At 46.9% G+C, this 72,089-nt stretch overlaps 2 protein-coding genes across 2 annotated transcripts; both read right to left on the reverse strand.

The window, feature by feature from the left end:
* Window positions 1–3,964: 3,964 nt before the first annotated feature.
* LOC142591335 (uncharacterized) lies at window positions 3,965–47,891 on the reverse strand. Its single transcript, XM_075703661.1, has 15 exons — window positions 47,649–47,891; window positions 46,048–46,151; window positions 45,449–45,506; window positions 44,780–44,883; window positions 42,823–42,840; window positions 38,489–38,554; window positions 30,993–31,214; window positions 24,929–25,084; window positions 20,989–21,142; window positions 18,986–19,148; window positions 16,061–16,185; window positions 14,221–14,365; window positions 10,914–11,081; window positions 5,504–5,662; window positions 3,965–4,132 (listed from the first exon to the last, which is right to left on the reverse strand). Exons 2-15 carry the CDS (start codon window positions 46,052–46,054, stop codon window positions 3,965–3,967), a joined length of 1,713 nt encoding a protein of 570 aa, XP_075559776.1. The 5' UTR covers window positions 46,055–46,151; window positions 47,649–47,891.
* A 3,741-nt stretch (window positions 47,892–51,632) lies between these two features.
* On the reverse strand, window positions 51,633–60,878 carry LOC142591336 (uncharacterized). Its single transcript, XM_075703662.1, has 4 exons — window positions 60,831–60,878; window positions 60,281–60,451; window positions 57,591–57,752; window positions 51,633–51,857 (listed from the first exon to the last, which is right to left on the reverse strand). Exons 1-4 carry the CDS (start codon window positions 60,876–60,878, stop codon window positions 51,633–51,635), a joined length of 606 nt encoding a protein of 201 aa, XP_075559777.1.
* Window positions 60,879–72,089: the final 11,211 nt, after the last annotated feature.

The raw sequence follows: 72,089 nt of genomic DNA on the forward strand, positions 1-72,089 counted from the left end.
GCTAGCAGCAAGTCATTCCATCGCAATTTTTCACCGCCAGCGATTGAGGATATCAGCAAAAAAAGAAAGAAAGTGCCTTTCTGGCGCTCACGCGTAATTCCATGGCAGGATTTTTAGTATTCCCATCAACGCAAGGCTTATATAATATTGATCACTCCTTTATGTCATGTATTGAAGGGGTATTTTTCATCTTGGATTATATATTTATTTCTCTCTTTTGTCTTAATTATTTGTTAAATTATTAATTTTTTTTTCAGTCATATTACCACCCGATTCGTAAGGTAAGGTAAGAAGAACTTTATTGTGTCCTGAAGGTCAACCCTAGGTTGACGCGGGCCGCTCCCACGTTGGGACTGTCAGGCCGAGCCCTGCAGCCACATCGCGGGCCTTCTGGACTGCCCGTAATTGGTCAGAGAGTGATTCGCTGTGTAGCATTTGCCGCCACCATTCTTCTTCCTTGTCACAGTCTGTGAAGGCCGCGGGGCACTGCCAAAGCATGTGGTCAAGAGTAATGATGCCATTGCACTTATTACAGTTGATTTGAGTTTCCCTCTCCGGATAGATCTTGGCCGAAATTTTATTCATATAGAGAATTTTAGCGGTTCGGGGGACACCACGGATACTTCGCTTTTCTGTTCAACCTCAACATCTTATAGAAACGATTATATGTCGCGTCACTGATCTCGCCGGAGGCAAATAAATAGGGGATTTTACGTGCTAAAACCAAGATTGATTATGAGGCACGCCAGAGTGGGGACTGCGGATTAATTTTGACGACCACACGGTTGTTTTTGAATTCAGCCGTCATCGAAATGCGGCTGTCATGGTCGGGATTGGATCCCGCGACCTCGCGCTTAGCAGCGCAACCCGAAAGCGACTAAGCAACTACGGCGGGTATTTAATTGGATTGTAAAACTTTATTTGTCCAACAGATGTAGAGAAGGCTTTAAGCCTTCCCACCTAGAAGACGGCCAGGAGTCCTTGGACCGTAGCGGCGGTTTCGGCCAGTCGGACGGTCTTCAGTTGAATCTCCGGATCGGAGCTGAGTAATAAGGTCTCCCATTGCTCTAAAGACTTTATTCTTCCCTCAGAGGGAGCCTTTGGGCATTCCCACAGAATATGATGAAGATTAGCCCTGGCTTTACATAGCTTACACTGGCTGGAGTACTGACCCGTAGGAGAGGCTGCAGGACACCGGGCTTGGAAACGAGTTGGTTTGCAGGCGATGCCAAGTGGAGGCCTGGCTCTTGTATAAGGATATATCAGCCGGGGATATTTAACCCGCCCTAGTCTGTAGTGTTGTGTGATCTCTCTGTAACACACTAAGCGGCCCCGCCCCATGAAGCCTTCGGCTAGCCCACCAGCTCGGAATGTAAGTCCTCGAGCTTATTCGTGGGCCGCCTCGTTCCCAGCGAGGGAGGCGTGCGCAGGTGCCCAGATTATTTCAATTTTCCTGCTATCTCTGCAGGTCTGCAGGATTCTGTTCGCCTCGGGAGAAATTCTGCCTCAGGCAAAGTTCATCACCGCAACGTTAGAGTCACTGACTATAATTTTGGCTGAAGTACTTGCAATTGCAAGTGCTATGGCAGATTCTTCTCCAATCTGAGAGCAATCCGTTGGAACTGTGCCACGGGCTATCCGTCTAGTTTCAGCGCTCGCTACAGCTAGGGCCATGCGGCCGTTGCCATAGTCTGCAGCATCAACGTAGAGCACGTCCTTCGAGTTTTTGAAACGCTTCTCAAGAGCCTCGGCCCGTTTCACTTTGCATTCCTTGTGATGGATTGGGTGCATGTTTTGAGGTAGTGGTGGGATTATTAGTCGGTTCCACACGCTTCGCGGCAGGTCGACTTTGATGCCTTCCTGCCCCTCATAGTTTATGCCTAGTCTAGCTAGGATTTTCCTGCCCGTAGGGCATCCCCCAAGTCTCTCATACTGCGAGATCCTCACTGCTTCAATAATCTCCTCAAGGGTGTTGTAGAGCCCTAGAACTAAAAGCTTCTCATTAGCAGTGCGGATGGGAAGTCCCAGCGCCTGTTTTATACTTTTACGTATGATACCCTCAGTTTTCTTCTCGAATGACCTAAAACTAAGGGAGCAACATAAGCTTTTCTACTTATAACAAAGGCCTGGACTAGCCTAACTAGATTCGCTCTCATCCCGGACCGCCTGTTGGCAATCCTGCGGATCAGCCTCATGGTCTGCAGCGCGCAGCCGTCTAGTTTCCTTATTGTTTCGCCATTAAAGCTTTTGGCCTGAATCAAGTCTCAGAACTCTTAATTTTGTCCACTTTAGGAATGGGGATCCCCCCAGCTATGAGGGAGATTTGCGGTTCCTCCTTACTGGCCCTGCCTTTCGGCTGGTATAGAAGCACTTCCGATTTTTGCGGTGAACATTTAAGTCCCCTAGGTCCGACGTAACCTTCAACTGCCTGGATAGCCCTTTGGAGGGTCTGCTCTATTTGGGCATCGCTGCACCTAGCTATCCACAATGTGATGTCATCAGCGCACATGCTGTGGTTTACTCCTTCAATAGCCTCCAGTCTTTCAGGGAGTTTGATCATGGCCACATTGAAAAGAAAGGGCGAGAGCACAGAGCCCTGTGGGGTCCCTTTGCTGCCTAATTTAGTGTCATCCTATTGGCATTCTCCAATAAACAATCTGTGCGATTTATTCCTTGTTATTATATGATGTTTCCTTCTTTTCCCTAATGCACGGTGCACTAAATAATTTTTTGTCATTTCGGTTGCACTTGCGGTTATAGGTTGTAAACAGATACGGTTTATAGATGTCTTGTATTCTACGTATCTTCTATGTACTGCCTCCCTAACTCAATGCCTCACTTTGAGGCCTCTAAGGTATGTTTAAAAAGATAATTACGTACATCGGCTACGCCCCGAAAGTTCGCTTCGAAATCCGGCTGCGAATCTGAACCGCCAAGGTGGCGCAATGAGCAGCCATGATGCCCGAGACGTTTACGTGGAATATAACACAAAGTACACCGGACATTGCAGCCAAGCGTGGCAGAGGGAACGATAGAGAGAAGCAAAGGGAATGAAGGTGGCATGTCATGGCGGTTAACCCGACATATGCGTCCAATCGTCTAGTCTGTAAGGGTATATGTGAATTGGAGACAAACAATTGGCAAGGGAACACAGAGTTCATAGCATGAGGGTTAGATGTGCCAATGCCACTTGAAAATTGGACGGGTATTAAGAGTATACGTTTGGTTCAGCTGCCGCAGGACAACGATAGATTGGAGATCCCACGGTGAGGGAGAACCTGTCCTGCGCAGAGATGATGTGAAGATGTATACTAGCCTTCTCGACCTCCTGAAGGATTGTCGCCTTTACAGGCCTACGGCACTCCATTGCACTTAGCATGCGCTGTACAGGTGTCGGCACCGAAGTCGAGAATGCTCGTCCCCAAGCACCGCGTGATTCGCTTCACGACAAACTGATATAGCGCCCAACAATCGCAAAGTATAGAAAGAACCACAGCAGCGTGCGCATCGCCGCCCTCAAAAGGCAAACGCTGAGCAAGCTCTCCGTTAACACGTTAACGCGTGGGAAGCACACTTGAAAGCAGAGTCGCACGACTAAGCGAACATTGTGGACGAGCGAACTAAACAACCATTCACGAATATGTCGCGCTAAGGAACAGCGGATTAGGGAAAGCGCCTCGTCACTGTCTATAGGATGGCATACAGCACCTCATCGCTGTTCAGGCATACGTCGTTTGTGCCGAACGACTATACTAACGCCCCATGACGACATGGTCGCGTGGCGTTCTTGAGGATGCGTCGTGGCGAGGTTATGTCAATAAGAGCTTGCCGCATATCAATAACGACGTTAACTTTCGTCAGCCGTTTATGCGTCCTTAACGTCGATGGCGAAGCAACAAAGTGGAGTAGAGCGGATCTCGGCTGCCCACCCCCTCCTTTTTTTTTTTTTTGCCGAAGCGGAGTCCTATATGGTGCTGCTATTCAGGACATCCACGACGGCCTGGAACATGGCGTACGGCTTCCACTGGTAGGTTTCGCCCCTCACAGTGAAGTTGGCGCCCAGGCCGTCTTCGCCCAAGTCGTCAAAGACGACGCAGCGGTCGTCGGGGTACGCCTTCAGCATCTGCTCGACCTGCAAAAGAGTGGTCCCACCGAGGTTCGGGCGATTCTGTCTGACAATGTGGGCTAGGCATTGCGTTAGAGTGCAAGTCCTACAGGAGGGCCCGTTGAATCGGGAACGTCGGTGGCTACCCATTGCAATAATTAAGGGCGCTAACGGAAGCCGCGGCTTTTGACAGATCGCGATATTGACCGCGTCGGGAGGGTAAGAAGCGATTCACGCAGTGACGTCACTAGAGAGGGAGGGTAGGGGGGAGATTGTTGGACTGTCCGGGATGCAGCCCTTAGGGGGGTGCAGATGGGCCGTGAAAGAGGGGGGGGGTTGAATTGGCAAATAATCTCGCGTCAAAGAAGCGAAGAGGCACGCGGTCACTGCACGATGTACTGACTACAGGAAACAAAAAAAAAAGATCGAAAATTTGTAGGCACGTCACCCTTACCAAAACTTCATGACTTAAGGTGCTTTAGAACGTTAAGCTAAATGAAATATACACAGGAACGTAGCCCCTGTGAGGCACATACAATTTTGTATTGCGGATACATCCGCGTAGTGCTCGTTGTAACTGCTGTAGAAATACTTCCCCGCCGGGACAGACGGTGCTAGCGGATATATTGGGAGGTAAGCGTAAGTCTTTGCTTTAAGTTAAGCTGCTTTATAACAACATTCGTTCTACCGAGAGTGTGCTAAACTTCACTTAAATATTTTAACAATCCCTGACGCCATGGCGCGTTTAGTATGGGGCAGTACTAGGCGATGTTGCCACCCGTCTATATTCCATTATTCAGTGTAGCACACAACAACACAATGGACAGGCTACAACACGACAGCACGGGCTATGTGATGCAACAGTTGTGCACGAAGCACCAAATACCACGAATATATTACGTTTCACACTTAGCAGTCAACGCCGCGGAATGAAGATAGGCAACCGTAGTGCTCTCATAGAAGTTTTAACTCATCGGCGACGCCTTGCATGGAATAACTACTTCAGTTACGGCTGTAAACTGAAGACGTAAAATTACATTGAGCCCGAAACAATCCGCACCATCCGCGAGGACGGTACTTTTGTCTTCTTGAAAGTTAGCTTACCTTCGATCCTCTCTGTGACAACATGGCGCCACGCGTTTGCAACGCCATCCTGCTTGTTTGTCGCCTGGTACGCCTACAGTCATCTAAACTGCGGTGTCGATAGCGTAGTTTTCATGCTACACTACGGCTATAAAATATAGCTCCCTGCAGGTGGGCGAAGCTACACTGTTTCTACACCATAAAAAAAAAAAGGCGACTTCCCTACACTAGCTACACTCGTGTAAGCTAGTGTAAGTACAAATAAACTAGCCCCATTTTATAGAGTAGCACAAACACACAGTGTCGTACGCGTACCTTGTATTTGAGTGTCTCGGCCATGTCGTACGCGAAGAAGCTGAGAAGCTTCTGGCCGGGTGGCGGGTGGCGCCAGTAATGCGTATGCGTGACGTTGTCGTAGTGGTAGACCATGTTCTTCTTCTCCACCGGCAGCTTGTTGCCGATGGGGGCGACGAACTGCACATGCGCGGGTAAATACTAAGGGGCCATGGACACGCATCACGGTGTGTGTCCAGGCGTCTCCACGCGGATACGTTCTTGAATCCTAACCCTGTTTTCAGGTAAGGTTAATTTCAACTCCATATATACTAATAGGTAACTCTGGCGGCACAGGCTTTCTACACACAGAGAAAATCTACTAGACGGAACTCTGGTGTTACGATCATTAGGCTGCGATTGAGACAATATTTAGTAGTCAGATTTGTCTAATCTTCCCGCTCGTCTCTACCAACGTTCTTGCGGCGTTCTTTATGCCGCTTTAGCTTATTTTTTTATACATTGCAAGGTAATTAATACCTGCGCCCGTTGCCAATCGTTGCACTTATAAGGCAATATTTTGTTGGAAACGATGAATTTGCAAAATGACGAACAGGTTTGAAGCTTCAAAAGATGAAGTTTAGGAAAAAAAATCAGCGCGCCTTCCGTCATTCCAGCGCTGACTGTACCATCCGTACATGCACGCAGCTCCCGCACGCACTAACGCTAGAGTTTCCCCTCGAAAATTTTCTAGTGAATTCTGTTGGCGTTAACGTCTACGGGAGTGGCAAGTATACGGTGGGTCAGCCCACGCGGGAACGATGAAAAGCCCGGGGGCCAAATCTTCGAGCTCGGGGTTGCAGACGTGTTTGCGACGTCATTTATTATGCTTTACGTTTCAAAACTTGAACGCACTCACACTAAACACAGGAAGGAAGTCGGCCTCGGCGCACACGCCTGATCATTCATATTCACGGCGTTTATAACGCAACAGGTTACTGAGAGTTGCCAATTTGGAAAAGTCACAAAGTCGCTCTGACAAGCCAGAATGCTGAGGCTCGCGGGTGAAACAAAGGCACCTCTCCTCTTCTCCCCAGGCACAGCTAAATTCTGAACTCGCTGACTTAAAAGTCTATAGCGACATTCATAGATGGCCCTGCGATTGCCCAGCGTTTCATTTTCAACGTTCTCTGACCGCACGGCACCACGGAATGTCGGTCAAGGAAACAGGGTCACCGTGTTTCCAGAATTTTCCCGTTTCCTGTGTACACGCACTATGCGGAAAACAACACCCTCGAGGATGGATTGATTGGATGTCGAAAGACACGTCTCGCGCCCTTGCTTTTGCTGGACATTTCGAAAAGTGGGCGTACTCGTAAGCACAACACCCATAGTACACCATTTCTGTAGTTTCGGGTTGTTAGAAAGGTGTTTCGTGCGAAACATGCACCTCGCAGAATTTAAGGGTGCACGCGGGTACTTCAACATTTCAAGCAAGTAAAAAAATAATGTGTCTACATGCCAGCGGTTTACGCCAAGTCATTGTTCAAGCACGTCATACGGTCACAGTAGGCTACAGATGTCAACCTGCTATACTTCGTGTACTTGGGGTCCCCGGAAGTGAAGTGAAATGGAGGTTGCTTTTAAATTTTATTTGTACCCTGCCTTCGCTTTTTAGCACTGGCTTTGTTAACGTTGTTCCAGCTCGCTGCTGTTTTATAGAACAGCTACCAATCGTCAGCAACTCACAGCGCGCCAACCAATGACAGTTGTTCAGGCGCTATAGTTCGTTCTGGTGTAGCGTCGGGGCCGGCGCAGTGAGCGTTGAGCTGTTACGCGCAGTATCGGTTGGAGTAAACTCTCGCACGTGCATGTGGAGCAATCTTCTACAGATATCAGAACACAGTATCTATTGTGAAAGTGGGGCAGGTTGCTGACAAAGTGGAAAAAAAAAGAACTGTTTTGTTCTATTCACCACGCTGCCTTCCGCTAGCGTCGCTCAAGTTCTTTCACTTTGGTCACTGAGCACGCGTTGATGGGCGAGTTGGTCATACATGATTACAACGAAGGCGCCAAATAACACAACGGACGAAGAAAGGCAACGCGGGACACCTACGCCTGCGCCTACGTAGTTGTCCCGCGTTGCCTTCCTTCGTCCGCTGTTTTATTTGGCGCCTTCGTTGTAATAATTTGGTGCGGATTTATCGAAAAACTGAAGCACGGAAGAGCGTGGCCTCGGCCTCTCGGTGCGCCTATAGAGGAGCCACTGAATTCTTAAGGTGTTCTATTGTTCCTTGTAATTGTGTTATCGGAGCGGCCCAAAGCTAACATTATCGACTGGCAATCTCTATGTCAAAAGTTGTAAAGCAATCTTTACAGCTTTTTTTTTCGTCAGTTCATTATTTTATTTTTGTAGACGTCTCGGAGAGCACATGGGAATTACTTCGGCGGAGGTCCAAAATATCACGTTAGCGATAGAGTAAGATATATCTCGGCAAAAATAAAGCGCAGTGCACATTTCTCCAAAACACACGTTGAGGGAAAGGATGTAAATCCAAAAAAAAAAATTCATCCTCTCAAATCCGCGAATGAGTTCGCCTTAACACACTTTTTTATGGGTGTAAGGGGATGAGTTATAGACATGAGAAAACACCCTTAAAGGTGCAATTTGGCCTAACGTGTACCTTTCGAAGCTCCGTTACTTTCTATCATGCCTAACTATCTTCACTCCAAAGCCCCGCGCTTCGCACATCCCAGACTTGCACGTAACGGATTACACGCAATTAATTACTGGTAATAGTATGTGACATTGTTCTGGTTATTTTGCGACTTAACGATTACACTTCTGAAACGGTGACGCTCACTGTGCGTGTCAATTACTGTTTTTTTTAAGTAACGAATTACGTGTCACTTGCTACTTTATTGCCGAGACAAGCTGTAGGCGGTGCCGCAATTTGGCGAACCAGAATTTCGCCGGAACGACTGTAGTCATTCCGAGATCGTGCCACCCGAGATCGTACCACGCAGCGGCTAGTCCAGGCAGACAAAACTGGGAGCTGAATATTTGCTTCGTCATGTTAACGCTACACCGGATGTTGAACGACGACTCGAACCGATACTGGTGTGTCTCGACAGCGACGACCATATAGGACGTTAATGTCAGAATATTAGCTACACGGAGGAATTTTACGCGCCTTCCCTTCTGACCCGATCGGGAGCGGCTTCTTCCAGTTCCAAGAGCGACGAAGCGCTGCACATTACAGAGGAACCGGATGCTGACTAACGGCAATATCTCGTGCGCGATATGTCCGCATATGTTCCAACACCGCCCTAGAGTTCTATAGGCGCCCACATCGAGAGAGTTCTCATTGTTGCTGCTGATGTCTTCCAAGACAAGCATACGGGGGAACAAACGTAACCGATAAAAATTTTTGAGAAGCACTTGTTGGTAAAGATAAGCCATCTATGCAGGACTGCAGAGGACGCACCGAACGTACCAGGCCAGTTCTTTCTCTTTACGGTATCTGAGCAGTGTTATTAAAAGTGCGAAGGGAAGTAACGCACAAGTGATCGGTTACTTTCGAGTAATTATGCAATTGCCTTCGCGGGGCAGTAATTGGTAATTGTTATCAATCACAGTTTTGAGTAAGTAATTTTTATTGTAATCGGTTATTTTTTTCTGCAACGTGTAGACGTCAGACTCATTCTATTATTCTGTATTCCTTTGCCGCGAGAAAGTTCAAGTGCCCGTAAGGCAGCTTCGGCAGTTACGGTGCCTCGGCCATGCACCTTCCTCTTCCCCACATCTACTATGCGTTTTCTTGTCCCCCCTTCTTTTCTTCTTATACTGAAATGTACAAATAATAAGAGATCATGGTTCGTTGACAACTATAGTCGTTGCGCACGGCACAGCTAAAGACAAGGTCACTTACATGTATACAAACATATAGCTACAACGACCAAATCGACCATTATTTTAGGTTGGAAACGACACTAATAAGACACAAAAAATATGCCTGCATTCCAGAGATGCGTACGAACACTACTGTTTGAGACTAGACACAGGTGATACCTTTCACGTGTTAGTATATGTTCTCTCAGCAGCGTAATAAGCAAAGGAACGGGGATGGAGCATTGAAGACTGCTTCCGATAACGAATTCCACTCCTGTGTAGCACAGCAGGGCGGAAAAGCGTGTTTGATAACATTATAGTACGGGACTTATACTAGCGTTCCTTCAGGACACGATCTATACTAGCTCTGGCACGTAAGTGGATCTTTGACGTATTCTTGTTTGGTTTATCGCAGTTCATTAATAAAGGAAATTATTGAAAGCGCGAGCAGAGGCCATCCCGTAGTGCCCTTTGGTTCTTGTCTCCTGTATTCTGTATAGCGGTGCTGCATGCCAAGTTGATCTCGGCTGTGTGGAACAACAGGTGCAAACGCGCTTGCTCTGTAATTGTGTCACGACTGCAACATTTCGCCGCTGTGCATTCTAAGTCTCTCTCATAATAAAAAGGTTTAACTTGTCCGGTATTACGGTAAAACGCAGACGGACGGGGCGAAGGCGTAAGCGTGAGCGGTCTGCATGGTGGAGCCACCTCGTGGCGCAGTGCTCAAACAGACAGAAACGGCTAATATTGCATTAGCCGAGCGTATCCTTCGCTGCTGGTATAAATTTTCGGCATATGCGTAACCTTGTTGCTGCCAAAATTCACACCCGTAACAAAGTAAAATATACTTGGTTACTGCAATATTAGCTGTTTCTGTCTGCACTGCGCCACCAGGTGGCTGCACCATGCAGACCGCTCACGTTCACGCCTCCGCCCCAACGCCCCGCCCCATCCGCCTGCGTTTTACCGGAATACCGGACAACCTAACAAACCTCTCTGTTATGAGAGATAATTAGAATACACAGCGACGAAATATTGCACTCGTGACAAATACAAAGCCAGCGCGTTTGCACCTGTTGTTCAACAGCCGAGATCCACTTGGCATGCAGCACCGCCTGCTTTTTACCGGAATACCGGGCAAGCTAAACCTCACTAATAGAGACTTTTAGCTTGTCCGCTATTCCGGTAAACGGGAGCGGTTTGGGCGGATTGCCGGATTTGCGGGGGCGTAAACGTGAGCGGCCAGAGCGGTGCAGCCACCTGGTAGCGTAGAGTTCAACCATACAAACACAGAGCTAAAAATGCAGTAACCCACTATATCCTGCTTCGCTACTCGTGCGAATTTTGGCAGCGGCGTAATTGTGAACACGATTACGCCACTGTCGAAAATTTACACCAGCAGCTAAGCAGAATATAGTAATTAGCTTTGTGTGGTTGGGCTTTGCGCCGCCAGCTGGCGCCACCATTCTGGCCGCTGACGTTTACGCCCCCGCTAAACCGGCAAACTGCCCGCGCTTGCCGGAATACCGGACACGCTAAATGTCTCTAATGCTGCCGTACCCGCCTCCGGCTGTAGCGTTGCACGTCTTCGTCGGAGCGGACTTCGTGAATGAAGTCGATGCCGTCGACGCTGGTGTACGCGTAGTTGATCGAGGTGGTGACCGAGAAACAGAGCTTCGACCTGTTCAGCACGTTCTTCCAGTGCGGGAATTCGCCCAGGGTGTCCAGCTGCATGCAGTACGCGAATCAAGCAGTCACGTGCATTTATAGCCGCGGTGAAGTCACCACTGTCGTGACTCTGGCGGTTCGATTTCAGTTTATTCGATATCATTACAACGCGGGTAGGCCCGGGAGAAAAGGGGAAATATATTTGAAATTTGAGGGCGCCCGAGTAAACCCATGTGCACGGCACACGACAACGATTACATAAAAAAATGCGACAGACAGCCACCCGAGTTTGTTGTAAAATTCCAAAGCAACCTCACTTCTTAGCACATGTACACCCGTGAGCAAAAGTGTAGGAACTACAAGGGCGCCGAAGAAACTGGATTTCTTCGAAGTTAACACGCATAACCGGCAACTGACGATTGCGGTGGAAAATTTGTAATGCCAAGTTTGAATTGGAGTCTTTCTTTTCAAGTTGCATTCACAGACAGAGGAGAAAAATAGTTTTATCGCGCAATCCTTGGTCCGTATACTTTTGCTCACGAGCGTACAAGACAAAGAACAACTCGACAGCAAAACACAAAAGATCTTGCAGAAATACACAGTAATGGCCAAAAACATATATGTACGTCGAGAAATATTCGTGAATATAGCGTGTGATGCATTTTCAGCCCAAATGCATTCGGAAATAAGTTTGCTTAATAACATGCAGTTCCAGTGCACGACGCAACATCTGCGACGAGACAAAAACGGAACACACCACAATGACGCTTCAGTGGCGGCAGACGGATGAATGTTGACACGTTGTCTTAAAGCGAAGCTTTACTAGCGCACCCTACCGGTATTTGACGACCCTTGTTGATGCTGCTACAGAAGAGGCATGTGCGACCGACAACACGTTCGGGCGAGAATAGTAGGGACGCACTCTCTGTATAGTCCCTACGAGGCTATGTGCGCAGTAATGAAACGGGCTAAATGATAGCCACGCTTATACCCCTGTCGGAGAAGTCGTACTCCTCTCTCCCGGCAATTCATCCCTCGACAAACTTCAGACATCGCCTTCGCCCTCGTGACGTCACTGGGTCAGCGTCTGACCAGAACCGCCTAGACTGGGTGGTTCTGGTCGGACTAGATAAACTACGTAGTCTAGGTGGTTCTGGTCAGACCTTGCGTGCGTTCGCACGAACGAATGTTTGCATTTTTTTTCGACTTAGAATTGCGAACGGCCGGTGTAGCGCATAAGCTTAAGAGAGTGTTAGTTTAGGGGACGCAAGCGGCTTGCGCACGCAAGAACTAAGGGGCGCCGGTACTGCGCATGCGCAGACACGGACGTAAGGGTCTGCGCATGCGCAATTCCGGCGCCCTTAGTTCTTGCGTGCGCAAGCCGCTTGCGTCCCCTAAGCTAAACCTCTCTATTATCATGAAGAGAAATTACTCGCTGCGCGGATGACGCGTCGGACTTAGTTCTCTAGCGTTTAGTTATCAGCTTCTGGAAACATTTTGCGGGGTGGGAGGGGGGGGGTGAGGGCAAGCATATCTGACGCACGGCGTGCGGACGCAAAACCGCAGCACCGCAAGAGTCTATAGGCGACGCTACGGAAAAGGTCGCACGGCAATTCAACACTTTCTGTGCCCGCCGAGGTATGGCTTTGCGGCTGTGGCATTGCTCGAGGTCGCGGGTTCAATCGCGACCATGCCAACCACATTTCGACGGAAGCGAAAGACAAAATCACTCGTATGCACTTAGACTGAGGTTCTCGTTAAATAACACAGGGGTGTCAAAATTGATTGGTGCTCCGCCACTATACAGCGGGCCTCGTAATGCGATCGCTGTTTGTTACACGTACAGTCCCATGATTCAATGAAAGTTGAACACTTCTGCTACGACGGGATGTGCCGTGTGAGCAAACAACGCCTCAGGCAAACCACTCGCTGCGTGTTCTCTGTATTGCGCGGACAAACAGCAGTGGTGCACGCGCGAGGTAATCTTTGCCCCCAACTCATCCCTGTCGTATTGTGCTCAACGCTAAAGAAGTTAAACATTCACCGTCGAAACCAACGCCAATTACCGTCAATCTAAGCAAACAGCACAGAACGATTCGCCTAACGTCGATTCCCACAGTGCGCGGGATCTGTATAATTTCAGTTTTTTTTCCTTGTTTCACTCCTGCTTGCAAAGCCGAATGAAAGAGGTGCTCACACGCGTGCCCTCTGGAGCACGTGCCAGGTCACGTGGCAAGTGCTCTCGCGAGCGCGTGCCACGTGACCTGAGGCAAGCGCCTATTCGGCAGGACTAGCTTCCACAGTGGGGAACGGGCGAGTGCGAATAGTAATTCTAGAGACCTCATTGAATACGAATCGATTATTTCCGGAGTCGAATCGACTAAAACATCGAACACTTTCCGAACATTGGACAGCCGTTCTTGCAATTATTATACAAAATGATTTTCACGTGCATGAGTACTAAACGTTAGCGATTTTCTATTATTGCATTTCAAGTTATCCAGCATTGTTTATTCGCATGCGCATGTTTAGTCGCATGCGCCGGACTCTTCAGAGACTGCGGATGATTGCTGAATGGCCGGTAATGTCTGGATGCCTGAGCGATCTGTAGCCTGCTCCACAACCACAAGGCAAGTTTTCGTAATTCATGCCTGTACGCAACGCCCGCCGGGAATGATACATGGCGTATATTTTCTCCACCTTTATGTCTGATTGCGCTCAATTGATGTATTGAAACAGCTAGGAATATTGAAGAAAGAAAGGTCTTCCTGACGTATATATATGTACTATGACCACGTTCTTTGTTGTCTAATTAGATCGCACTGCCTTCGGCATCGGCCCCCATTTTTAGTCTGCGCTATCTCGGGCACTGACCCATACTTTTCGTCGAGTAAAGCCATACTTCCGGTTTCAGCTTTAGGCACGTACACTTCGAACGAGGGCATCTGGATTACATTTCATCATTTTTGTTCTTAGTTACTCATTATTACTGCTCCGTACATAACTGTACACTAACTTTGTGCGTCTTTTTTTGTTCCAAGCTGTGTTCTGACCACTTTTTCGCTGTCCTCAAACCGTCTAACCTGACGAGACGAAAGCGGCCAGCTACCCCTATCTCGCGAACCACATATACATCTGAAGCTGTTAAAGGAGACCTTGTCTTCAATAAAAGACAGTGACGTCATCCAGGGCGACTCACCATGCCTCGTGTGTGCGGGCCGGGTGGCATGATCGGGTTGGGCGGCGACGCAAACCGGAAGGGAGCGGTGTTTTGCACCCTGTCCATCAGCAAGTTGGGCTCGTCCGTGCTGTTGGCCGTGCTGATCCCTACGATGTCTGCTTCACTGCGTGGCGAGTAGGGCGAGATAAAGCGCGTCCTTCTTCAGCAGGACCGTCGGTAAGCGTTTCGATTGGCTGCACACATCGTCCATGCTGGCAGTTTTGTTGATCGATTTGTTAAGCTTAACACGCTTAAACAAGCACTGAACACGATTAGAAGTTTGCACGAAGGTACAGGAACCGAAGTGGTTAAAAAGGGCCGAACAAGGTATGTCACAGAAGCTGAAAGTCTCCTTCTCGAGGTGTTTTGCTTCGAGAAGGAGGCTCGCCTTCGTCAGGGCAGTCCTCAAAACGTTGGCTCAAGCAACAGTCCTTTATGGGCTGCTCCTAATCACTTAGGCGAGTACCGATAGGCCATTTTCGACTTTTCTCTTTCTTCCTTCAAATGCCAGTCAAACCCTCTAACCCTAAAAACAAACACTGGCAAATCGCGCTCTTGAAGATCTATTACGACAGACGTTTCTACGAAACAGCGGTTGAATTCGCAGAGCTTTTTGTTCGTAAGTGTCCTTTCCAAATGACTGGCCGCCTTCGGTAACAATACATCCAGCTGGCATCACGCAGGATTGGTTGACAATGTCTCTTACGCACAATTATATCGTGAAACCTTTCGTGAATACGGGCACGGAGCCCGTCTTCAAGAGAAGGCTCCTACACCGGAATTTATTGTAAAAGAAAATGCCAGCCAATCGTACGGCTAGCCAATGACGTAGAGCGCTCACGAACAAGAAGCTTGGTGATTTCGGACCCACTTTCGATAGCGGTACATCAGAGACTGACCCATCTACATGACGTCAGGATACCCTATAGTTATATCACCATTTATGCTATCGGAGAGAGGGGTTATACCACGCGATGAAAGTCGGAAGAAACGGGCAATACACTACTACTTAGTTTTTTTTTCATGAAGAACATCATCATACCTGACCTTACTGCTACGCTACGCGATCAAACTTTGCTTTGCGTCAAGACGTCACGATAATGTCGATGATGTCATATTCAGCGTTTAAGGACAAACTTTTGGATTCAAATATAACGAGTGTTTTCAAATCGTCGTACTCGCTGAGTATCAATCTTTTACGCAAAGAGAAACACGACGCAGAGTCTTCAAGACGAGTACAGGTCGGGCAGGTCCGACTAGATTCATTATAAACAATGCGCCAATGAACGAAGACACCATAAGCTGTGTTGAAATCCACACCCGAGTGACGGTTCTTTCTCGGCAACAGACACAACTCTCGAAGGCTATGTTGTTGCAGAATCTAATTTCGGTGTGACCTAATCGCGGTATGACCTCCGAGATTGGGTGGAGCTTGTGGCGCGCTGGAAACGTCTCGGAGGCGGCATGGTGGGACTGCCGGCATTGCAACAACCTGCCACGCATGAAGTTGACGCCAGGTGCCCTCGTCGTCTGCATAGGTGCTGTTTAAAGGTGACGGACAAGCAAACTACGCAATCATCAGCCCCGAGGCTTTGCCAAGATTGTTTTAACGTGGTATGTAATATTTATCTAAATTTAGCTAAAGTCAGATTTAGTCTCAGTTGGTCCTTACAACACACGAAAAAGGAACTTCCGTGCAAGTCGTCATCATGATCACCTAGCGACTCTTTGCTCATAGTAGAGGTTTCTGACCGCAACATGGCGAAATCGTGCAAAAAAGAAAAGAAAGGAGAAAAGGTTGCAAAAACCATCGACGCACTTCAAAATGTGTTTGACCATGGTCTCGGGAATTACGGCTGGGCCGAAAGGAAATATCGCCGCCGTGTGTATCAATGACCAGCTGGGATCCAGGATCGGAGTGCCGTGTGTACTGCCCCGGAAGATCTGCGATTGGAAAATGAGGATTACATTGGTCATCCTATTCGACATGCCTACAAACACATCAACAAACAAACAAAAAAAGATAACTATGTATACCTTTAAGAAATGAAAATTTTTTTGAAAGAATCAACCATCAGCCAGTACAATATTAATCTTTGCGCTGGACTGGCTCGAAGAGTTGGTCTTTACTTGCGCGAAAAATTGTTACTGTTCTGTTTGAAAGCACATGCACAATCGAAAGACGCAAAAACAATAGAGGTAGGCTAGCAACCATGGCCATCGGATGGAACTACCTGAGGAACGCAACACCCACTGAAAGTGCGCAATCACTAAATGCGTTGTTAGGTGGTCGAATTCGTACCCTCGTGGTGGCGCCCTTTGGATAGACTGATGCCGGTCTCGAAGGCTATGCTTTTGCTGGTTGAATGCGGCGGAAGCGATTTGGGTATCCGGAAACACGTCATAGACGTCGGAGCTTGTACATGACTTATTGTGCAAGCAACATTAAAAAAAAATATGTTTCTTCTCAAAAAGAAAAAAGGAAAGAAAGCTTCCGATGAAACTTTCTGAAGAAAGAAAATTTAACAGTGTCCCTCTATCAAATACATTGTGATCGCTTCTTTTTCTTCGTGGAGCACTGCAATACCCGATTTAGGGCTGATCGTACGGGTAAATTAGATATTGTCAATTTCAGAGCGGTTTCTCTTTTGCTCGCACTCACGAAACTTCAGTTTGCCGAGCATGAAGCCACTTTAAATTGCTAATTTGGATTTCGAGGGACCACACGCAGACATAGGAAATAATAAATTTAAGAAACAAAGAAACTCAATATCCTTCGTGCTGGAGTTCTTCTGCCGACTACAAACAGGAAACGTTACACAACGCTCTTGAAGATGAGTTCGTTTCAAAGCCCAATCATTGTAGAAGGCACTGGAACACTTTTGTGGTCATCCAGATTAAGACAAATTCTTAATAAATTTATGTGACACTAGGTTATGCTCTGGAGGGGCCTTCATCCTGCAGTGGACATAAAAAAATGGGCGGATGGTGATGTTCTGCCCTCTAGTGTAAAATGGTGCTCATGCAGTGGAAAACATTGTCCAGGTTAACTAACATGTATATGTCACTCTTCAAATGCTGTTGAAGCAACGTTTCTTAGTTTAATGGAAACAGATGATGGCCATGTTAACCCTATAACATGTTGGCATGAATGACCCGTAGACAGAAAAGAAGCGAAGAAAAGAGATACAGGAAGAAGGAATTAAGACAGAAACTTCACTAGATTTTCTAAATAAGGACATGCATTGTGTCATTTGCTTATCTCCATGCAGCCGCTAATTATCAATCTTACCACATTTGATCCGAGCAGTACAAACCCTTATCACCCTTTACTGGCGGTTATCAATCTTATAGTACTAGATCCGACTCTTATCAACCGTTATCGACCGTTATTGGAATAGATCCAACCGTTATCAACTTTTATCGGTCGTCATAAATTATCTCAATCTATTCGATCATTATCAACCTTTATGTGCCCTTTTCAACTTTATCGGGCATGATCCGATCCTCATGGACTCTTATAGACTGTTAACGTTATTGAAATCGATCCACCTCTTATCGGTCATAATTAATCTTATCGCAATCTATCCGATCGTTATCAACCCCTATCTGCCCTTATCAACCTTATCGGACATGATCCTATCCTTATCAACATTTATCGGTCCTTACCGAACTTATCGGACTTGATCCGACCCTTATCGGTCCTTATCAATCTTGTCAAAATTGCTCCAATCATTTTAAGCCGTTATCGTTCTTTTGCACCTTATCCATCCGCGTCGAACCATTAACAACCAGGCCAAGACCCATATAACGCCTCGTCACTCCTTATCAAATCATTGACTGTTTATCTGTGCTTATCTGCTTATCTGTGTTGCCCGACGCGAAACGCATACTGACTGACCGAATTGCCACCGATCAGAGATCAGTGCAATTCGGTCAGCGAAGGACCGCTCCAACAGAAGGTGTATCCCTCGACCACCGAAACACATCGTGTTTGGCATTAAATTTTCGCTAATTCAGAAACATTGCCAATGTATAGAATGTTCCAAGCCGGCACTACGTGTGGTCCTAGAGACTGCTTTTATTCCGCCAGAACCAAACCTCTCGACAAAGCCTTCATAGAAACAGTTCTTCTTTGACGTTTGCGTTGTTTACCGCCGGTACAACACATTCACACGGTACAGATATATTCACCCTCTGAAAGCAAGGGTGTTTGGACTAGTGGGTAGGACACTCGGCTTCTCAGTGTGGGGTCGTAGGCTAAAAACTCACCATCGCGAACGTTTTTTCCTTGCGAAATTATTCTGTTCTGGTTGAAATGCGTAAGCATTTCTATGCCTACTTAACGAAAAAAACCCGTCGGTCTCTCACGTAACACGAATCGCTATATCTAATGTATTACATCATCGCCATAAAGAAAAAAATAATCTATTAATGCTTATCTCTACGCCAGTCTGCGCGGAGGTGAGCAAATGGCACGATGCTTACGCATATTTAAACAACTCTAGCGAAGTTTCTTATACAATAATTTCTTTGTAGCGATTGCTCCTATGTGACATAGCGATCAAAGAGTTCCCTGATTGGGTAGGCAGAAATGTGCTGCACGTAAGCAGTTATCGTTAAAATCTGTTCAATGGCAGAAAGAAAAGAAGAAAAGTGAAAAAAAAAAAGCAGCGTTTACGAGAGAAGAGCTTTGTGCATTCGTCCCCAGAAGCTAGGGAGCGCTTCCCCAGGGTGTACGCACATCGCTGAAATTGAAGGAGCGACCCAGAGGCCTGGTGTCGCGTATGATGCTGTTGATGATGGCGAACCCCTGGAAGTAGGACATGTTCAGCTTGTCGCTGAACTTGCTCCGCAGCGTGTCGTGCAGGGCCCTTTGCACGACCGACGCGTGGAAGAGACCGGACCTAGAAGGAGGAGCAGAGGGGATCTTGTAGAGCGCGATTTGGAAGCATGCACCGCTATACACTCAGCTAAGTCGGCTGTTCGAGCGATCAACCACAAGGAAGGTATGACACACTGTACACAGAGTGGTCGACGCCTTTGAAGAGTCGACACAGCTGATTATACTAGTGCTTCATACTGATATATATATATATATAGATATATATATATATATATATATATAGGGGTTCAGCACGCAGGACCCGACGTAAAATACGCAGGAAAGAGACGACGAACTTTTTGGGAGACTTCTTTTACTTAACGTTTTCGGCTGGTGGACCAGGCTTCGTCAGAGTACAGTGGAGACTTCTTTTACTTAAAGTTTTCGGCTGGTGGACCAGCCTTCGTCAGAGTACAGTCAGAGTACTTCGTCAGAGTACTGTACTCTGACGAAGGCTGGTCCACCAGCCGAAAACGTTAAGAAAAAGAAGTCTCCCAAAAAGTTCGTCGTCTCTTTCCTGCGTATATATATATATATATATATATATATATATATATATATATATATATACAATTACGAATGCACTTTAAAGAACCCCAGGTGGTCCAATTTTCTACCGGGTACCTCATAATGAGATAGTGGTTTTGGCACGAAAAACCCCATAGTTTAATATATATAATTGCGACAATATAAAACCAACAGGCAAGGAAGCCAAGGATAGCATTGGGGTGAATGGCTGCGGCTGAAATTGATGTGTGGGAAATAATCAAAAAAAAGGGGAAGTGGAAGTGAACGAAAAGATAGCATGTCGCCGTGGGGACCGAACCCGTAACCTTCGTCTTATAGCTGTGACGCACTACTGACAATGCTACACCGAAGGCCACCAAACCGTCTGCTGGCTTCATGAGGTCGTGATTGACAAAAACACGCACGCATGCACGCACGCACGAACGCAGGCATGCACGGACGCGTGCGCACACACACACACACACACACACACACACACACACACACACACACACACACACACGCACACACACTCACACACACTCACACGCACACGCACACACGCACACACACGCACACACACACACACACGCACACACACACACACACACACGCACACACGCACACACACACACACACACGCACACACGCACACACGCACACACACACACACACACACGCACACACGCACGCACGCACACGCACACACACGCACACGCACACACACGCACGCACACACACACACACACACACACACACACACACACACACACACACACACACACACACACACACACACACACACACACACAGCTCAGTTGTCAAGAGCGTTGCACGCCTAATGCGATGACCTCTATTCGGGACAAAAGAGCGGAAATTAGTTTTTTCGTATAATTTAACTCGCCTTTTGTATAGTTTTTGTCATTGTCATTTGCCTTTTGTCATTTCTGTATAGGAAATATTCAACAAGTAATTAACCCTATGCTCTCCTTCGTTTCATTGTCAGTTGGCTTCACATATTTGCGATTACGAAGCTGAAGCCCCTTCAGTTCGCATTTCATGAACATTTCACGCTAAAAAAAGATTTCATTTTGTGCCAAGCCACGTTCATGACAAACTGAACCATAAATTTTTGGGTATTTGCACAGCACCTCTTTGGAAATTCCCGTGGTCGGTTGCGCGAGGTTTATTTTTTATCTAAAGAGAATATTGTAAGGACCCCTATGGCTAAGACCAAAGCCTTCGAGATTCGGCGGAGCACGCGCGGTGCGACTTTTTCGAGCAGTGGATCACGGAGGCCACGTTAAGACAATGTTAAGATTTAACAAGCTGCCACACGGAGGCACTTAACTCACATGAGCCTCATGTAGGCGGCACCCCAAACGCCCAAGTACCAGCGGGTTCCTGGGTGTCGTAACATGGCGATCCTCACTCGATTGTCGAGCGATCGATAGGCGTACTCTCTCCATTCCTCGTTGCTGTCGTCGTAGTACACTTTCACGAGTCCCACTGCAAGCACATTTTTTTTTCGGCACGTAAGTACAGCTTCCCTAAGAGCAAACAAGAACGCGAATAACTTTTTTACTTGACGATCGCTCAGCTCCCACAAACCTCGCTGATAACCCGTGCAACTTTACGACCGGCCGACAGCTCCTCAGTTTTTTGGCTGCTATCTCAAACCGTGCGCGCGGCGTGTTACCATAGAATTTCTCACCATATTACCTAGAGGGAAATCTGGCGCTGCTGCGCTGTGGTATGCATGGGAATGCCGGTATATTGTGACTTCGGATTGGCATCGTTCTCGGAGAGCCAAGACACCTTGAAGACGCGCCTGGCAAGCACCGTTCCCTGTGTCAAAATGATTCATTTTCTACTAAAATAGCACGTAAAAAGCTGCTGTAGCTTTATTATTACACAAAAACATGTTTTGTTTAACAATAAGAACTTGTTATTGCATGTACAATTATATGATACGTGAAAAGTATCAGGGGGCCGCTAAAGTTTGAGGACAGACGACAAGGTTCGCGCTCGCTTTGAAGCAGTTTGTCGTCTGTTCTTGGTTTTCTTCGCTTGGTCATGCATTATAGGTGAGTAAAGATGTAATATGCATGAATGGAAACATTTTATGAAGGTTTTACTGCAAGAGCGCGTTATTTGTGTAGGCATACCTACGTTCTAGACGAAGCCTCTTGCAACACCAGCCAACACGAGCCTCGCAGACACATATACCGTAAGTGCCATGACGGCACGGCGCCCCTTAAGAAACTCCCATAGACGGTGGCACCAGATTTCCCTCTAGGTGTTACACTGAGAAACTCCATGCCTGTTACTAAGGGATATGAGGGCGCTGCGATCGAGCTTTGTGCAAAGTCAACGGGGCTGGTTGTTCCATTGACAGGTGCACGCTGGTTGCGGTTGCTTGTGCTGCGTCTTGTGAATTGGTAGCCAATTTTATTTTTTCACGCTGCGTATGCCTCGTCACTGTCCGCGTGGGCGTGGTCGGCAATCGATACCTTTGGCGTCCGGTAGAAGTTCTGTGTTCCCGGAGACACTTGAGTGCCTGCGACGTGCCAACAACACCTAAGTAGCACAAGGCCTGTTTAACTCCGATCCATGACGTCCCGCTACCTGGCCCGAAATTTCCACTGACAAAGCTGGCGTGATGAAAGCGCCAGCGTCAAAATCACTGTGGCCGACTCGGGAGTATCCCCGTTAGATTCTATGGTGGTCGGGCCAGGTAACATGACGTCATGGATCGGAGTGAAAATGCCGTGTGCTATCTAGGTCGTGCTAGATGTGCGGGCCACCGAGTGTTGATATCGCGCGCCTGCTTCTTGGTCTGCAGCCCTACTTCGCCTCCTGAATTGAACCTCACTCATCGTGCCATATTTTGCGTCCTGTTACAGAAATTCGCGACATGCCCACGTGTTTAGCGCGCGTTTGCTACAGCAAGGACAGGAAAGCTCCCACAAACGGCACCTAATTCCTCATTGTTACGTTAGAAGTGACAAGGAGGCATTTACAGCGCGGATAGACTTTTCGCAGAAATAGTCCAACGATTTTTTTTTACTTGCAGTTACAAACAGATGACGTAGTCTAGTCGCATGTCATAAGCGGGAAGGTGGTCGAACGTGAGTGCGGCATACGCGAAGGATGGTACAGTTCCTTGCTTGCTTCTGAACCTTCCATTCTACTTTTGATGCCATCGAAAAAGTTGAAGGTCGTCAATATAAAGCGAACTTGGACATAAGCAAGTAGTAAAATCACATCGTGGCCTGTCCCGAAAACCTCCGTAAGAGTCACTTCTTCTCTTGGATGTATGCCTTCAGTTATAAAATAAATCAAATAGATGAAAAATAATCTGATCAGAACGAGTATGGCGCTTCAGCTTTCCTGAAATTTGAGGTCGATGAAATTGAAATTTTGGAGCGCAGCTCTCGGGCGCCCGTTCCTGCGGGGAGCGTCGGCGTCGGTGTTACCGAGCGAACGAGCACAGCGGCGGATGAAACAGAGAACGCGGAGTGCAGCGTGGGATGGAAGACGGCGATAGCGAAGAGAAAGCGAGGAGGAAAGCGGAGGAGGAGGGCATAGTGAAAACGTGCGAAGAAAAGCGTAGTGCCGCACAAGCCCGGCTATGCGGCGACGATGCTTATACGAGATGATGCGAGCCAGAGTAGCGAGCGTCGTTTGTTCACCGACGTAGCTACCGATACCATATATGGAAACAAAGCGCTGTATGAGCGGAGATCTGTCTGCGGCGGCAGCCTCTCGCGATCTCCCGACTAGCGATCGAAGCAGTCGCGCCACGCTTCGCCCTCCGCTTGCAACGTGCCGCACGAGAGAGATTGTCCGCGCCAGCCAATAAAGCGCAAAATGAAAACGCGTATAGAGCTGCGCTCAAGCTTCCCTTTAGGGAGTATCGTAACTGTCGGTGGATTTTTTATTTCAGTTTGTAACACGCATGCGCATTTCTCACGGATGCAATACCAGAAGAATGAACGCGCAATTAAAGCGCAACGGGAGCGTGAACATTCTTTATTCCTAATACTCCTTAACTTGTACGCGAACGGTAAAGGTGGGATGCTGTTCTTTTTTTCAACGTGAACTTCGGAATACCTTTGAAGCAAGAGCTATAGCTACAAGGCATGCAGATGGTGCAAGAAGGGTATCTACGGGACGTTTAATTAAACCTCATTCGGATCGCGGGGTTAACTTTCACATTATTTTACGACAGGTGAGTACGTAAATGATATGTGGTATATTTACCAGGCTTCAAATTTCGGCAATAAAAAGCAGACCTCGAGTTGTTGGATATAGCTAGCTGTCGACTGAACAGGGCAACATCTTCGGCGCATGTTGGCATTCCTCTTTTTGTCGCGCCCTGAACAAAAATTAGCCGCTTTTAACCGTGCATATAAGCTGTCTAAATGCTGCATTCGTCGAGGTGATTTGTAAACGAAAGTACATAAAGAAATATGCAAGTCTGGTGCTCTCGAACTAAATGCATTGAAGCCGCACTGGCCGTGCATAGATGACGTAACGTTCCTGGTGCGCATCCTGTTACGCGGCAATCAGTATTAGCTGTGCGTGATTACGCGACTACAAGGGGCAGTTTAAACTGCCTTATGCCACGGCAAGACGAGGTGCTTATCCGCTGCACCAGGTTTATGCGCTCAGCGTCGAAGGTTCCTCCCAGAAACGGCTTTCATTTCGAGATACAAAACGCCATCGACGAATCGTGCCGTGAATGGGTGCCAGCGCTGCAATACTAGCACTACTGACATCCACTGAGCTTGGCATGAACCATGGCGCATGCGGCCAGCAAAATTGTACGGCCTTCGAGATCGGGTTGTGTTGCTTGGAGGGAGCCGTCGCAGGGGGCGTAGATTTGGACGCTATAGCTATTGTTGTAAATGTAATTCAACGTTCCAGAGAACACGAACCGCAGAAACATCGGCTTGATAAACAAAACATCACCTTCTTACGGCTAGAGCCGCACTTTCTCTCCGCCTCCCACGAATGCCAACGTATATACGTTATCGCGATCGCCCATCACTGTTGCCAGCATGTTTATTGAGCGCGACTACATCCACAATGCAGATTGCGAGAAATTCTGATTAAAAAAGAAATGTGCCACGGACTTTTAAGCGTTATTACCACTGTATGGTTGGACACTCGACAACTAAGCTTACCGTTACGATAAAGAAAAGGTACCAGAAGAATTGGCTGTGAGTGCCTTTAAAATAGGAAAAATAAAGGGGCAAAGGCGCGTCGCGACTTGGCACCAGCGGTCACCTTGGAGCTTCTTCCTCTCGAACACCACCGGTTCGTTCGGGTTATTCTCGGTGCTGTACGTGAAGAACCGGATGTAGACGTAGTCGGTGCACGAGTAATCCTTGTTCCACAGCACCTGACGCAGCGCCTCGAACACGCAGATGAGCGTGTATTGGCCTGGCGTCGGGGGAGTGGAACGACCAGAAGACGGAGCTTTAATTTCTTTCAAAACGACACTAAAGCGAAACACTATACACAGATTGGTTTACAATGCTAAAATACCGTCTCTTTAGAACGAGACTTCTTTTTTCTTTTAATTTCGCGGTAATAGGTTCATTACAAGAATAGTAAACGAAAGGTGAAAGTTTGATTTCTTGTAATTTAGCACCACAGACTGACGTCAAGGACAACACAGTATCTTTTTTTCTTATTATTATTTGCGCACTTGCAGGTCAGTAAGGGTTCTTGACAATTCTTAAGCTACATGTCTTTGGCTCTACGAGACCACAGTGCAGGCTCGATCTTCACCGTCAATATCTATGACGTCACGGGAGATGGAGCCGAAACCGAAGCCGCTGACGGCAACAGGCTATTGTTTTGCAGTCTCTTCTGGATTACGAAGGCTTCTCTCACAATATGACCGGCATTTTCGGCATTGAAAGAAGTTTAATTACTTACATATCACAAATAATCTATTTTTTTTGTTAAATTTCCTTTCAATGCGTTCGAATAGGAGAGACACCATGCAAGCATTGAGCTTGGAATTGTGTATCGAACAGCGTTTTAACAGTTTTAACCGCTCAGAAGGATTGGTGCAATCTGGAAGATCCTTTATACAAGGACGCCCCCCTCCCCCCTATACTGCGCTTAAGATGTAAAAAAAGAAAACGATTTTGCACTTACTGCTGGATTGTTCATGCTCAAATTTCGCAGGAATATTGCAATCTGGAGTCGAACTCTACTCGACTACTGTAGAGTAACATGCCGCTATACGTACTCCGGAAAATCATAACTGAGATTACGTTGACTCGATTTATACTTCTTGTAGACGCCTTCATAGTTTTTTTGGATACATTTCATCGAATGTTGAGCTATACCGTTCTGCAAGGGAAGCCAGTTAGCTTGTCCAAGAATCACGAGCTTCTTTTTGTTGTTGTTGTTGTGCCGACCATTTATCACAACATGACTTCACGTTCAAGAGGCGCAAATAAGAGGATAACGAACAAATCGACTCTGAATGATAACGCACGCAATGACCTAAGCTCAGGTCATACTCCCAGGACCGTGACATTCTGCGCCGCTGGCTTTCTGTCAGTACGACTTTCTGATATAAAGGTATACGACGAAGGAAATGGAAGGTGCAGGCCGGGCCTTCAAATGTAACTTACGAACTTGCGGCGCTGAAGCTTGAAGGAAAAAAAGAGATAAGAAGCATGACGTTAGTCTAATGAACTAGCGTTAGCAAGCTCATTTATTAGCCAACCTATGGCTAAGACCACAGGTAGGCAAACAATGCACGGAATTAACTCAGACCGCGCTCGGTGACTCGGGCTCACTCACAAAATATATATTTCTTGCTTAGCCCTACCCTCCACCGCTCCACTTCACTCGGATTCAGACTCCCGAAAATTCTACAGCGTCGGCCCCCGACCAACTGCAACAAAATTTTTGGTCGCGTGGGAAGCCTAGCGTCCGACAGTGCATACATATAGCAGTCTCCATGCGAAATGTTAACTTCGTAGCGCTTAAACATAGGACGACACAGAAGGGAAACGATATACCTAAGCGCCGTCTGTTACATCCATGGATTAAGAGAGATCTTTGTAACCGAATTAGAGAACTAGGTAAACTATACCACAACTTCATTAGACTAAGAGACATATCTCTACTACATGAATACAAAAAAGTTCACAACATATTAAACCTCAGATTTGAAGAGAGCTCGCATTCAATATTATCACGCAAGATTTGCTGGGGTCTCCTGTAATCCCAGGAAAGCTTGGAATTCGGCACGCCTGCTCATAGAGAAAACAAAAGATATAGCCTTCCCTACGACAATAACGATTAACGGCATTGAGTTCACTGAAGCCGATCTAGCGGATAAATTCAATGATCATTTCCTAACCATATAGGTCAGACAAATCGTGCAGCAAATGACTGTGAACAATACATTTCTTCTTCCTGCGTGCAATCTATTTTCTTGACTCCATGTAGCGAATTAGAAATAGCTACATACCTGAAATCGTTAAATAAAAACACTGTCGCTGACTATGATGACGTTAAGGCTGATCCAATTAAACATGTTGCTGAATTACTGTGTGGCCCATTGCAGAAGCTTTCGCCGCGGGTACCCTTCCCGAAGGCGTGAAGATAGCTAGAGTAGTAGTCATCCACAAAGGTGGCTCTCACAGTGACTTGATTAACGATCGGCCTATATCTGTGCTACCTTTATTTTCGAAAGTGTTAGAATATACACTAAAATTATGAATATTTAAGTTTCTTGGCGACCACCAAACGCTTTCCAGGCAACAATTTGGCCTCCGGGGAAGACAATCAGCCGAAACGCCACGCTTGGATATTAAAGAAAAGTTGGTTGACATTGATAATAAGCAATACATTCGTGCATTATTTATAGATTTTTAAAAGACGTTTGATTCTATTAAGCATCCTATTTTGTTTCGCAAACTCCCACACTGCGGTGTTAGAGGTCTGGTATAAAATCTGATACGCAGTTATCTATCCAAATTTTAATCTGATATGCCTTCTACGATCCTTCAACTCCTGCCACTTAAGCTTAAGTTTGTTTTCTACCATGCTAAACTGCAGGCTATAGTTACCAAGAGCAAATCGAACTGCCCTATTCTGGATTTTTTCTAATTTATTTATAAGCTCAGATATGTGTGGGTACCAACAAGCACATCCATATTCAAGTATTGAACGTGCATGACTGAAATACAACTGCGTTCTTAAGTCACTCGGTAAATGACTAAAATTGCGCCGCAAGAATTCCAAAACTGATGCTGCCTTATTTCCAATATAGTTAACATGCTTGTGGCATCGTAAATCAGAAGTAAAAAACACACTTAGATATTTAAATTCCTTGCTTATGTTTAGAGTTAAACCATGAATTCTATACCTATACAGATGATTAGCTCGTTTTCTTGTGAAGTTGACGTGAACAGTCTTATTTATATTTACTGACATATCCCAACGCACACACCATTCTGCTATAGTGTTTAAGTCAACTTGCAGGATTTGTGAATCTGAAATGGCATCTACGACTCTATAAACAACACAATCATCGGCAAACATCCTGAATGAAGACTGTAGATTAGTTGAAATATCATTAATATGCAACAAAAACAATAGCGGCCCCAACACTGAGCCTTGGGGAACTCCCGACGTAACTGATGCATATTGCGAAGATATACCGTTCAGAACAACAGCCTGTTTCCGCAATGGCAAATATTCGGCAATTCAGGCTATTATTTTACCATCCAAGTTATAAGCTTTTAATTTGGAGAGTAGGAGACTGTGTGCGACTACATCAAATGCTTTACGAAAATCTAAGAAAACGCAGTTCACAACTTGTTGCTTATCAACTGCCGAGGCTAAATCGTGAATAAACTCTACCAACTGTCTATTGCAAGATAAACCATGCCTGAAACCATGTTGGCTGGGGCTTATGTTTATGTTAGATTATGTTTATTTAAATGGGCCATAACGCAACTGTATATTACATGCTCCATAATTTTGCAGGTTATACTAGTTAAGGAAACGGGCCTGTAGTGCTGAACGGAGTTTCGCACCCCACTCTTACGTATGGGCACGACTCGCGCTAATTTCCGATCATCAGGCATCTCGATTTCATTGAGGGACTTCTGGAACAACCGGGTGAAATAAAAGCATAACGCGTCCGCACAATTCCTTATGATAGCGGCGGGAATGTCATCAGGGCCGCATGCCTTAGCCTGGTTCACATCTTTTAATAATTTACGGATACCATCGACGCAAAAGGCGACTTCCGGCATGCGGTATATTTCAGCAGGTAATTCAAAACAGACAGTACGTGAGCTAGACGGCAAAAACACCGATGAAAAATAACGGCTAAAAATTTCTGCTTTAGACTCATTATCATGAATAATTGTTCCCTCATTTTTCAAAGCAGGTATCGATCTGTTGTCCTTGCCATTACGCTTCACATACCTACAAAATTCTTTGGTGTCCCTGACAAGTCTTTCTCCTAGATTAAAAAAGTACAAGCCCTTAGCGATGTCTGACTTTTGTCTAAATTCAATTTTTATTGCCTTCAGCAAGGCCAAATGCTCTGGCGAATTAGACGCCTTGTATCTTTGGTAATTTCGTCGCTGTCGTCGAATAAGGGCACGTAACTCTGTGTTAAACCAGGGTTTGTCCCAAGCTCGCCTACTTGATATAACTCGTGATGGGACATCACGTAGTTCAAACATTTTCAGTTTGAAAGTATTCCACAGTCGTTCGATATCTAGATTATCTGCGAGTGCATCAAAAGTTGGAAAGAACGACTTGAAAGCAGCGCTAATCGCCTCGTAGTTGGCCCTGCTGTAGGCATAAATCTTTCGACTAGGTGTTTTTGCAGTCTTCACATACAGAACTGATAAATCTTCTCGAACAACGTTGTGATCGTTCAAAGCTGGCAACACCCGTACATTGTATACAACATCAGGTACGTTATGGAGCAAAAGGTCGAGCACGTGACCTGTTACGTCTTTGCGCGATGGCTCGTGCACATACTGAGAGAAAGTGTTCTGATCTAAACTATCAAAGAAAGTTGAGCATAGGCTCCCTCGAGCAGTATCCCTTGGTTCCCCAGCTGACCAGTCAATATCCGGAAGGTTAAAGTCCCCCCTAGAACAAGGCATTCATTGTTAATAATTTCAAGAAGATTGGATATATGAACTAGTGGATCTACAGAAGGACCAGGAGGCCTATGAAATGACCCAAGAACAATTTCTTTCCCATTTGGCAGCCTGAATTTACAAAAAAATCGATTCAGTTTCGTTATCCGGAAATTCCATTTGCACGCTCGGGATACTGTTATGGACAAGAATGAACACCCCTCCGCCCCGTGCACAGCGCTCTCGACGAAAACACTCGTACGTGTCCGGAAATACTTCAGTGCTTGCGATAGTCGGGTCAAGCCAAGATTCCGTTCCCCCCAAAATGGTCGGTTGGATGGTAGGAAGAAAAAAATGAAAGTCATCAACTTTATTTTTTACACTGCGGCAGTTGACTAACAGAACGCTGACGGGGCACATCGCAGCATTAACGGTACTTTGTCATTACTCCCGTGCAGCGCCGGCTTTACTGTCTCATTAAAAGCACCTGCTCCCCGAGTGAAGCGTAAGAAACATCAGAACTGGTTTCAAGCCTTCTTCGCTGTTTTTTTTTTTTTTTTGGCATACGCCCATAATTTCTTTCGCTTATCGCGGACAGTACGGGAAAAGTCTTCAGATATAGCAACGTTCGATCCCTTGAGCTTGAATGCTTTTGCAAGCCCGGCTTGGCGGTCTTTAAAAGAATTGAAGCAAACAATGATGAGCCGATTTTTTCCTTCGCAGAATTTACCCAGCCTGTGTGCACGTTCAGTAGCTAACGGAGGTAATTCAAGCTTCGTAGTGCACTGACTTATGGTGAGTTCCTCAGCCTGGGCTGCCGTCTCATTGGCATTGGAATCCGCCAAGCCAGAAAAAAGCAAATCATTGCGCCTCTCACGATTTTCCAAGTCGTCAAATCTTTTAATCATGCCTGCCAAAGCATCATGATCTTGTCGCTGCTGATCTTCAACGTTAGCTAAGGTTATTTCAACTGTGTTGATCTTTTCTAGCTTAGTTTCCAACGAAAGAAGCCGAGCCTTAACGTCAGTAACGTCTGCGGTGAGCTGCGATAATTCGGAAAGTATTGCACTTTGACCATTTAACAGTTGTTGAATTTGTTCAGCAGTTGGTGGACCTGGGTTACACTCAATATCTCCGCCACAAAGCAAAGTTTCGTTGAAGTTAGCCTTTTTTTTAAACGCGAGATCCGACGAGAACCGGCCACTCACTGGTAGTCGACGGTGGTGGTGCCGTTGTTGGTTTTTTCGTCGTAGTCGCCGGGCTTGGCGTAGTGCTCGGAGCCGCCGTCGGTGGTGGCGGCGGCGCTGCGGTCGGCGGCGTCGTCGTCGGCGGTGTCATTGTCGGCGCCATTGTAGGTGTCGCCGTCGGCGTGGTCATAGCCGGCGTCGAGGGCTCTGTCCCTGGTTCGCTGACCGTGGTGTTCATCGGTGCTTCCGGCAAGTAAGAAACGATTATCAAGTGACGGTGGTGTCCTCTTGACGATAAACAAAATAAATTAGCTATAACTACCTGACGAGAAAAACAACTATACGCTGAAAAGACAAGAGGCTTCTCATTTGGCCAGTTGGTGATGCGCAGTGATTAGCAGAGGGGCGCAAATTAGGACACATGAAGATAAAGCAGACAGGAAGAGCTGTTGTTCTCTCTACTCCGACTGTGTACACGTCTTAATTTGGGCGCTTCTTCTAATAGGCAAGGTGATCTACGCCGGCAAAGAACTCCCTCTGTAAATATATTGGACATGTATGCACCTGTCTCACGCTTCTTTCGCGCATTAAAGACGTGCATTCAGTTTAGACTGATATAATATTGGCGTGAAACTCTTCTTTCGGTGATTTTTTCCGGTGTGCGCTTGATTACTAGAAGACAACATGAATGGCCAAACTGCTATTATCTCCTAAATTGCACGCTGGAATGCTAGTGCCGATATATGCGAGGGTGACGTCATAAGGTTCGTATTTGGACCGTTGGAACAGACAAGTTTCTCGGAACTTGCAAAGTGTGGTCTTTTTTGGGGTGTTTCAGGAGGCAAAGAAGTCCATATATACAAATAAAGGAAATACAACTATAGGCCCAAGCTGACGCCGGCCACTTTTTAAGATGTCAGAGAGTCACTTGACGTGGAGTGGCGTCAAATAAATCCGTGACGTCACAGAAATGCGGGCGAAGATGCCACCCGCATTTCGCTTTTGCTTCTTTTCTGCCTTATCAAGCCTTCTCTCACGGTAGAGTTGCTCTTTTATCGCCCCGTATATATTGTAGTCGAGTAATCCACAATACCAAAAATTATATATCTCAACCTAACTTTCGTTTTGGTCTCCAAGTAAAGAAGACAAGTTGTGTGTTTGGGGGCGGGGGGCGGGGCAGTTACCGCAATAGCTATGTAAGCTGAATATTGTTACGTAGGAAGACGCAGACGAAAAGCTATATACAAGTATAGTTACAAGGGAATACGCCGCACCTGACCAAGAGCCAACAGCCCGCGCTAGCCTCCAGTCGTCGTCGTCGTCGTCTTCTCAGTGCTCGCCTCTTCGTCATTGTAAACACTGTTCCGTAGCACTACCCCCGGCGGCAAAAGCGCCGTCCCGGAGCGACTTAAGGCCGGACTCGCAAACAGTGTAGTAGGCCTTGAGCCTACTGACGTGCACGACATCACTAGATGCCAGAGTAGAGGATGAGGTTGAGCACACAGGAGCAATTTCGTACGTCACAGGCGTCACCTGGCGCAGCACGCGGTAGGGCCCTGTGTATCGCGAAAGGAGCTTTTCTGAAAGTCCGACGTGGCGAGAGGGCGACCGCAGGAGCACGAGCGCATCAGGCGAAAACTGTAGGTCACGGGGACGGGCGTTGTACTGACGCTGCTGAGTGGTTTGCGAGGCCATCAGTCGAGCATGGGCAAATGGCGTGCATGGTCGGCGAGGGCGATAGCGTCGCGCGCATACTCGCTTGTTGAGATCGCTGCAGGAGGAAGTGCCGTGCGAAGGGGCAAAGTCGGTTCGCGACCGTACAGTAGGTAAAGTGGAGAAAATCCGGCGGTGCCGTGCCGGGAAAAATTGTACGCAAATGTGACGTAAGGAAGGGCAATGTCCCAGTCGTTGTGGTCCTTTGAAACGTACTTGGACAGCATATCTGTAAGAGTACGGTTTAACCGCTCTGTCAGGCCATTGGGTTGAAGATTGTATGAGGTAGTCAGCTTGTGTTGAGTGGAGCAGGAACGCACAATGTCGGCGATAACTTTCGAGAGGAAGTTACGACCACGGTCGGTAAGCAGCTGTCGCGGAGCGCCATGAAATAAGATAATTTCACGCAAGGGAAAGTCCGCGACGTCAGTGGCGCAACTGGCGATAGCCCGCGTGATAGCGTATCGAGTGGCGTAATCAGTTGCCACGGCTACCCATTTGTTCCCAGAGGATGATGTGGGAAAGGGACCGAGTAGGTCTAATCCAACACGAAAGAACGGTTCCACAGGGACGGTGATCGGCTAGAGATGATCAGCAGGTAGCACCTGAGGCGTTTTCCGACGCTGGCAGGGATCACAGGCAGCAACATAGCGTCGGACGGAGCGAGCGAGACCAGGCCAATAGAAGCGGCGGCGGACGCGGTCGTACGTGCGGGTTACCCCAAGTTGTCCTGCAGTGGGTGCGTCATGCATCTCAAAGAGCATAGTCTGTCGTAGATGTTTTGACACGACAAGAAGATGATCAGAGCCGTAAGGGAGGAAGTTCCTTCGATACAGAATGCCGCCCTGGAGGACATATCGGCGAACGGATGCGTCGGTAGGTGCAGAGCGCAGACGCTCGATGAGTGCTCGCACCGATAGGTCTCGGTACTGCTCATCGGCGATATTAGCGAAGGAAGACACAGAGAAAATGCCGTTGGCGCTACTACTGTCGGCGTTGTCAGGCTCGTCTACCGGGTAGCGAGACAGGCAGTCAGCGTCCTTGTGTAGTCGGCCAGATTTATAGGTGACAGTATACGAATATTCTTGGAGCCGTAAGGCCCAGAGACCAAGTCTTCCTGTAGGATCTTTCAGTGAGCATAACCAGCAAAGCGCATGATGGTCTGTGACAACGGAAAAGGGCCGGCCAAATAAGTACGGGCGGAACTTCGCAACCGCCCAAACTAGGGCCAGACACTCACGCTCAGTGATGGAATAGTTGCGCTCCGAGGGTGAGAGGAGCCTGCTGGCGTAAGCGATAACACGGTCGTTGCCGCGCTGGCGTTGGGCCAGTACTGCGCCAATTCCGTGACCGCTGGCATCAGTACGGACTTCGGTAGGTGCAGAAGGATCGAAACGGGCCAGAACGGGAGGCGTTGTGAGAAGGTCGATTAGATGGGAGAATGAAGGGGCCTCGTTATCGCCCCACTGGAAAGAGGCGTCTTTTTTTCAAAAGCTCGGTTAGTGGCCGTGCTATGGCCGCAAAATTTTTCACGAAACGGCGGAAGTACGAACAAAGGCCAATGAAGCTGCGCACATCCTTGACTCACTTCGGAACAGGGAAGTGTGTAATAGCATGGATTGTGCCTGGGTCCGGTTGCACTCTGTTCGCGTCAACGAGATGCCCAAGGACGGTAATCTGGCGACGGCCGAATTCGCACTTCGATGCGTTGAGTTGCAGACCGGTTCGACCAAAAACGTCCAGGACTGCTGAGAGGCGCTGGAGGTGCGTAGCGAACGTTGGGAAGAATACTATAACGTCGTCCAAGTAGCATAGGCACGTGGACCATTTGAAACCATGAAGAAGGGAGTCCATCATGCGTTCAAAAGTGGCAGGAGCGTTACATAGACCGAACGGCATCACTTTGAATTGATAAAGACCGTCTGGTGTTACAAAAGCAGTCTTCTCGTGGTCGAGATCGTCCACGGCAATCTGCCAGTAGCCGGAGCGAAGGTCAATAGAGGAGAATTAGCGAGCACCGTGGAGGCAGTCAAGCGCGTCATCAAACCGAGGTAGGGGATACACGTCCTTTTTTGGTAACCCTGTTAAGGTGCCGATTATCCACGCAAAAGCGCAGTGAGCCATCCTTCTTATTTACCAGTACAACAGGTGACGCCCGTGAACTACATGACGGCTCAATAAGGTTCTTGGCAAGCATTTTGTGAACTTTTGCGTGAATAACTTGATGCTCGGCCGGTGACACTCTATGCGGGCGGCGATAAATAGGAGAGGCATCGCCGGTATTAATGCGATGTTTAACAGCTGTAGTTTGGGCCAAAGGACAATCGTTAAAGCCAAAAATATCCTGGTAGGAAAACAGAACGCGGGAGAGTTCACGAGCGCGCTCGGACGGCATGTCGGGCGCAATTATTTTCTTTACGACGGCGATGGTACAAGTTGCCGACTGCGATGGTAGAGGAGGATCAGCTGAATTGTCGTCTACTGCAATAGATGTTACTGAGTGATCCTCGAATGAGCAAAGCTGGGCCAGAGACATCCCGCGTGGCAGCACTTGTGTCGTCAAGCCAAAATTGACCACTGGCAGGCAGACGCAATTCGCCGTGATAGATAAAACTGTATGAGGTACTGTGATCCCGTGTGTAAGTACGACGTCTTGCATAGGAGCCGCGATGTAGTGACCGTCGGGCACTGGTGGGGATGACACGAAGTCAACGCAAGTCAGTGCTGAAGGTGGCAAGCGAACGAAGTCGCCGGAACTGAGGCGACTGGGGCGTGGTTCAGCGGGATCTAGAACGGGCAGGTCAAGGCGGAGAGTACTGGCGGAGCAATCGATGAGAGCGGAATGTGCGGAGAGGAAGTCTAAGCCGAGGATGATGTCGTGGGGACAATGGGCGATGACTGTAAATAGCTCGATAGTGGAGCGATCGGCGAAGGAGACGCGGGCGGCACACATACCAATCGGGGGGGGGGGGGGGCTGTTCCGCCATCGGCGACACGGACAACAGGCGTCGTGGCGGGCGTCATTATTTTCTTCAGGCGGTTGCGAAGGTCAGCGCTCATTACCGATAAATGCGCCCCAGTGTCTATAAGAGCAGATACAGAAACACCGTCGACTTGCACGTCAGGAAGGTTCAGATGAGTGGGCAAGGTCAGTAGAGGATTTGGCGGCGTATGGAGCAACGCAGCGTCACCTCGAGGCGCTGCATCGTCTAGTTTACAGGCTGCGAGTGGCGTCCGAAAGAAGTCGGCGAAAAAGAGCGACGGGGCTGGGGAGAGCGAGATTTTCGTCGTTGGGGCGAAGGCGAACGAGAATAGGGGCGGTTCGGCGCAGGAGAATCAGTGGCCGCTTTATCGGAGCGTGCTTCATATGGACGAGAAGGGCCACCTGAGGGGCGATAGTAGGCAGTATAAGTAGACCGGGTCGGGGAACTCCAGCGACTGCGACAGTGCCGAGAAATGTGCCCGATTCGACGGCAGTGAAAACAAATTGGCTTGTCGTCAGCAGTGCGCCATTCAGATGGGTTGCGGAAACGTGGTGGGTAATAAGATGCGGGACGGGGCGGAATCGATGAAGCAGGGTGGTTATCAGGGCGATGGGCCGAGCAGATGGTGTGAAGACCCATGTTTGCGAATTCCTGGTGGACAACTGCCTGGATCAGTGAAACCGGGACTGCAGGTGCGTTGGAGGGGCTGGAGTCGAAGGCAGCCGGATAGGCAGCCTCGATCTCACGCCGGACGATCCGGGTACCATCGCCACTGTTGGTGGGACGAGGAGCGTCGGCACAGGATGATGTCGCTGGGGTGTTGAGCAGACGGGCAAACTGCTGGTCAATACGTCGGCTTTTAGCGAGTTCCAGGCGGCGGCACTCTTCTATAACTGCATCCATCGTCGCCACGTTGTTGAAAACGAGCAAGTTGAAGGCGTCATCGGCAATGCCTTTGAGGATGTGGGAGACCTTGTCGGACTCAGTCATGTGTGCGTCAACTTTGCGGCGCAGAGCCAAGACGTCCTGAATGTACGTGGCGTAGGGCTCCGTTGACGTCTGCACGCGGCCGGAAACGTCCTCTGCACGGCAAGTTGGTGACCGTATGGGTTGCTGAAGAAGTTTCGGAGCTTTTGCTTAAGCGAATCCCAAGTGGTGAGTTAATCTTCGTGCGTCCGAAACCAAACTCGAGGTGTGCCACCGAGGTAAAAGACTACGTTGGCGAGCATGATAGTAGGGTCCCACCGGTTATTGCGGCTGACGTGTTCGTACAGGCTGATCCAGCCATCGACGTCTTCCCCATCTTTGCCCGAAAATACGCCAGGATCACGGGGAGCGGGGAGAGTGATGTAGGTCGTCGAAGTGGCAGCAGGTGTCGGAGCCGGCGGAGTCGGGTTGTCGTCGCCGGGAGCCATGAAGGAAGGCTCGACGTACCGTCCACTGCGAAGCTCCGTGACGAGGTACAGGGAACGTCCACCTCCACCAGATATGTTACGGAGGAAGACGCAGACGAAAATCTACATACAAGTATATTTACAAGGAAATACGCCGCACTTGGCCAAGAGGCAACAGCCAGCGCTAGCCTCTAGTCAGTTGTCTTCACACTGCTCGCCTCTTCGTCATCGCAAATACTGTTCCGTAGCAATATGAAATACTCTCTAATGTCATTTTTTTAGCATTTTCGCTTCGGTTTATCGGAACAAATGGGCATTGTCACTTTCTATAACGGCCTTTTTGTGCGATACCTCTCAAGGACCTTGAGCAGCACGGGAACAAGGCAAGAGCAGGAGCCAATGTTTCGACAAGCGGACTTCTCTTTTTCAAGGCGACATATATGCTCTCCTTGTGATAAGCGTGTTCGATTGATATAAAGTGCAACTTTATATTCCCCCACCATGGGTTGCTTTTATCCGTCAGCACTACGACAGCGCATGTATAAATTATTGCGACCAATTTTACTCCTTCGTGTTGGAGGTTTTCATTCGCACAAGAGAACGCAGTACGATTTCAGACCGACCTTCGACCAACGCTTGACTAGATGTCTAATCTCTTACATTTCGAGCACCGCCTGTGCAAGTGTCTTTATTCCTTATTGTACAACGATGTGCACTGCACAATGCGGTACAGCACTCTACACAGGAACTGAACGAAGCATGTCGAGGCTGCAGCACCAGTTAAACGCATACTAGACAATCTTGTTTGCCCAGAAAAGCAGATCGAACGCAACAATCAATGAAGAGGAAACTTCTGCATGATCCCTGACCTGACAACCATTGCTACGCGAACTTAAGGTATGCAGTAAAACAATAGCCAGGTGCCTGATGGAAAGAGCAAAAACGAGTGCTGCCGGTACGATAGGAACTTACCTGTTTTCACATTTGTGAAGCAACTGCTTTCCCGCATAGCATGCGCTACACTGTGGCTATCATTGATGCCAACAAATCATCATACTTTTTCTTGTCTGACCTGACTTAGAGAAGTTGGGGAACTAGGAATTAGAGGCGCATATCCGTCAGCACTACGACCTGCAACCAGCAGTTTTCCGTCCTGTACAGTACTTGTAAAAAAAAAAGCGAATTCTTGCTTTCATCATGTTCCTTGAGGTGCTTCTTTGGAGTTCCGCATAAGAGTTATAAAAAATTATTTGTCCAGCTATTACTCCTATAAATCTATTCAAAACACGAGCGATCAAGCTATGATATTATGTATCACAGTATACGTTGCGACTACAACGTCTTGAAATAACGTGTTCAAATGTAAAAGCATCGAAAATGAGCACATTTCTAGCGGCAACGACAGAATTTAGCACTTTGTACTCACTTGTTGTAGGTGGAGGGCCGCCACCGCCGCTCACCTTTGCATATGTCGGTCTATCAGTTTCGTCCTCTGGAAAAAAAAGAAAAGCCTACACTGTTCCAACACAAGAAAAAAAAGAAGCAAGCAACAGAGCGAGCGAGCGAGCGAGCGAGCGAGCAAACAAACAAACAAACAAACAAACAAACAAACAAACAAACAAACAAACAAACAAACAAACAAAAACAAACAAACTGATTACACTACTGCTTTTTGTTTCAATCCCCATCTGACCACAAATATAAAATTGGTGTTCCAGCCTTCCGAACGAACAGTGTTTCTTTTTCTTTTTTACTCCACACAAGTGTCGACTGGAACCACCTTCCTGCTTCCAACGTTCATATTGCCAGACGCACCTTCAAAGAGCAATCTCTTTTATCATGCTATCGCTTAACTTTTTTTCTCGATACCGCGGCTTTTTAATTTTATCATTAACCGAATCTTTGAATAATCCTCTGCGGCATGTAGTAAAATTTTCTTCCTGGCCTAGATTACTCTCAGACATTATTTGCGGGACAAATAAAAATAAGTATTTTACTATTAACGAAGCAACGCTGAACAAGTTTTAAACTAACTACTTTACAGCAGGCATTGCAACTCAGGAATTGTAGCCGGCGACTTAGCAAGTCGTATTCACTTGTAACGGATTCCGAAAATAATACCAGTTTTGAGCTATACGTTCCCAACGTTTCCAACAAAATGCACAGGTGTTCCAGTAATTTGACCTTCAATGCAGAAAAACGCATTTTGTTAAATAAATAAATAATAAACAAATAAATGACTAAGTAAATGAATGAATGAATTTATGCTTGATAGGTCTTCATTTTACTTGTCTTGCAAAATGGACTGCTTGAACCGACATTCTGGAACATAGTAAATGGCCCCACTAGTAATTTGGTCGAATTAATCCTTACATATGCCACTAATATCCGTCCTGACCAATGCTGTACAGTTTTGAAAAACCTGTTTTCTTCAATATCAACAAAGGCAAAAAAGAAGGCTCATTAATATACTCCCACCTGTCCCTGGCTACAATTTCGAACTAATGGGTCCGATTCTTATTCAGTGGATTGTTATTAACCAGTACAAAACCTCGGTCCGCATATACGGATTTCATGAATTCAAAAATTCTAAAGTGTACAGCGTTTACTCATTCATAATACTATCCAATATTTTCCCCAGTTTGGCAATGCTCAGCCTTACACAGTGACTGAAGTTAGGCCAATGATTCCAAAATGTAGTACAATCTCTTTCCAGCATTCCACGTAACATCTTTGAACGCATCGTTTTTTTTTCGCACGTTGGGAACATTTTAGAATAAAACACCTTCTTTAACTACTGTCAATATGGTGCTAGAAACATTTTTTCTTGCGATACTCAACTATATTTTACTAACGACTTATTCGCAGATACCGATTTTAGTGCCGACACTGAGTGTGTTTTTCTCGACTTTGCTTTAGCTTTCGACACTTTCTCGCAGCTTACTTTCTCCAAAGCCTAATGAATTACACCTTGACCAAATTGTTCCTTCTCGAATTAAAAAAAAAGTCGCAGTTCCGCCCTAACGACGAGGCATCGATTGCGATAACAAAGTATAAACTTGGAAACATTCGCTTACTAACCGAATCAGCAAGCATGGTATCAGTGCACACAAGCAAACATCAATGCATCACACTCGATGAGCGCGGACACTCGATGTCAAAACGCTAGTGTGAACAAGCTCCGCAGCAGCAGCGAGCGAAGTGACCTTCGTGCTGTCGACCTTCGTGCTGTCAATCGCTTCAGTGCAAGAGCGGCGAGAACACATCGCGCACGAAGGCATGAGCCGTCTGCAGTTGCCTTTCAAGATACGGCGCGCAAGACCGCGCGCGGTCGTGCAAATTCATTAAGTACGCACTTGTTGACGGAGTCGAAGCCACCCCCCTCCCTTCCACGCTGCCTCCCCGCTTTCCTCCATATATGGCGCGCGAGATTGAGCCGCGATTGTCAGTTCCCTCCCTTTGCGCCCGGTCGCTAAATGCGCAGTTGCTGCCGGAGAACGACGCCCCTCCCCCACTCCCTACCTCCCATCCCCCCGCAACCTTTCGGGCGACGGAAGACGGTGCGTTTGCTTTCAGCTTTCTTCCTTTGCGCGCGCCAGATTGAGCCGCGATCACCGGCTTCCCTCGCATGCTTTCACTCGTGCATACAGCACACGACGCGCCGCGACGGTGTTATCGCCCTTGAACTTATACGGAACATCACGGCGACGGCGATGACAAAAATGCGCCTGTAGTGTCCATATAATTGCTATCGCAATAAACCTTTCTGCAAGGTCATTAAGAGTGCGTAGTCGCTGACAATTCCTCTTCCACTTGTACAGCTGTAGCATTTGGGGTTCCAAAAGGGTCTGCCTTTCGGTCCCTGCTTTATTTTTGTTTTATTAACGACTTACGACACAGTGTTCAGTTTTTCTCTATTATAGTATTTGGAGACGATTGTGTAATCTACCATAACATTACTAGCACTGATCACTCTCGTAAACTACGAAGTGACCTTGCCAATATTTTCCAGGTGTAATAACTGGCGCATGAATCTCAATATTAACAAATGTAAATATACGCATGTATCTCACCGTCTGAACACCAATACTGACGCACTTCCTTATTTCGACAATGGCATGATACTGGACTCTGCTGACTCCTACAATTACCTTAGGCTTTATATCACCAATGACCTTACATGGAACGTAGGCATTGAGTACGGGATTAACATTTCCAATTGTGCACTAAGGTACCTACGCCCCAGCTTTAAAGCTGTACCGAGTGAACTTCACCAGCCCTCTACAAGACACCTGTTCGCCCTAGAGTATATACTTAGGCAATATGACACTCTTCTCAAACTACTCTAATACAACTCTTTGAAAGTTTTCAAAATCATGCTTCTCGTTTTTTATTGCCTGGTTTTAATCTATCTCACTACGCCAGTTTTACATCTATGAACATAGCTTTAGTCTACCTGAGCTCTCATCCCGTCGAAAATGGGCATGATTGTGTCTTTTTCATACGACCTCTCATTTCAACCCACCTCTAAGTGAACAACCGATAACCACGTCTATCATACATATAATCGCATTTTGGTCACAACCTTCAAGTGGGTGCAGTGTGTTGTCGAACAAGGTTGTGCCAGGGTTCCTTTATTCAGTAAACACGTCTGGATTGAAACCGCCTGCCTGATTGCATTACAACTATCCCGGATAATGCAAGCTTCAAGACAGCCATAAACAACACGCTTTTGTTAAAGTTTGTGATGCGAAAGCATAAAATGACACATTGAGCGACAAATGTGGCGTCTGTAGCAGCGAAACGGCACCGAAATTCTCACTGGCTGTGATCCCACGTCCCATGCGCGCCTAGACGGAGCAGAGCGGGCGAACAGGAGAATCCGCTGGTACGCTGGCGCGCAAGATGTCACGTGATGGCAGATGGCATCGCCGCGATGCCACGTCACCCTCGCTCTCACTCTTGGAAGCCTGTGTTATCTGCACGTTCCTTGTCCGCGCAAGCTCTAGCATGCGTTCTTACTTCGCCTCGGTAATCGCTATAAAGAATGTAATGCGTATAAAAAAAATCTGAATAATGCCGAAAGAAAGTAAGTTGGCGTTAGTGAGTTTCCAGCCTACGGCCCCACGCTCAGAAGAGCCGAGTTTCTCACCCACCGGGCTAAACAGGCCTGTGCACTCAGATCTATCTATCTATCTATCTATCTATCTATCTATCTATCTATCTATCTATCTATCTATCTATCTATCTATCTATCTATCTATCTATCTATCTATCTATCTATCTATCTATCTATCTATCTATCTATCTATCTATCTATCTATCTATCTATCTATCTATCTATCTATCTATCTATCTATCTATCTATCTATCTATCTGTCTATCTATCTATCTATCTGTCTATCTATCTATCTATCTGTCTATCTGTCTGCCTATCTATCTATCTATCTGTCTATCTATCTGTCTATCTATCTATCTATCTATCTATCTATCTATCTATCTATCTATCTATCTATCTATCTATCTATCTATCTGTCTATCTGTCTGCCTATCTGTCTATCTATCTGTCTATCTATCTGTCTATCTGTCTATCTATCTGTCTATCTATCTGTCTATCTGTCGATCTATCCATCTATCCATCTATCTATCCATCTATCCATCTATCTATCCATCTATCCGTCTGTCTGTCTGTCTGTCTGTCTGTCTGTCTGCGCATGCCAGCAGCCAAAGTGGGCATAAGCTCCACGCTAACGAACTTACCGCTTGCCTCTAGAGTTGCTGCGTAGAGAAATAAGAAAGGGGGAAAGAGTCTCGGTAAGTGAGTGAGCTCATTTCGCAAAAAAAAGAAAGAAGAACGATAAGGCGAACACCACCACTCTGTGAAGAACAAATAGCGAAAACATAAGCAATATCGAAATCTACAGGTGTGACGTGCAACGATTATAACTTTGAATAATAATATAATAATATTTGGGGTTTTACGTGCCAAAACCACTTTCTGATTATGAGGCACGCCGTAGTGGAGGACTCCGGAAATTTTGACCACCTGGGGTTCCTTAACGTGCACCTAAATCTAAGCACACGGGTGTTTTCGCATTTCGCCCCCATCGAAATGCGGCCGCCGTGGCCGGGATTCGATCCCGCGACCTCGTGCTCAGCAGCCCAACACCATAGCCACTGAGCAACCACGGCGGGCGATCCTAACTTTGAAACAGCGGAGAAGGTAGGCGGTACGAAAGGTGACAGTTTCAAAAAACTCGTCACCACAAAATTTTATTCTGATAACAAGCGTGCATCTGTTCAACCACAGAGTACGTAAAGGTTTCGGTTACATCAAGTTTATTTAGCATTGTTTTTCATAAAAATAACACTGTTAAATGCAATGCAAGAACGGACGCATAGTCTTACACATTGTCATGTGTATTTGATGTTGTCCTTACACCTGAAGGCAACCCGTTTGCAACTTTATCCATTGAAAAAAAAAAGCCCATTAGCAGCTTTCTTTTTGGAGACTATTTTCTGAAGTCAAAAGGACAGGATCCTGTGCTGCTAAGTCCACCACTAGAAGCCTACAGACAAGCTTATATAGAATAAAGACTATCGAAATGTTAGAGGACGTTCTTAATTTACTTCATAGCGGTTTAGCCATCACACCGATAGGTTTGGAATTACACGCACGTTACTGCGTCCAGTTTTCATCCCCTTGGTACCTTATGTTGGTGGTATTGTTTATATGACTATATTTGTCGACATTTGTCTGTAATATTGCCTATATGACTATTTTTCTACATTTGTCTATGTATTCGTCTATATATTTCTCTAATCCGTATTCGAATCCTTGCTGCACTTATGACATACGTACTACGTTTTACTATGTAATGACTAGACATAATTAGTTATCGTCAAATGCATGGTCGGACGATATTTCTCTAGATTTCGCTTTATTCGTCTACACATTTGTCTACATAACGGTACGTCCATATATGGCCTTTACAAGTTTGTCCATATTTTATGTCTGCGCTTTTTCAGAGAGCCTTGCTACATATATAGTTTACGTAGCTGCTCCTGCGCGATGCTTATACATAGCTTGCAAATATATATACTTTTCGTTAATATGAATGGTCGCAGAAAGCCTATTGCACTTCTTGCGAATGAAAGCGTGAAGGCATACGTTTACAGGCTGCCGGCAGTAGAGGGACTAATTGGCGCACGAAACATCTACGCGTATATTTCTTAGGACAGGCCGAAACTAATTATCACGAGCACAGCATGCAGTGGAATGCTAACGCAGAAGGTAGTAGTGTCTGCATGCACTGCAACACACGCGAGCGCCTCAACTTCTGCGCCCTTTCACTCGTTCGGCAAATTTACGCTCCGAGATATTTCATGGAACGTGCACTACTGACGTCAGCACGTTAACCACCGTTCCCTGCTGATATGGTTTTCCATTGTTATCCTAGGTTCGGCGACAACGTTCACACTGACAGATTCAACTACGCTAATGACTGTGCGCTGGTAATGTGTAGCACAATCCTTACTCCGAAGCAGTGTCCGTCTCTGCTGCGAACGTTAGACAGGCTGAGTGGAAGGTGTTATTTTTCAAGCGAGCGGATCCAGGACGCTTCAATGATGACGTAGTTGTTCTAAGTTACTCTTACCACCTGCCTAGCAACTGCGTCGGAGAGTATCTTCGAGGTGTCAATACCACTATACTCACACGAGTATCGCATCAACAGCAGCATGAGCAGTATGATCATGATGATGAAGAGGATCAGGTTGCAGCAGATGACGAACGACACTTTCCGGTTCTCGTCATCTTCCCTGCGCCAGCGCAAAAGTTCATTCATTCACCGACCGACAAGGCAAACGTGAAACGCATGGTGCAGAAATAAGATGCTATTTATTAGCATCGCGCGCGGATCGGCAACCACATTGAGCGTATTTCGGGCGTATCTTCTGCGTGGCGTCGGCGCGGCCGATCCGCCGTCTTGTGCGACGGCCACACCGAAATTTCCAAAAGCATGTGCTATGTTATGGGCGGTCTTGAATGCGCTTGAATACCGTAAATTCCGCGTGTGAGGAATGAACACCCACCGCAGCGTCATTTAATTATACGCCCGGAAATGCGTTTCATGGGGACGAGCCGGTGAGGCTCATACAATAGGCCCCCCATGGATGCTGCTCATCATCTGCGGACGAATCGATGCGTTTACCAAATAATGAAAGGAGGGAGAGAGATCATTGTAGGTTATTGTGAAAGGATAATAGTGAAAAACGAACACACACACGATATATATATATATATATATATATATATATATATATATATATATATATATATATATATATATATATATATGTACACTGTAGGCAAAAAAATACTCACTCGTCTTCAGGCTGCCCGGTACTGACGGTGGCGGTAGAAGCTGAGACCATGTTCATTTCTGCGTAGATTAAGCGAAGTGTTACCAGTTTACTAGCGGCCGACAGTAATATTTTACAATCAGACTCTACGACATATATAGCTGTTGCAGTGAAAAAAAATACAGCATTGGCTACGTTGGCATAGCATAAACGAATAAACGCGACGTACCTGAAAACACGTTCCTGTCTGTTGCCAAGCGTTTCGACTGGTGGGCCAGCCTTCGTCAGTTACGTCAGAGAACGTGTTTCCACGTACGTCGCGTTTATTTTTTTTTTTTTGTGGTATACCAACGTAGCCAGTGCGCAGTGGCGTAGCTAGGTCGTCTGGCACCCGGGGCCCTTAGCTCTTCTGTCAGCTCCCCCCCCCCCCCCCCAGGTGTAGTCGAGGAAGGCGAGGATATCGACAATTTTCGGGTGTCTTCAGACGTATATGACACCCCCCCCCCCCCCCCCTACTGGCCCCGTGCACCCGGGGCCCACGGCCCCCCGGCCCCCCCTGTTGCTACGCCACTGCCAGTGCGTTTTATATTTTTTCAAGTAAGAGGCCTTGGTGTTCGTTACCAGACATGGCTGCGAAACGCCGAGTCGAAGGCTTCGCCGGAAAAGGAAGTCACGAAGCCGTGGGCTGGCACCGCTGACGGAACCGATGGCAGCACGGCTGCTTTCTGGAACGATTTATTTTGCTCGTATAGCAGCCCCAATATATACGTGAAGACGCGAAATAGGTAACACGTGCATGCTTAACGAAACTGCGTATACCTAGTGCAGGTGGCCTACAGTTATGACGGAAATTGCTTCCGTTTCCCAACACGTGCCGAAATTTGATTCATATAGGGAGTTTTAGCGGCCCGCGGAACACCGCGGATACTTCACTTTTCTGTTCAACCTCAACATCTTAGAAACGATTGTATGTCGCGTCACTGACCTCGCTGGAGGCAAAAAAATATGTAGCGGATTTTGCTTGCTAAAACGAAGATTGATTATGAGGCACGCCAGAATGGGGGCTGCGGATTAATTTTTGACCACCACACGGGTGTTTTTGAATTCGGTCATCATCGAAATGCGGCTGCCACGATCGGGATTGGATCCCGGTACCTCGTGCTTAGCGACTAAGCAACTAAGGCGGGTAAAAAAAAAAGGGGGGGGGAAGGAAGAAAGAAAGAAAAAAAAAGTTGAGTGCTACCGTGCTGCACCGAAGCCTTTGCGCCAGCGGAAAGCTTGCATGGGATGGCACGAGCACAGCCTCTCCCCGCGCCGGTTCACTAACACGACGCGTAGGATGACGTCAGCACAAGCAGTATATAATACAGTCCTTGCGACCACGTTGCAACAACAGTTATCTGCTATTTGACGGAAGCCTCATGTCGACCTGCACTGAAGCTACTTCGGTGTAGTCGGTTAGTGCACTTCGCACGAAAAGAACAAAAAAAAAAAAACCCTGACATGTTCAAAGAGAGCGGTTTCACAGCATTCACTCTTAAAACGGTTGCACCCTTTGGGGTGTACATTTGTCCCACAACAATAATCGTCATCTGCCTTGCTTGCGTTTCCTTTCCTGAAAACTCGGCGCTCGCTACTTTCCTGTCGAGAATGCTGCGTCACACTGATAACGCGCATGCCGTTCGTGACTGGGAAGTACCGGGCTCGCAGCGTTAAAGAAAGGAAACGCGGAAAAGACAGATGACGATTATTGTTGTGGGACAAGATAAGCCCCAAAGGGTGCAAAATTTTCTAAGAGTGTTGCTAACAACGTAGTATCTATCAGGGGAAGTATATGAGGGCAACGCGCTAAAGAGCACCCAGTTCGCTTAACACATGGCTGTAATGACTTTTTTAGGCTTGTAGCGCAGTTCAGACAGAGCGAAAAGGAAGGTGGAAAGGGTAATGAAAAGGAACGGAGAACAAAGTGAGCTCTAACTTCTCGCTGATGGTTTATATCGTGACACAGAAGGCTACTTATACACTCAGCGAACCATGTGAAGAGATTGCACAAAACCAAGCAACAAAACCGAAAGTAACCATATGAAAACACATATTCGCACAGCCTGTGGCGGAAGTCTGAGCTACAAGCCTAAAAAAGTCACGACATACCAACTCGCCCAAACTGCCACGCTTTTGACACTGCAGTGAGGCAACCGGGAGCACAGGAAGTTCATGCGTACCCGAAGAAAACGATTCCTTGAGAGCGTGCGCGACGGAAACGGGGGCGAAGCTGCCGGCGATAGATCGCAGGGGTTGTCGCGGAAACGCGGGCCGAAGAACGCTGCGCTAACCTCGGCTGGAGTCCTAGTGGATCCTCTCGTCGAAACGCCGGCACGAACCCGGGGCCGAATCGTGAGACGTGCAGCAGCCAGACCCTCGTCGAGGCAGGAACGCCAACCGCGAGCTCCTGCTGATCTCGTGACACGAGCCGAACGTCGATGATGATGACGACGACGACGATGAAGAAGAAGAAGAAGAAGGAGAATAATAATAATAATAATAATAATAATAATAATAAGTTGATGATGATGATGATTCGTAAGCGTGGCATGTATGTACCCACGGAGGTTAGCGATAGACAGATCAGGGGAGGTATGCTGTAGGAGTCCACCTAGTGGACCGTCCATTTCGGCCGCTGCTGATTGGCTGGGGCCGCTCGCCTCCCCCTCGCTCGTACAGCTGCGTCCAATGAGCAGCGGCCGAAATGGACAGTCCACTAGGCGGACTCTCACAGAATACTCCCTCCCCCCCCCCCCCCCAGGTCTATGAACGTAAAAAAAAATTTGACGTGAAGATCAACAGCGGGAGCTTGGCGGTGTCACCTTGCACCGTCGTGAAAGGCCATTTGCAGGCGCTCGGTAAAACTTGTAGGAGTCTAACTCATTGGAGGAAACCAGTGAAAGTGATTGAGTGTGAATTAGTAACAGAAGACGCCTAACAAGTAAACGAAGTTTCCAATTTGTGCGTATTGTTCTTGTTGATATTTTCTTCTTGCTTTTCCTTTCTTTATTTTATTGGAGAAACTAATTTCCTATTTCGGGAAAGTCGTATACAGCTAGCACCAAGCCATTCCATTGCAATTCTTCGTCGCCAGCGATTGAGGCTATCAGCAAAAAAAAAAAAAAAAGAAAGAAAGTGCCTTTCTGGCGCTCACGCGTAAATCCATGGCAGGCATTTTAGTATTCCCATCAACACAATGCTTATTATAATATTGATCGCTCCTTTATGTCATGTATTGACGAGGTATTTTTCATCTTGTATTATATATTTATTTTTTTCTTTTGTCTTATTTATTTGTTGAATTATTTAATTTTTTTTTCAGTCATATTACCACCCGATTCGTGGCCGAAATTTTACTCATATAGAGAATTTTAGCGGTCCGGGGGACACCACGGATACTTCGCTTTTCTGTTCAACCTCAACACCTTAGAAACAATTATATGTCGCGTCATTAATCTCGCTGGAGGCAAAAAAATAGGGGACTTTACGTGCTAGAACCAAGATTGATTATGAGGCACGCCAGAGTGGGGGACTGCGGGTTAATTTTGACGACCACACGGGTGTTTTTGAATTCAGCCGTCATCGAAATGCGGCTGTCATGGTCGGGATTCGATCCCGCGACCTCGTGCTTAGCAGCGCAACCCTAAAGCGACTAAGCAACTACGGGGGGAGGGGGGGAATAGGGGAAGGACGCGTGCCTCGGCATGCCACCCGATATGGCACAAACGCCATAGTGGGTTTGTGCCATTAATTGAGGCTTCATCATCATCATCACCCAGTCGCTGTCGACCAAACAACGGTACCTATAGTATGCCATCACAGATATCTGGGAATTGTCATAGGCTGTGCAGTGTCTTGGCGAAGGCCTATAGCAACACTGCACACCGTGTTGATTTCGTACACGTTCTCTGCGTTGTTGTTGTTGTTGTTGTTGTTGTTGTTGTCGTTGTTGTTGTTGTCGTCGTCGTCGTCGTCGTCGTCGTTGTTGTTGTTGTTGTTGTTGTTGTGGTTGTTGTTGTTGTTGTTGACCTGAGTGGTCGTGGCGCATATGCCCACAGTGGGGGATCGGCCATGAATGGGATGGTTAATGTTAGGCGGAAGCGAGGGAATGAACAATTATGACGTTGGAACTTCTTGAAATTTGGATGTTGGAAATTTTTGTGAGAGGTAAAAAAAGGTAAAGTATATAAAAACATAGTCGGAACACCACCTTGATTTAAAAAGAAGAAGCAAAAAAAGATAACAAAAGAAAAACTATGGCGGAGAGGTGATACGCGTGCACCAGACGAGGCACTTTTGATTATCGTCTGCTACAAGTTCACCACGCGTTCCTTACCGGTTAGTTGCAGGGCAGCATGCCGGGGCACACATATAAGCGGCTTCTTTGCCAGCGTGCAATGCGACAGTCTTTAAGCAAAAAGACAACATGGAGTCATCTAAAGGGAAAACAAGAGAAGCAGGGACACATATTTACAAAGACCGCAATAGATAAATCAGCAGGTAACATTTGTGAGATAAAACAAAAAGACAGTACCTCAATATATGAGGCCGTAAGAGCTCCCTCATGAAAAGAGGTACCGGAGCAAAGATTGACTACACGACAAGGAGTGCTTCTCTTGCGGCAAACGTCGGGAGGCGACTTACCACATCGTATACTGCCCATATATTCACATGGAAGCAAGGTTATAGAGAAACAACTCAGATTTTGACGACATGATTCATCTTAAATATAACTTGAGGCAGCGCGGAGGTTCCTCTCCTCGTCCCTTCGCGCTACTTCAAGTTTTATTACAGATAACGTCCGCCTACGAGAAGCGCTGGGGTTCAGATATAAGCGCAAGAGATAAGCTAGGTATAACATTTATAGCATTGTTGGAAGAAAAGCAGGTACAGGAGGTCGATCGAGCCGGGGTTACAGCCAGATGTATAGCTGCATACCATATAGAGATAGGCGCATTAACATGAAGAGAGACAAGATGGAGGTGAGGTGAGCAGAACCATATATTGCGATAGATGTAGTAAGACTTAATTTGATGAAGCAGGCTAGGTGACCATTTGTCACCGTCCTGTTCCAAAAGGGATGGCGATAGGGATGTGCAGCAGGAGGAGCACACGCGTAAGCGGCGCTCTGGGTGGGCGGATTTATTGTCAAGACCTCGCGGATTTCGAGGGCCGGAAGTGAAATAAAGTTTTGTTCGTGTTTAGGCATGGTTCACGAGTGTATGTATATGATAAGTGAGCGTTTGCAGGATACTGTGGTATAGCAAGACCCGAGAACAGGCTTGTTGGTATTCTACGACTAGCACACTTGAAACCAGAAGGCAAAAAAGCAGGGACGAATGAACCAACGCGCCCGTTATGATGGGCCTTCGAGTTTCAAGTTTGCTCGCAAGTGGTTGTAGTTTGTTCATGAGCGAACGTGAGCGGCATGAGGCGAAACCTAGCCATCGTGTACTCACCCTCGCACGCTTTCACTCGCACATACATCATAAATCGCTGTAAGAACGCTTGAGTGAGCCAGGAGCGAGCGAATTGACCTTCGTGCTGCCCTTCACTTCAACGCGAACTAAGAGGCGAGAACATAGCGCACACGAAGCTATCGGCCCCCGGTTCGCCTAGACTCTTGTCTCAATGACAGATCGTTTTCAAGATATGACTCGCGCGGCCACGCGCAGCCCTAGAACGCCCCCTCCTCCGCCACACCCCTCGCCCCGGTGCCTTGCGGGCGACGGAACACGGCGCCCTTCTTCCCCACTTTGCTCCCTTGTGCGCTCTAGACGGAGCCGCCGTCGTCTACTCCCCCTCGCACGCTTTCCCTCGCACATACATCAAACGGCCCGCGGCGACGATATTATCGCCCTTGGACTTTATACCGAACATCACGGCGACGACGACGACGATGGTAGAAAAGCGCCTGCAGTGTCCGTACAATTGCTATGGCAATAACGGAGCCACTGTGTGCACCATACATGTGAAGTTGGGATCGCGAGCGTTTTTGTGTGCGTGTGCTTGCGTCAGCAGGAGTTCCGTTTATTGTGGCAACTCACGTGACAAAGAGACAAAATCAAGAAAAAAAGAAAGTTTATTTGTGGCAGATGATTTTTGTCCCACGAGTGCACGGCCGCCTTTCTTTCTTTCTTCTGGTTTCAAGTTTGCTCTGAGCCTCATCCACTACCACCTAACTTTGGTACCGTCTTATGATACGATTCCGGAAAGGCGGTTCCGCCGTATCTCTTGATCATGGCCCCGGAAACGACGTTGAACATCCCGAATTTTTCGAACTTTACCGTATGGTTATCGAACGTGAATCCGCCTTCCATGCTGTCCTCGCCTAGGTCGTCGAAAACGACGCACTTGTCGTCGGGCCAAGCGTCCAGTAGCCTTTCGATCTGCAAACGGTGCCATTTGGTGGTCACGAGTCGGTGAGAATGCTTGTGCCTAGTGCGACGCGGTGATATCTGACGCAACCTCACCACGACGGTCTAAACTAGAACGTCGCTATAAAAATCGTCGTCAGTGGGCATACATACAGATACTTAGTACAGCATACAAATTGAGCGTTAGAATTGTGTATAACATGCTGCATCGGCAAGTTCTTTAGCGGGAGTAAGTGCTTAATCCCGTATTTACCTTTATTTATGAGAGTAATCTTACTCACCGAACGGATTTGCTTGACTCGTACTTCATTGCATGGGAACAATTCATCGAGTAGGTAGCTCTTGAAAGTGGAATAGTATTTATTCCCGCAAGAGAGTTGCTAGTGCGCTCGTCTAAAAGTGCGGACCGTGTTGGACAGTACACTGGATCAAGTGCAATCAGAGAGCAAGAGCAGTCATAAAGTCATTATGAGCGGGAGCAGCCGCTCAACCATATTCGACGTCCTGTGCGAGAGCTTTCGTGCTCTATGGTGGAGCAGTCCTGTCTCGTTTTCCATTAGACCAAACGCACTACCTCGCGCGAGGGTAACACAAAGCTACAGTTAAATGCTGGAGAAACAGTTACTCCAACAAAAAGGTGTCGCCTCCACACTGCCATCTAGGGATTGTAAATGTGTGGGACAATTTTTAGGATCGGATGCGATGCACTCAAAGAACAAGGGTAGTTCGTGAAACTCCCTATCGCGAGTAACTGTTCGCACCGTATTTGACTGCTTGTGTGAAGAATTCTCGTGTTCGCAGGTGGAGCCGCATTGCATCGTGTTTCACCGGAGCGAACACTCTCCACTGGGGGAGTAACTCACCAAACTGGAGTTAAATGTCCTGCAGTTAAATCTCCTGGAGTTAAATGTTCTAGAGTTAAATGTCTTGGAGTTAAATGTCCAGGAGTTAAATGTCCTGGTGTTAAATGTCCTGGAGAGAAATGTCCTCGAGTTGAATGTCCTGCTGTTGAATGTCCTGGAGTTAAATGTCCTGGAGTTAAATGTTCTAGAGTTAAATGTCCTGGAGTTATATGTCCTGGAGTTAAATGTCCTGGAGTTAAATGTCCTGGAGTCAAATGTCCTGCGCATCCGGGAAATAGGAAAACAAGCGCGCTCGCAATCATGTGCTCAGCAACTACAGGAGTTCCAGACACTTGGAAAGACACCCACGTATTAGGAAGTTGGCGGCATGGGACCGCCGAACTTCTTTTTTGAAAAGGTTTAGCGTTTTTCATGTATTTTTGCGAAGCAGGCGTAGTGACCTAACGAACCTCTCCCAACGACACACCCCTGGAAAGGCGGGCGCCTTGCCTGCACGCTGCTTGAATCCGCCTTATAAGCCGGTGGGCGTCCGGCGTTAGGGTTCGAACCACGCACCTCCCGCAGTCAGCCCTGGTGTCTACTTTGCTTTATCCCCATCCTAATCTCTCTTCGGATGTACACATACCCACCAAAAACGACATTCCCACGAATTAGCACGTCTGTAAGGTCGAACCAGCATTTTCACGAACTAAGCTGTTGCAGTTTTCATTCCTTCACTACTTAGCCACTTCGAAATGAAATCATATTCCTAGAAATATAATCAAAACAACTGACCATGACACGTTCGAAAAATGCGCTTCATGTAACGTTCAGGAATTAAGGAATCGAATAAATTCGTATTACTAGTGTACTTTCATTTTGGTTAAACCACCGCAAAGTTATTGCAACCTTGCTGTAATATTTTGTTGTAATCTTGTTTTAAATTGTTTTAACATTTTTGCTACCTGCAGTGATCTTTTTCAAACTTTTTTCTTGTAAATGAGTGCGACTAAGTAAGCTCGCTGTTCACCCTTATTTCGTTCATTTTTATAACGGAGATTGTAAATAGGAGGCTTTTTGATTGTTTGGCTTACACATATATGTTTGTTCGCGCGCGCGCGCGCACGCACGCACGCACGCACGCACGCACGCACGCACGCACGCACGCACGCACACGCACGCACGTACGCACGCACGCGCACGCGCACACACACACACACACACACACACACACACACACACACAGGAGTAAGTGCTCACGAGATACGTGACATTGTGTGTGAGAGTTCCCGCGTTCTTTGAAGGGGTAGGCTTTCGTTGTGTCCCGCAAGGATAAACACCGCACTGTGAAGGGAGAAGAACTGTTCAAGATGGGAGTCAAATATTTAAGACAGAAAGTAATAGTCCAGCAAAGGGTACTCCATCCCCTGCGCAGCACATACAAATACAAGCCACTAGAATACTGACATTTAGTTCATATCGCAGCAGTGCCTTTTCGCTGCTTCATAGTTCTGATAAAATCTCAATTTCTAGTTTAAATATCATCTTGCCAATATCCTGTTCAAATCAATTAATCATCTCGTACCGTCAAGTGTATTTTGTACTGTTGATCATCTCAACACTAATCCTGCTAGATTTGCGTCAAACGGAAAAGTTTCGCTAGCTGTAACACAGACTAATTATGGTCGGTCAACATACCGCACATTTTTATGCTTTAGCTATTTGTAACACTCTAACGACCTATCTCAAGCATTGTTCATCACATGGCAAGAAAAGGGATTGTTTTCTTACTTACTGAATTATTAGGTTTATATTCATCTCTTTAGAATAATGTTCAGTGTTTGGAGTTTTCGCTTCTGCGTAAATTTCCTTGGTCTATACAACAACGTTTACTGCTGTTACAATGCCGCCTTAGTTTAGCCACTACGCTTGTTTGTAATCTTGCACAGGAGGTCCCCCTTCATCCTAGTGCTCTCGGACCTCCTCCACGTTTATTTCTTTTTTTCTATGAACTTCCACGTTGTTTATTTCTTTTTTTCTAAGAACTTAATAAACTTGATTCTGATTTGCTCGTGGAGTGCACAGCCTCCCGCACATCTGCTGTCCCACACATTTTTTTTACAGTATTGAAGGATAGACTGAGGATCACAGGTCTAGAAGGATAAGGGGAATCGAGAGGCTCGAGTTTTCGAGTAAACACCATATGAACCCAACAGACAACAGTGCCAAGTAAAAGCCACCGAGAAAACTAACTTTCTTTGCCTACTTCACAAATGTAGAAACAATAACGAATACGCGTTCCTTAAGCGTTAGTAAGTCTTGTATTCTCAGTTAAGGAAAAAAAAAAGGAAACAACACCAGAAAGAAAGGACGACTTGCCACTAATGGTAAATTGAGCCCACAACCTTCGCACGATGCACACGATGCTCCGCCAATCGAAGGGGTGGGGGCGGGGGGTGACTTTCACTTCGCTCACTTTGTTCGGCACTGGCGCATTTACCAAACACGGCTCTGAGAATTTTAGCCAGTGCACCTCACTTCCATAACGACGAATGCGAAATGTCGTTAATAAGATTAATTAAAATAGCCAATTGCGCTAGTTGGAATCGGTTGGCGCAGGACAGGGCTAATTGGAGATCGCAGGGAGAGGCCTTTGTCCTGCAGCGGACACAAGATGGGATGATGATGATGATGGTGATGATGCTGATGATGATGATTGCCCATACGTTTTTCTTGACGTCACTTTGAAGACAAGGTGTTCCGTGGCCACATCGTACGGGTGTGACGCGTTGGATCTGGGTGTCTATGTGGCCTCTTACCAAATAAAAAAAAGCACGGTCCTTTGACGCCTCCAGCGCGTTTTAGCGAGTCGAAAAAAAAAAAGAAAAGGTCTCGAACGTAGGTCTCAACGAGACAAGAGACTCAGTCGCACGGCAGGTAAAATCAAAGGTACGGACGTAATTGGCGCCAGTAGAGTAAGAAATTGGTCACGTTGCACTAGGCGTTTCACTTTCTGGGTAGCAGGACCGTCTGGGCTCGTGGCAAAAACGGAAATCAAAAGAAAAGAAGAAAGAAATGTGTGTCAACCAAAGTCGACGCTAAAGAAGACAACGCCAATGCAGAAGGGCTTCAGCGAATGAAATGCGATGCACTTACCGCTAGGCAGCGGACGCTTTTTTGCGCCTCCGGTCAGCGCTGGGTCAACATTGAAAGGCCCCAAATACAGCCACTATGCATAAAAGGTTTTGTCGCTTTCACGTGATCCAAAAAAAATAAAAAAAATGAAACTGCGATAGCTCGCCGTGTCTTCACTGCTCACCAGTGACTCAAGAAAAAAAAAGAAAGAAAGGTGCCAGCTGCCACGTGTTCGAAGTATCGCGTTTCATTTGCTTAGCACTGTACGTGCACTTGAAAGAAGAAGCGTCTGAATAGGCTCCACATAAAAGCAATAAATGGAGGGTCCGAAGTAGAATCTAAGAACTGACAATGAAACCAAGGAAATGATACAAAATTATCGCGCGATTATGCAACATCGCATCGCATTTATTGTCACAATCTTCGTGCATGTACTACGTGCCTAACGCCCTCTTTCATGTCGACGGTTTTGACACGCTTTTTTTCATCACAACAATAGCTCTTAATTTCAGTTCTGTTCTATTTTATATTGGATCCGCATGTATAGATAGCTAGACAGATGATATCATAAGAAGCCAACAAACACTGACACCAAGGACAACACGGAGAAATTACTTATGCCTAATAAATGAAATAGAGAAACGATAAATTAATGGAAATGAAAGTGGATGAAAAAACAACTTGCCGCTGGTGGGGACCGAACTCACAACCTTTGGATTTCGCGGTCCCCACCTGCGGCAAGTTGTTTTTTCATCCACTTTCATTTCCATTAATGTATCGTTTCTTTATTTCATTCATTAAGCACAAGTAATTTCCCTTATGTCGTCCTTGGTGTCAGTGTTTGTTGGCTTCTTATGATATGACTAATAAAACATCGGGCCCCTCGGTTAATCCCCTTGCTTCTCTATTTATACATAACGAGGGTCTCGAATCCGTAACATTGATGCCTTCAGGTAGCATGTGTGGGTTTATTGACCAGTCGCCTTCACCCAAAAAGATCACGTTCTCGTGACGCCTGCGGCAGGAAGGACGTTCCACGTCCGCCGTCAAGGTCCGTGAGTGGTGGCGCTGGCTAACACTCCCAGGGTTCTACTAGGAAACATAAATACCCCAAGAAAGTAAATGGGAAACGGCGCCGCAATAGCTCAATTGGTAGAGCATCGCGCGCGAAATGCGGAGGTTGTGGGTTCGGTCCCCACCTGCGGCAAGGTGTTTTTTTTCATCCACTTTCATTTCCATTAATTTATCGTTTCTTTATTTCATTTATTAAGCACAAGTAATTTCCCCTATGTTGTCCTTGGTGTCAGTGTTTGTTGGCTGCTTATGATATGACTAATAAAAAAATCGGGGCCCTCGGTGAATCCCCTTCCTTCTCGTTTAGATAGATGAGAGATGGAGAAATAGAAGATAGACGGTAGACAGATAAAAATACAGATATCTAGATAAATAGACGATAGATAGATAAAATAGATAGATAGACAGATAAAAATACAGATATTTAGATAAATAGACGATAGATAGATAGATTAGATAGATAGACAGGTAAAAATACAGATATCTAGATAAATAGACGATAGATAGATAAAATAGATAGATAGTCAGATAAAAATACACATGTCTAGATAAATAGACGATAGATAGATAGATAAATAGATAGATAGACAGATAAAAATACAGATATCTAGATAAATAGACGACAGATAGATAGATACTTTCCCTTGAGGTAGCGCAATGTCAACACCATGCAGCGGAGGTCACCTGCACGTACCTTGGGGGCCAGAGTGTCAGCGTTGTCGTAGACGAAGACATAAAATCTGCCTGCACTGTTAGTGTACTCCCACATGTGGGTCTGGGTCCTGGTCTCAAACCGGTAGTGCATGTCGAAGTCGTCCACGTTCAGCTTTTTGTCCCCGTCGTTTTTGCCTGTGAACTGAGAGCCACACACACACACAAAAGCAGCGCGTTCGTGACGCAATAGACACTTTGCCCCAAGAAAGAGCCACGGATCCGTGAAAGTTGTCTCCGTGTACGTTAGGGAATCTCCCGAAGGCGTGCTCATAGGCAGAACATTGGTTGGCATTCGCACGTTTGCAGACCGTAATTAGATTGTTGCGCGAACAAAGGATTAAGACTGGAGACTGTTTACAAAAGTATGTTTACAAAAGGTAACTGCAGCGCTGGCCAGTTGAGCCGACAGCTGTTGTTGTTGTTGTTGTTGTTGTTGTTGTAGCCTGTGGCACGTGTGGCTCCTACCCACGACAGCTCGAGAGCCAGAGAGCGTTCGTCGTCTTCGTCGGGGCGCCCTCGTGCATCGGTCACAAGAAACACGCAATATGCATGTATCAATATTTTCGTTCGTTTTAAAGGGACACTAAAGAGAAAAATGGTTCCTCCTGCATCAGTAAATTACCTTTCTATGACACCAAAAACACCCCCTCTTTCCACGATAAGACGATTGGTTAACCAGAAAAAGGGCAAGAATGAAAGACGGGTGGCGACCCCTCCTCGAAGTTCCCGCACCTGGCCGCTGTGACGTCATGGATTTTGATGGCATATTCTAGGGCTTGCTTAATTTTAAATACAGCGGTACAGATTTACCCCATTGCGTTCTAAATGAACCAAAGATTAAACATGGCAAGTTTCGGGAACCTTTACTCAGCTAACGCGGCCCTAATGCGAAAACATAGTTTGGAATCCCTGACGTGACACTGACGTATTGGCGTCGGGGTTTCGGCGCGTAATTCGAATACTGATACTTCGACCTCCATTTTCTCATCTAATAACCAAACTATTCTTTTGAAATGACTGCCTGCAGGGTTCGCAAACAATGCCTCATTAGTTTCGACTGATTTATTGTGTCGCTTTAAAGCAAAGCTTTCTTTGTTGAGCTATTTCAGATGAGTCTGAGTCTTTATTCCAGACATGAATACATAGGTACACGGCTGCGTTGAAGGGACAGAAAAGCCGCTAAGTCACAGCTTGACGGTGCTCCCTTTCCCCGTGTATACACCCGTACAGCGGTACGCACAAGAAGAGACAGCACAGGGCAAAGCTATTTACGAGGAAGACTCGACAAGACAAAGAACACGCGCTGCAGCAAAGAGCGAACCATACAACAAACGCAATAACTTCTCATTGTAAACGTGTAATACAAATATAGAGGAAATAGTGGCAGGGCAATGCACGCACTTACACACACAAAGAAAAACTTACAAAATGTGTTTTGAAGGCAATTATAAGAAATTTCATGGATCAAGGCGCAAGATACGGAGGAGGAGGAATAAACTTTATTTTAGTACAACAGATCTGCGAGACCTAGGCCTCCCTACCAAGATGACGACCTCGAGCCCTTGGCGGCATCTTCGGCCTGATTGATGGCCTTCAGCTGAGAAACGCGGTCGTTAAGATAGTTTTATCGGCCGTATAAACTTGTAAACATTCGCTTACTAACAAAATTAACAATCACAGAATGTGCAAGCGTGACTCAACGAGGACGCAGAAACAAAGAGACACACAGAGACAGCGCTGTCTTTGTGTGTCCGCTTCTTTCTTCGACTTCGTTCAGCCGCGCTTACACAATCTATCATGGATTCTAACCAACTAGCCTGCCAATGTGTTTTAACTAAATTAACAGGAACGGTGTCACGCGCGCGCATGTAAACGTGAACACATCTAGCTCCATGAGAGCGGAAACTGTGTGAACACGCTGGAGTTAGGAATCACGGAAGCAGCAAGACAATTCACCTTCGTGCATCTCTCGCTTCAACGCGAACGAAACGTCGGAAGAACAGCGCATACGAAGCTACCGAAGCTACACGCACTCCTCAGACATCGCAGATCGCTTTAAAGACGAGGCCCGCGTGGTAGCGCACTATGGCCACGTCGCGGATCGCTCTCAAGACACACGAGCGCCGGCGACGCGTCCCTACGGCGTCCCTCAAAGGCGTCTACCGCGATGTCCGCGATTCGCGTGGCCAACGCCGTAGCAGACGCCGCGGTTGTCTCCACTCTGTACGGAGCGGCGGGCGAGGAGGACATCGAAGCACCGTAGCAGCCGCCGGAGAAGAACGCCCCTCCTCCCCAGCCGGACCCCCGTCCTCGCGCGCCACAGGAGAGGGCTCGCATCCGGGCCGCGTTCCTCGCCCGCGCACGCGAGATTAAACCTCGTTCACCGGCTCACCCTCGCAAGCTTTCACTCATGTGGAACCTCACGGCGACGACGACGGCAAAAATGCGCCTCCAGTGTCCATGTAATTGCTCTCTCAATAAAGCAGCCAATAATTCCCCTAACGCATTTCTTGCTTACTGACTACATGCGAGTACATGCGTGTGTAAGTTGCGTGTAATGCCAAGAAGGCTGCCGTTTAAGATTTGAGAGTGTCTGCTGAAAACGCCCCTCCTCTTTCCTCCTGCTCCTTTTTTTTTCAAAAGAAATCTAGTGTATAAGTGTCGACTCACGTTATAGCGACGGAACCGAACCACATTGAAAGGCCACGTGTTAACTTCAGTGTGGAAGTCGATGGGGATAGACGTGGCGTGCGCGTAGTTGATGGACGTGGTGACCGAGAAACAGACCTTGCTTTGGTTCACCTGTTTCTTCCACATTGGGAACTCGGCAATGATGTCGAGCTGCAAACAGAACCGAAAAATAAAAGAGAAACAAGCGTGGCGTATACATATACATGATCTTGTCTGGCAGGTGTATCGAAGACTAAAGGAAAATATATAGAGAGCTTGGGTTTATCCGCAAACTTCTGACGTTTGCAAATTACTGAAGTACGGGAGTCGGGGATGGCAGCAGCAAAGCTGAAGCAGTGGCGACACCTTGCGGCATTTTGTCCAACTACAATCTCTTTGGAATTTTTTTTTTTTTGCGCCGCGTCAGTGCTATCTCGGAAAAAATTATTAGAGGAGTACTGTATGTTAACAATTACATCTCTACCAAGGCTTTACACCAGCAGTTCTGCAGAACATTTGACCTACTGCAGTATTAGTTTCGCCGACGTACGGTCATCTTCAGGCATTTGTCGTCAAACCGGGGTCGTGACACCGTCATGGTCGTTGTATCGTCGTCACTACAGCTTTGTCATCTAATTATCATCGTACTGTCGGCGTCCCGCCATTTTCATCACACAGACATAGTCACACGATCATCGTCGTGAACTTCTCGGGATTCCATTGTTGCTAGGCCACCGTCCTCACGATCCGATCGTTGTCACGCCGCAGTTGTCATACCGCCTTCGGCCGTTCCGACAACATAATTTCTCCTTCATTCCGTTATAATTATGCTACGGTCAATCAATCGCGATTAAGCCGCCGTCGTCATCGCATTGTGACAGCGTCGTGTTTGTTTATCACCATCATGTCAGGACCATCGAATCGTCGTCGTGCCGGCGTCCTCACAATGCATTCGCCGTTCTATCGACGTCACTGCTTCCTCGTAATTCCATCGTCGTCACTGCGCATGCGCCATCGCCGTGCGGTCCTCGTCCTATACCGTCGCGAGATTACCTTGGCGACAGATGGTCACAACAGAGCGGGTCAATCACGGACACATGTAGGTCGCGTATAGCTGAATCACGTGAAATCTCAGGAGGACCACTGCATATTCTAGGTAAAGTTGTCGTAGTCAATGCGGTGTGTCACTACGTGGATCGCTACATTGCTTGAATGCTAATCACATAAACTTCGATATTCATATTACCATGGGTTCTGCCGGAGTTGTTTCGTCTTCGTGACACACAAAAAAAGCTCTGGCCAACATTGTTCCTGCAAGTTATTAAGACCTCGACTTTGTAGAGCTAATCGTGCTCAGGCGTGATGCAAACGACCCGGCGTTCGACGGAGGTAGCGCCGCAATTTTTGACAGCGGCCCAACAAGAGGAAGCGCATTGGGGTGGCTGGGAGTGGCGGCGAAAGACAAACTTCGAGAGTTGCTAAACATCACGGAGCCGAATCAAACTAGATTGGAAACTACTTGATAGCAGACCGAAAGCAAAAAAAAAAAAAAAAAATTCACTATACTGTCTTCAGGTATCGAAGCTATCCTTCGGCTAGCAACAAGGGCAATCAATGAGAGGAGTTTCGGTACAGCCGCGTACATTCTTCAAAAGCGGAAGACGTGCCTAGAGATAGAGTCGCCTGCAATATCTTGTTGCGCCACAAGAATTTGTAGATTTTTGAGAGCGGTGACTGATGCGCCCCTATGGATTGCTTGTGCGCGATCATTTTAAGGGAATAACAAAAATTAAATAAATTTTCGACACGTTCTTAGAGTACTTAAATGAAGCTGTGTTACATAAATTCTGAAAAGCTAATTTATAACCTCTTTTTTTGCGTGTTAGAGCATAGGGCAACTCACTACTGGTTTCCATTACTTCATTACTTTCTCAAGTGAGTTTAACATTCTGCCATAGTTTATTGCATAGTTAGTCCATCTCATTTAGTAACTTTAGATTATCAGGTGTCAATTGTTTTTAGATAAATACTTTAAGCCTACTCGGACGCTGCAAAATTTCTCCACATTGGCGAGATCAATGTTCAGAGGAAAACAGAACACAGAAACTCTTATTGTCTCAGGGATTTTTCCTCTTGAATCCTTTTTCTGCACGTCAAGTGGCTGAACCTTCGTGTCCGCAGCTTCGTATATGTTTTTATAGCACCAGGTTGGTTCCCTGCGAAACGCTTACACGTACTTAAACTTTATATACTTACACTGTACTTGTGCGAAAATAAACAGCACTGTCATTGCCATTGTCAAATAAACAGATCATATTCCATCTGACGGGATAATAAGAACTATGTCGCCTGCGTCGCACGTGCACTGTATTGGAGCAAAGGTAGACAGAGTCCAAATTTCCCATATTTAACGAAACAAGGATGTCTATATTGTCGACTGAAAAACTGACATCATTGTAATGAAACCGAGTAAAGCAATAAAAATGACGTGCCCCGTGTGAAAATGCGATTGCACATGACCGTCAGCCTTGCTGAACACGAATTTCCATTTAATGAAAAAAGAAAAGCTTCCAGTGGCCGTGTATTATAGCGTTCCTGACAGTCAGTAGAATATCGTACTTAAATATGCATTCGCGCTAAATTCACTGGTTCGAGTCACATGACTGTAAATCCGAATGAAAGATACGAGATTCAAAAGTGAGATGAAATGTCTGGCGCCGTGTACGGGCGTGTTCACCAATGCCTTCGCTACATTATATTGCCGCACAACCATTTAGGAAATGTAGCATGGGCGCTCGTGTCACACTTTAAAAGTCCGAGTGTTGCGATCAACGGATGCACGTTTCCACATCTTGCTCCTAAAATCAAAGCAGGCGTTGTGCCACTCCCGGTGGCTGTTGCCAGCTTGATCCGTCCCTATTTTGCTGTCTATGTTATAATGTGTGTGTGTTTCATACCAAATATTCACATAATAATTTGTGCGTGTTCGGCTAGTGATGAAACGAAATGTCTATCTCTCTCACAGTTAAAATAGCCAGCAAGGGTAAAAGGCTTGCTTGATGCAGCTTGAGGCGACCGTTGATCAGTCGAGAGTATCTTCACAATAACAGAGAACTTTACCCAGCTTCGCACAGGCTCAAGGGCTAATGGGTCCAACAGAATCGGGCCTAGCCAGGTACGGGCCAGGTTTAAAAGCACTGGGCCACGCTCGCGGAGCCAACGCGTGGTACTTTCGGGCTCTGGGCCGGTATTTTGTGGCGATGCCTTTTCCGATTCTGTGCTTTTTCAGGTTCTTCGCGCTTGGCCAGTGGTCAGAGCGACGGTCGGCCCACATTATCAACGGGATCAGGCGGCCGTGTGTGGCGGATGATAAGAATAGCATAGAATAAGGCGTAAGGCATCGCTACAAAATAGCGGCCCTGGCTTGGGCCCGGGCCTGAAAAACTGGCCCGTGCACGGTGTTATACTTCGGATAGTCTGATGAGCAGATTCCCATATGATCATGGAAGATCGAACAAAACAGCTTAAGGTGTAACCTACTTCGTTGTTCAAAGCAAAAGGATCCAGTCAAGTTCGCTTCTCCTTGCTCTTACACTTTTCTAAGTGTAAGCGGCTGTATCTGCCCAGGACAAACCTTGCCGCAACGTATTAGTTTTTTTTTCTTCTAGTGCATTAATATGCACATCACAAAACGAATCCCACACAGGATAAGCATACTATACAATTGGTAAAACGTGTTTCATATGCTGCTTTTTTTTTACCTTAATGCTTGCGTACGTGTTTTAAGCGTTGTTGCAAGAAGCCAAGGGCATTCCCTGCACTTCTAACTACGGTATTAACATGTTATGACCAAAAGCCATCCTCTGACGGCATAACATCTAAATATTTGAGTCATATATTTTTTTTATTTATTGGCCACTTAACGAACTTATACCTAATTTTGTATTGTATCTGATTTTTTTTCTAGAGAAGCTAACGTGTACTTATTGCTTTATGTTCAAGGACGTGTTATTCAAGGCCGCCCCAGTGGCTTAGCGGCTGCGCTATTGCACCGGTATGCGTGAAGTCAGGGGATCAAATCCCGGTCACGGCGGCCGCGTTTCGATGCGGCCGAAATACAAGAACGCCCGTGTCCCGCGCATGGGGGCCACGCTACAGATCCTCTGGTTGTCGAAACTGTCCCGTACTGGTCCTCCACTATGGCGCGCCTCGTAATGAAATCCTGGTTTTGTCACGTAAAACCCCAAAATTCAATTTATTTCGCTCCAGGTTGACCGGCAATAGAAAACAATAGCGCACCACATGTCCTTTCACACAGTACACAATCATCCGCAAGAATTGTATCTCGGTTTCGATAACAGCACAAATAATAATAAATTAATGGAGCGGATTCATTTCTCAACGCGTCTTGCGTTTACTTTATGAAATGCATGTTGCCCAGAGGATAGATTCAATGGAGGCTTGTAAATATCACTCGCAGATATATTTATTTTACTAAGTAAAAAAAAGATTGGCTCGTCATCCCGGCGATGCGAAAGTGGTTGGCCAGCGAAGCTGTTTGAAAACCACCACTACAACTTCTGAGGGGGGCATGCAATGCTTTACTTTAACGACGGTAATGGTAATTTTGAAAGCACGCAACTGCTGAGGGGGGTATGAAACAAATTATTGCTTTAGAGTAATGCTAGTAATGGTAATTTAGGGTAATGGTGTTGGTGGGAGTAACAGTAATATTGAAAGCACGCAACTGCTGAGGGGGTATGCAATGAATTATTGCTTTGGAGTAATGCTAGTAATGGTAATTTAGGGTAATGGTGTTAGTGGGAGTAATAGTATTATTGAAAGCACGCGACTGCTGAGAGGGTATGCAATGAATTATTGCTTTAGAGTAATGCTAGTAATGGTAATTTTGGGTAATGGTGTTAGTGGGAGTAATAGTGATATTGAAAGCACGCAACTGCTCAGGGGGTATGCAATGAATTATTGCCTTAAGAGTAATGCTAGTAATGGTAATTTGGATTAATGGTGTTAGTGGGAGCAATGGTAATTTTGACAGGACGCCACCCATGGTCGTAATGTATTTTCTTTTTCCCTTTGCCGCTCCTCGTATTCATGCAGCTCCTCGGGAATCCTAACTATGCGTTCACTACTCGTAGCGGTGCTGCAGCAACAATGAAATCAGTTTCTAGGCTGGTTCTCTTATATACGAAAGGTTAGTGACGTCATCCCCACGTCGCAAGCTGCCTTTGCTGCTGCGGCTTGCGCAACACTAATCTTTACCGCGAAACGTATGCGGGCAGCGCTACTTGCTTCGCGTTGTCTACAGGAGGGCCTTATCCTCGGTAATGAGGTTCGATTGTTTGTTTTGTGCTTTCTTTATTGAAACGAATGCTGCTTTGTGCGTTGTATGCGCGATCCCAAAGAATGTATCCACTTTTCACTTCCCTTTGCTCAGTGCTTGAAGCCTGCTTCAGCTCTGCCGGGGGTCGGCCTGGTATTGCGCTACCTCCGAGATTGGCCCACATTTCTGGCCGCGGACATCGACACGCAAAGTTCTGACAAACTAGAGGCTAACAGCTTCACTCTAAAGAAGAGAGAGGCAAAAGGAAATAAAATATATGCAGATCCCACGCACTGTGGGAATCGGGGTAAGCGAAGCTGTGTATGCTGTTTGAATTCGTGGACGCTATTTGGCGGTGACATATCGACGGCATACGACAGTCGTGACGTGATGTGAAATGCTGCCTGCTCCGCTTGTGGTTCTTCATGCGCCGCTCGACGCTTCATGCAAGCCTCCGTCTCCTCGGCACTAAGTGCATGCTTCGGTGCCATTCTGTGTTGTAGCGTTGTAGCGAACGAAACTGCCTCCTCTCTCTCTCTCTCTCTATTCCCTCACTAACGTTCTTCCCACCTCCTCCCTCTACTGTCGCTCGGAGACGAGCGCGGCAGCTCCTGCACTGCATTTGGGGGGGGGGGGTTGTCACGCCCCTAGTTACGAGGGGGGGGGGCTATCACGCCCCTAGTTACGGCGTCCAGAGGGCATTGTGCACATGCGACGCGACGCAAATGTTGACGCGAGCCCCACCTCGGGTCGTCTTTCCTTTGTGCGCCCACTCCGGTCATCTACCAACGCGACAGCGTTAGGAAACCCGTGTCGCAGAAAATCCGGTGTCAACGCCGCGGGCGTCGCTTGGCGAGTACTCGTTCTGTGAACCACAACCACGCAGGCCCTCCACGTGGCATACACTTTGTCTTATATCCTTCACAATGTTATTCCACAGTATTTTGAGAACGAGAGATCATAAACAAACGCCGCAAAAAAAGAAACACCGACAGCGCACGCCTTTCATGTTTTTTTTTCTTTTTTTGTGACATAGCCCCGTCGCAACCTCTTCCCGACGCGACCGGCGTTAGTGGCGTGCGTTTCAACTACGTCACGACGTGGCCGGCGTTTGTGGCGTGCAAGATCACAGCAGCAGCGGGAGGGTCGAAGAAAGAGGCAAAGAAAGCTTCGCTTTAAAAAAGATTCATCACCAGGACAGCGCGTAGTTGAGCAGCAGAGGCAAAAGCAAATGCCGCGCCGATCAGCACAGCCATCGTAAAACTGAAACCGCAATGGTTCAGGCTTTAATGCCAGCCACCTCGAGCGCGACAGAAAGTTCGGCCGCCGAGCTCCGCTGGAGCGCCCGATCTTTTCCATTGCCTTTCTTCCTGATTGAGGCATGATTAAGCGGTGAAAACAACGGTAACGAATACTCAAGGCAAGCTACACTGTAAACGAAAATAACTCCGAGGTGGGAGTATAACGCTTGTCCTCTACACTGTAAACGAAAATAAACCCACCTGGGAGTTTTTAACAGGTGATGCACCCTAGAACCTCCCCTCCTCAAATATTTACTCCGATGTATGGGAGCAAAACAGCGCCATTCCCTCTTTTCACTCCGCTGGCTAGCTGCGGGGGTATTAGGGCGACATGACGCGATTTTACTCGGCTTAAAATACTTGTTCTCCCGTGAAACTCCGACAGGGAGTTTTAAAAAACTCCCCTTCGCCGAAACAGGTTGATCACGTGGCGCTTCTTATGAGGCTGTGCGCCTCGGCAGCGACGGAGCGCGTTCGGCGGAGTCGGCAGTGCTCGTGGCTGACGGTTTGTTTACATCTGTGAAGTGTCGTTCCGTGACAGCGTTTCGTCAATTTGTTTCCCGTATTTCCTTCCAGAGAGTGTAATAGGCATGCCTGATGCTCACTGTATCTCAGCTTCAGGTACGTTAGCTCTGATCACTTTGCTGACAACAATGAATGCAAGAGCAACGTTTTCAAGTGCGAAAAAAGGCTTAGGTAAACCTCGAAGCTACTCACTGGCTCGTGATGTCGGCTCAGGTTCTGACTGTGTTTTCGTGCTGCGTGACCCTGGCTTGTGTTCTTCAAAACGTGAAATACGACTTTTATGTCCTTTTGGGTACATGTTGACAACGTCCGGTGTAATGTTTGAAAGGACCGCGTATCAATGGCAACAGCAGCCACTGTTCGAGCGACGAAGTCCGTGCTAGTCGCAAATGAATGGCGTACCCCAAGTTCGTTGCGGTGTTGTGTTGCCAGTGAGGAAGACCGGAGTGCAAGCAACTGTTTTAGAGCGCAGCTCTTTGGCGTCCGTTCCTGGGTTTCGCGTCGTCGTCGGCCTCGTAACCAGCTCCGCCCCCCTTTCATCCCCCGAGCGCTAGCAGCGACCGACTGATACCGCTGGATGCCGCTGACGCCGCTAGAGAGTCAAGATAACGTGACTGCATAGAACACCGTCGCCGCCATGCAGAAAGAGGAGGAAAGGGTCCCCCCCCCCCTGTTCTTGTGTGGCGGATAGGGTGCTCTTCAGTTGCCGACGCGCCGGTTATTCGTTGTCCCTGAAACCAACTCCGCAGCTGGGGTTGACTCACTATCGGCGTCAGCGGCATCAGTCAGTCGCTGCTATCTCTTCCCTCCTCCCTTTATCGTGTTGTCCGCTTGCTGCGCGCACTTCTGCCCCCATCGTTTGCCGCTGGGTGTACACGCCGCTCCCCTCCCCCCTCTTCCTGCGAGTCTCCGGTTGTCAAAGCGCCGGTTCGAACTTAATTCCTTTCTTCGCTCCTCCTCCAATGCAACCCCTGTGCGGTGGCAATCAGAGAGCCAGATCGGTGGCGGCGGATCTGTATATGTGCACCGCCCGAGCCGAAATTGCCGCTGCCGTTCGCCCTGTGCGGTGGCAATCAGAGAGCCAGATCGGTGGCGGCGGATCTGTATATGTGCACCGCCCGAGCCGAAATTGCCGCTGCCGTTCGCCCTGTGCGGTGGCAATCAGAGAGCCAGATCGGTGGCGGCTTGACATAAAGACAAACAGCAATTTCCTAACACTTATGCGGGAGAACATCCCGTTCCTCTCGCTCGTAACGCGTCCCACGGCTGTGACAACCTCGCGAGGCACTTGTATAGATCTCGTCTTTGAGAATCAAGCATTGGTGTACCAAGTCGAACATATATCAGTCTATTTCTCCGACCACAAAGCTTCCTTCATGACTGTCAAGAACTGTTAGTGGAGTCTTTGTTAAAGGAATACGTGTGAAAAATAAAAAAAAAATTCTGTGATAGCGCATACATGTGTTGCTCGATTTCTTTGCCTCAATCTATCGAAAAGGTGAAACAGCTTATTTGCTGCGCTCAAATTTCGCATTAGGAAGTAACGTAATCGTCGGTTCTTTTTTATGTATCTGTGAACGGATATTCTCGCCCGAAGAAAAACGGTAGGACATGAGTTGCGTATTGTAAATAAAGCTTCTTCTTGGGCGATGTGAATCGAATTGTTATTCCGCATTTAGGTTTTGGTCACGTCGTTGCTTCCGATATTGCATTAACATTGCGCTCTATACAAGACACTGATTTAGACGCATGCCTGCTGGCTCTGAGTTTAAGGATTCACTCGACAGATCAGCGATGTAGCTTCTTTTCGCAACCGAGAGAGATTGCGTGGGCGCTGAGCAAGTAGTGCGGTGTATAAAATGTATGACTGCGCATTTTTCGGTGTTACGTCGGCTGCTGCGGGTCATGCTCACACGTAACAATTTCTTGCTACGCTACCACTATATTCCAAAAATTTAATTTTTCTATTAAGCACACGCACTTACATTTCTCTTGCTTACTGTAACTAACGCACTACTTTTTGGTCGCGAACTCCGGCAGTGTGCGAAGTCACTTCAGTACTCACAGAATGGCATGATAATTTTGAAAAATTACGCCATTAACTTTTTTTCTCACTATTCTGAATTAACAGTTTTGTGTTGATTAAGGTATTCTGTTAATTTCAGAGAGGCAGATCTCGTATGAACGAGCATGTGAGTCATAATTCTGAAAACAGCCCACCTGCTCCCTAGGCGGTTTCGAGGCACACAGTATCGTGGCTATATATACTGGCACCGTTCCCTCTTGAGTATCGCGTGTACGTGGGATGTCTTTCAAATTTCTGCATTGAGCGTTTCTGAAATGTTTATGTATTTCATGATATATGTGCTTTCATTGACTTGTTTCGTCGAATGTGACGCGGTCTTATGTGCATATTTCCAAGTTTGACCAGCAGCCTCTGTATGTAAAAATGTTCGCGCAAACTCACGCGATGCCTCTTTTTATACTCTCGTTGCACCTCGAAAAAACTCCGTCCATTGCAAAGCAATAAATAAAGAAAAGACAGAAGAAAAAAACTCCCATAATTCCACGCGCAGAATTCCGCTCGCACGGAGTAAAAATTCTACTCCGAACATACGGAGCATAATAAACTCCGAACGGGGGGGTGGGTAGAGGACAAGCATTATACTCCCACCTCGGAGTTATTTCCGTTTACAGTGTAGCGACCCCCCGGTTCGGAGATTATGCTCCGTATGATCGGAGTAGAATTTTTACTCCGTGCGAGCGGAATTTTTGCATGGAATTATGGGAGTTATTTTTTCTATCTTTTCTTTCTTTTTTGCTTTGCAATGGACGGAGTTTTTTCGAGGTGCAACGGGAGTGTAAAAAGAGGCATCGCGTGAGTTTACCCGAACATCTTTACATACAGAGGCTGCTGGTCAAATTTCGAAATATGCACACGAGACCGCGTCAAATTCGACGAAACAAGTCAATGAAAGCACATATATCATGACATACATAAACATTTCAGAAACGCCCAATGCAGAAATTTGAAATACATCCCGAGTACACGCGATACTCAAGAAGCAACGGTGCCAGTATATAAAGTCACGATACTGTGTGCCTCGAAACCACCTAGGGAGCAGCTGTGCTGTTTTCAGAATTACGACTCACATGTTCGTTCATACGAGATCTGCCTTTCTGATTTTAACAGAATACCTTAATCAACACAAAACTGTTAATTCAGAATAGTGAGAGAAAAAGTTAATGGCGTAAATTTTCACAGTTAGCATGCCATTCTATGAGTGCTGGAGCGACTTCGCACACTGCCGGCGTTCGCGACCAAATAGTAGTGCGTTAGTTACAGTAAGCAAGAAAAATGCAAGTGCGTCTGCTTCACAGCAAAATTAAATTTTTGCGATATAGTGGTAGCGTAGCAACAAAGTACGTGTGAGCATGACCCGCATCAGCCGACGTAAGACCGAAAAATGCGCAGTCATACATTTTATACACCGCACTACTTGCTCCGCGTCCAAGCAATATCTCTCGGTTGTGAAAAGGAGCTACATCGCTGATCTGTCGAGTGAATCCTTAAACTCGGAGCCAGCAGGCATGCGTCTAAATCAGTGTCTCGGAAAGAGCGTAATGTTAATGCAATATCGGAAGCAACGACGTGACCAAAACCTATATGCGCGATAACAATTCGATGCACATCGCTCAATAAGAAGCTTTATTTACAGTTCGCATACTTATATCCTACCGTTTTTCTTCGGGTGAGAATATCCGTTCGCAGATACATAAAAACAGTTGCTTGCACTCCGATCTTTCTCACTGGAAACACAGCACCGCAACGAACTTGGGGTACGCCATTCAGGTGCGACTAGCACGGACGCAGTCGCTCGAACAGTGGCTGCTGTTGCCATTGCTACGCGGTCCTTTCAAACATTACACCGGACGTTGTCAGCATGTACCCAAAAGGACATAAAAGTCGTATTTCACGTAGTGAAGAACACAAGCCAGGGTCACGCAGCAGGAAAACACAGTCAGAACCTGAGCCGACATCACGAGCCAGTGAGCAGCTTCGAGGTATACCTAAGCCTTTTTCCGCACTTGAAAACATTGCTCTTGCATTCATCGTTGTCAGCAAAGTGATCAGAGCTAACGTACTTGAAGCTGAGAAACAGCGAGCTTCAGGCATGCCTATAACACTTTCTGGAAGGATATACGGGAAACAAATTGACGAAACGCTGTCACGGAACGACACTTCGCAAATGTAAACAAACCGTCAGCCATGATCACTGCCGACTCCGCCGAATGCGCCCGGTCGCTGGCGAGGCGCACAGCCTCATGGGAAGCACCACGTGACCAACCTTTTTCGGCGGGAGGGGAGTTTTTTAAAACTCCCTGTCGGAGTTTCACGGGAGAACAAGATTTTTAAGCGGAGTAAAATCGCGTCATGTCGTCCTAATACTCCCGCAGCTAGCCAGCGGAGTGAAGCGAGGGAATGGCGCTGTTTTGCTCCCATACATCGGAGTAAATATTTGAGGAGGGGAGGTTTTAGGGCACATCAGCTGTTAAAAACTCCCAGGTGGGTTTATTTTCGTTACCAGTGTAGACGTTCCCAATGGAAATGGAGCCAGTATTAAAGGCAGCGCTACGATGA

This window comes from Dermacentor variabilis, chromosome 8 (assembly GCF_050947875.1).
Source record: "Dermacentor variabilis isolate Ectoservices chromosome 8, ASM5094787v1, whole genome shotgun sequence".
NCBI lineage: Eukaryota > Metazoa > Arthropoda > Arachnida > Ixodida > Ixodidae > Dermacentor > Dermacentor variabilis.

Excerpts from the sequence above, each read along its gene's own strand:
- LOC142591335 (XM_075703661.1), bottom strand. Across the intron at positions 14,366-16,060 it reads ATGGTCAAACACATTTTGAA|TGAAGCAGACATCGTAGGGA; the intron begins GTGCGTCGATGG and ends CTCGCCACGCAG. Across the intron at positions 11,082-14,220 it reads GCCCGCACACACGAGGCATG|CTGGACACCCTGGGCGAATT; the intron begins GTGAGTCGCCCT and ends TACTGCATGCAG.
- LOC142591336 (XM_075703662.1), bottom strand. The coding sequence starts at position 60,878 with ATGACGGTGTCACGACCCCGGTTTGACGACAAATGCCTGAAGATGACC. Across the intron at positions 57,753-60,280 it reads TTCGGTTCCGTCGCTATAAC|TTCACAGGCAAAAACGACGG; the intron begins GTGAGTCGACAC and ends TGTGGCTCTCAG. Across the intron at positions 51,858-57,590 it reads CTGACACTCTGGCCCCCAAG|ATCGAAAGGCTACTGGACGC; the intron begins GTACGTGCAGGT and ends CACCGTTTGCAG.